Source organism: Panthera onca, chromosome B3 (assembly GCF_046562875.1).
Source record: "Panthera onca isolate mPanOnc1 chromosome B3, mPanOnc1 haplotype 2, whole genome shotgun sequence".
NCBI lineage: Eukaryota > Metazoa > Chordata > Mammalia > Carnivora > Felidae > Panthera > Panthera onca.
The window spans coordinates 110,095,657-110,163,140 of NC_138344.1; the positions used below are offsets into that span (position 1 = coordinate 110,095,657).

General features: G+C 41.1%; 3 protein-coding genes and 1 non-coding gene across 8 annotated transcripts; 2 read left to right on the forward strand and 2 right to left on the reverse strand.

The window, feature by feature from the left end:
- Positions 1-6,463: 6,463 nt before the first annotated feature.
- Positions 6,464-25,480, reverse strand: ZBTB25 (zinc finger and BTB domain containing 25). Of its 3 annotated transcripts, none has more exons than XM_060620027.3 (3): positions 25,071-25,480; positions 11,935-12,114; positions 6,464-8,345 (listed from the first exon to the last, which is right to left on the reverse strand). In XM_060620027.3, exons 2-3 carry the CDS (start codon positions 12,105-12,107, stop codon positions 7,211-7,213), a joined length of 1,308 nt encoding a protein of 435 aa, XP_060476010.3. In that variant the 5' UTR covers positions 12,108-12,114; positions 25,071-25,480; the 3' UTR covers positions 6,464-7,210. The 3 variants fall into 3 exon arrangements, with proteins under 3 accessions (XP_060476010.3, XP_060476013.3, XP_060476008.3); XM_060620030.3 differs by having other exon boundaries at positions 24,967-25,071; XM_060620025.3 differs by lacking the exon at positions 25,071-25,480 and adding an exon at positions 23,537-24,959.
- A 134-nt stretch (positions 25,481-25,614) lies between these two features.
- On the forward strand, positions 25,615-53,431 carry ZBTB1 (zinc finger and BTB domain containing 1). Of its 3 annotated transcripts, XM_060620024.3 has the most exons (3): positions 25,615-26,361; positions 43,199-45,114; positions 52,252-53,431. In XM_060620024.3, exons 2-3 carry the CDS (start codon positions 43,217-43,219, stop codon positions 52,286-52,288), a joined length of 1,935 nt encoding a protein of 644 aa, XP_060476007.1. In that variant the 5' UTR covers positions 25,615-26,361; positions 43,199-43,216; the 3' UTR covers positions 52,289-53,431. The 3 variants fall into 3 exon arrangements, with proteins under 3 accessions (XP_060476007.1, XP_060476004.1, XP_078304282.1); XM_060620021.3 differs by lacking the exon at positions 52,252-53,431 and having other exon boundaries at positions 43,199-51,442; XM_078448156.2 differs by lacking the exons at positions 25,615-26,361; positions 52,252-53,431 and adding an exon at positions 26,690-30,319 and having other exon boundaries at positions 43,199-51,442.
- Positions 53,432-54,973: 1,542 nt separating this feature from the next.
- Positions 54,974-55,042, reverse strand: LOC132670667 (small nucleolar RNA SNORD2). The gene has a single exon (XR_009606884.2). It is a non-coding gene; the product is annotated as a small nucleolar RNA SNORD2 (small nucleolar RNA).
- Positions 55,043-59,826: 4,784 nt separating this feature from the next.
- HSPA2 (heat shock protein family A (Hsp70) member 2) lies at positions 59,827-62,528 on the forward strand. Its single transcript, XM_078448155.1, has 2 exons — positions 59,827-59,910; positions 60,121-62,528. Exon 2 carries the CDS (start codon positions 60,126-60,128, stop codon positions 62,043-62,045), a length of 1,920 nt encoding a protein of 639 aa, XP_078304281.1. The 5' UTR covers positions 59,827-59,910; positions 60,121-60,125; the 3' UTR covers positions 62,046-62,528.
- Positions 62,529-67,484: the final 4,956 nt, after the last annotated feature.

The window sequence follows — 67,484 nt, forward strand, 5'->3', positions numbered from 1 at the left end:
AGCCCCTCCCACAGTTCCCAGGAGAGCAAGGACCCGTTCAGGTGTGCAGACAACCCTCCCCAAGGTCCTGCTATTCCTTCAGATTTCTGGCATGAAAGGACACCATAGTTTTCTAATAGTTTAGAGGAAGATACTTTATTATTTTGATACAATATCACCAAGTTGTTTCAATGAAAAAAGTTTCAACACCATCTAAACGATGAAAGATAGTTTATCTGAGAGGAGGGGGGTTCATTCTCCAAATTGGCTACTCAGCTGTAAAATGAATTTAAGAGAAGCATTTAGTGATTAGATACAAAGTTCTAGGGTAATAATAACAACACTGCAAGCTGAAATGATGGAGGGAAAAAGAAGGCACACTGCACTCACTCAGCATTGGAAGGCAAAAAGAGTTGAAGGCAAAAGAACTCTATTAAAGAAGGTCTCAGTTTACTCAGAAAATGGAACTGGTTGGAAGGAAGGGAAGGAAGAAAGGTAATAAACACCCGCTTAGGAGTGCCTGGCTGGCTCTGTCGGAAGAGATGTGACTTGATCTGGTGGTCATGAGTTCCAGCCTCACGCTGGGTGTAGAGATTACTTAAAATAAACAAAACAAAAAACCCCACCAACTTAGAAAATCAGTTGTTGAACCATAGTTAAAAAGGAAATTCCAGGGGTGCCTGGGTGGTGGCTCAGGCGGTTGAGCGTCTAACTTTGGCTCAGGTCATGATCTCACAGTTCATGGGTTCCAGCCCCAGGTCAGGCTCTGTGCTGACAGCTCAGACCCTGGAGCCTGCTTCCGATTCTGTGTCTCCCTCTCTCTCTGCCCCTCTCCTGCTCACGCTCTGTCTCTCTCTCCCTCTGTCTCAAAAATAAATAAACATTAAAAAAAATAAAAAGGAAATTCCAGAAAATTATAGGCCAATCTCACAGGATGTCAATGTAAGGAAACAGGAGGCAAGAAGCAAAGGAATATTTACTCATATGTCCCTGGATTTATCTCTTGACCAGGCAGGCCACCAAAAACTGAGTCTGACATCTGGTTAGAAAAGCAAATGTTGATGGGGACTAAAATGCCAAGGACTTAATGTAAAGACTTAGAAGAATCCTCAGATGAGCTCAATGTAACAGTCACAGTGTTATATTTAAAAAACCCATCTGTTGCAATATTTACACATAAATTGGAAGCTTCTTGATTAAAGAGGGATGTCAAAATACAGAGGTACCCAACATATTATAGAATTCTAGGAAAATTCTTATTAGTCATGACTAAATGAGACCCAGCAGTAGTTAACTAAGTACTAAATAGTGAATTAAACAAATAGTGATGCCAGATTTGAGTGTCATATAAAATGGATTTCTAAAAGATACACGGGTGCCACCTTTTGGCCAGATTAAAAATTTACACAAATTATAACCCACGATCACATGTTAATTTCACAAAGAGACCGTGTTAGACATGGTTGTTTAATTCAAACATTATGTGAATAGATTTTAAACTGCCTTGTTGCTTAATACAGCTGATTTTTAATCACATTTTTTTATTTTTTAAGACCTGGGATAGAAGATAATGCAAAGAGAGTTTAATTCTGAACTAACGCAATTCATACTTGGTAAGTATTCCTTTAGTTCTTGACAACCATCACAAAACTTATTTTAAGCTTTTAGACCAGGATTAGTCGACTTCAGCACTGTTGATGTTTTGGGCTAGATAGTTCCTCATTTGAAGTGGGGGTGGGGGCTGCCTCCTGCATTGTGAGATGTTTAGCAGCATCCTTGGCCTCTACCCACTAGATGCCAGTAGCAACTATCCCCTCCCCAGCCCAACCCAGTTGTGACAACCAAAAACATCTCTACATTGTGAAATGTCCCCAGGGAAAGGGGGATCACCCTGTGTATGGTTAGCTTGCAGTGTCAACTGGCCACAGGTGCACAGATATTTGGGCAAACATTATTCTGAGTGTGTCTGTGAAGGTGTCTTTGGATGAACTAAAAATTTGAATCTGTAGACTGAGTAAAGCAGACTGCGCTCCCTAAAGTGAGTGGCCCTCATCCAGCTGAAGACTGAATAGAACAAAAAGGCTGACCCTTTGAGAGTAAAGGCAACTTCTCCTGCCTATTAATCTGGGACATTGGTCTTTTTCTGCCTTTGTGGATCTCAAGCCTGCTGGCTTTTGGACTGGAATGATACCATCGGCTTTCCTGGGTCTCCAGCTCGCCAACTGCAGATCTTGGAACATCTCAGCCTCCATATTTGTGAGTCAATTCTTTATAATCAATCAACCTCTCTCTCTCTCTCTCTCTCTGTACTACACGCTATTGGTTGTTTCTCTGGAGAACCCTGAGTAATACATGCTGGTTGAGAACCACTGTTGTACATTAGGTTACTAGAGAAAATACAGGAAACAGGGAAGAAAGAAAGAAGCAAAGCAGGGAACTACTGGGCAATGGCTAGACGTTACCTTTCTTTCCAGAGATGGTAGTTGGAAAGCATTTGATTGGGACACCAATCTTCTATTAACACAGGTTATGGTTGATAAGACCTGGGCTCACTGATGCATTTTTGCATTACACATCCAAGATGGCCCCTGGCACAGAGACTTACTTACCCCAGTGCTAGGATGACAACACTTGGCAGACACTGCTGTAAAATAAGAACAGTCTATAAGCCGCACTTAAAAAAGGTTTTGTTTATGATCAAGTCACATTAATTTATTGGTCGTGATAAAATACATGAAATCCACTGTTTTCATTCCAAATAGAGAATACAAAACTTTCTAAGTTAATGTGTCGGAAGCAAACTCACGGTGCGTAAGGTGGGAAGAGTTTAACCATACAATGTACTATTCTCTGCGGTCTCCTGAATTTGCCATGTGTTACTTGTACGTGGAGGATTTCTTCTGTGGGCCTTTCTTCTTGCACAAGTGTTTGAATTCCAAGTTTCTTTGAAACTATTTTAAGTTCATATTTGATCTACGCTGACTAAATGACTTTATTTGGCACAAAATGGAAGAGCCAGTGGCAGTTAATGTCAGATGCGTCGGAGCAGTTGTCTACTAAGCAGTCGAGCGTGGCACAGAAACATGCTGCAGCACAACGGGTTCTTCCAGGTCTTAAAGACAAAAATCGCAGTTGGTGATTCCTTGTATTTAAGACATCCAGGCTTGGGGCCGTATAATCTCACCAGTTTTCAAAAAGTCCAACCATACAAACATAGAAGTACAGCAGGGAACAATCATTTACAGATTTCACTCTTAGGAATTTAAAAATTAATTATAATCAAATCCCTTAGAGCTACATTTAACGTAAAACATACAAAGACACAGATTACATTATGAAAACTCTTCGTGTGGCTTATTTTACCTCAATTACTACTAAAAAATGACACTTATCAAGGATCTGGGTTACAACACTAAGAATTTGCCTGGGCAGATAAACATTAATGGAATTATACCATTTTCCAGACTATCTTTTTCCATGATTAATAGGTATTTCCTTCAGTTTAAAGTGAGGCCTTTCCAATGTTACTTTAATAGAACATAATGAATAACTATGTTATTATCCCCACTCTATTTCTTGTCTCCATGTACTTTTTAGATGACCTACAGCAAAGAAACGAAAATGATATTTTCTCCATTGCTTTTGTTCTTTTTTTTCCATGTGTAAACAATATGTTTGGGGTAACTTTCCATGAAGCTGAAATTGGCAAGGTTTTATTCCCAATAATGCCAATGAACGAATATCCCCCTTCCTAAAGTCTAAAGAGAAATACTACTGATTAAACTACAATAGAAATGGAATTCTGGCAATGTTGCCGTTTCTAGAGTATTTCTAAAAAATAAAAGGAAGAACTGTGTCAAAAAATTATTGAATATTAAATAGTATATGACTGCTTCTAAGACATTCTAGAGTTTACAGGTTGGAATACTGAAGTTAATAGGTTTAGCTATAGAATATATGTAGTTTTCTTTATATGGCTGGTTTTTATTAATAATATTAAGAGAACTTAACACAATTCCTCACAACACCCCTGTGAGGTAGGGATTGTTTATGTCCACTTTACAAGTGAGAAATCAGAAAAACAGAGCAAGAAATAATAATCTCAAGATATAGAAATCAAGAAATTTTGGTTTTCTTATAAGGCAAACTGCACTTATGAGTACCAGAGTTCTGACAATATGCTAATGGGGACAAATACTGAAACAAGTCTGTTTTTCTCCAGAAAACAACTATATGTAGGCTGTGGAAAGAAGAGAGAATCCTAAGTTGATCCAAGAAGAAAATGTCTGCTTAGTATTTGCCTCATACATTAATTAAGGTGCATCTAGCATTTCCAGTTTTAAGAGCTTGGTAATCATGCAAACCACATTATATGGTTAAGATTACAGCTCATTTTACAGATGATGAGGTCAAAACTAAAGGGTTTAGCTGAAAGAACCTTTTATATATATATATATATACAAAGTAGATTCTCTTAGTAAGGAATCAAGTCTTAAAAAAATACACTCAGGGCACAGTATTAATTATACGTGTAACAGTTATTTTTAGAATATGCCTGTTGAATGAATGAAAAAAATTAAACAGGGGTCAGTTCCCACACCACTATTCACTGATTCTCTGCAACCCACCTTTTGGGACTTTTTTCCTATAAAATGGAGTTAACATTTTCCCACTTCCTAAAATAGAATATTATGAAGACTAAAAGAAAGAACATTTGCTCTGAATTTCTAACATTAAAAGGAACTAAATGAATGAGAATAAAAATACAATTAACCATTATGTTCTTAACATCTAATAAGTATAAATATATTTCAGCTTTAAATTAATGTCCGCCGTGGCCAATCAGCCACAAGCAAACACAATTTCTCCAGACTCTGCCCTGAACTGCTACCCTACACCTCAACTCATATGCACCCGCAGTCCCACCCTTCAGCTACGCACTTCTTGTGTCAAGGACTAATGACTGAGCAAGAAGAAAACAGAGAAGGAAGAAATCAGAAAAACTGTCATCCTAGTGAGAAAAATAAAATTTCACTTGAAGAAGGCCGAGGAGTATATCATGAGTAGCCTAAAATACATGAAATCGATGTTAAGATGTGTGTTCACCCTATGAGATGAAATCTTTGAGGGCAGAAAAGTTTGAATCATTGTTTAAGTGACTTAAGTTTAAGATTAGATGAAGTTCTCACCCCCAAGAGCAACACATTTGTTTTTAGCCACTCCCAATGTAACTGCTACTATAAAAACAGCTAGTTAGATTTTATTCTCAACACATAACAATCTTGACCCCAGGAAGTTTTAGTCATTTGTCTGAGGGAGAAACGCTACTGCCTTAGACAATGCCCAGTAGTTTCTTCATTCAGCCTTCAAGAATAACTTACCACTTCATAAGTCACCTAAACTCAGTGTTTACCCAGAGAAAACCTTTGTGCCCTTAGAATGGGCTGGATTACTCTTTCAGCTCCCTTCTGACTCCACTCTGATGCTGTCAGGAGATGTCTTCAGAAGGATGCAGTCAATAAAGGAGCTCAGAGTTTCTGTATACAGTTAAATTGTACGCCTCACAAGCCAGATTTATTAAAATGTCTGTGAGGCTTTGAATTTAACAGGGCAGCACACACAAAAAAGATGAGGCTGTTTTAAAGCCTCTCTGCTTTGTTATTCTTGATTAATCTTTGAAATTTAAACATTTCAGAAACAATTTAGATCTATCCTTTGTGGTGAAGTTTGACCAGCTATTCTCCAGCTACATAAAGCAGGACAATCTATCATTTAGCCCATCAGTTTTAATTTTTCTGGTGTTTTAGCTTTGTAAGTTTCACTGTTATAAAAGGGAGCTAAGGTTATTCACAAAGGGAAAGCTATCATGGACTTTAGACATAGTTCTAGGACACTGTGTGTACTGTTAGTTTTATGGACCAGAAACAAATGAAAACTGTGTCACTGAAAAACTACTTCTTCAAGTGATAGAAAATTAACATCAACTTAGGCAGCCTAGAAAATCCTCGGGCGCTGAGGGTAGAAAGACAATTTGTATTTTATCATTTTCCTCTCTAAGCTGATGTAAATTTCTGGTCATAAAAAAAATCTCAAATTTCTCTTAAGATCCTTAAGAAAACGTTCTAGATTAAGGTAACAACATTGGTGTTAGTCAAGGCAGTTCTGTCTGAAGCTCTGTTTATCTAGGTGTATGAACATTTCTGTTTCTCTGCTTAGGATTTTGTTTTACTGTTTGAATCTCCTCCATTTCTCTCTTTTCACTAAAATATTTTTCATTAACAATGAGGTATGCTCAATGTGAAAAAATAAATAAAAGCCATGCAAGATGCTGCAGAGCTAATAAGTAAAAAGTGATTTTATTTTTTATTATTTTTTTTTTTTTTAGCAGTCAAAGGCTTTATTTGGGAACTAAGGTCTCAGGCGAGGTTCCGTGACTCAGGGAGAGAGAGAGAGAGGAAGGAGTCAGGGAAGTCGCCCCAAAAAGTGATTTTAAAACTACTCATGATTTATTATAGCTATGCCTTAAAACAAAATTTTTATACATTATATAGTTATGCATTAGAAATAACTTTAACTCCCTATGTGGAAGAAAATATTATTATTGTTTTTTATTATTTTTAAATCTTTAATGTTTATTTATTATTGAGAGACAGAGCGTGAGTGGGGGAGGAGCAGAGAGAGGGAGACAAAGAATGTGAAGCAGGCTCCAGGCTCCGAGCTGTCAGCACAGAGCCCATGTGGGGCTCGAACTCAGAATGGCAAGATCATGACCTGAGCAGAAGTTGGATACTCAACCAACTGAGCCCCCTCAGCGCCCCAGAAAATATTTTAAATAGTCTTTACAGCAGCTTATTCATGTGAAAAATTAGCCAAAACTGATAGTCTAGAGTATTCTTTAAAAAATTTCATTTACTTCATTTTCAATTTGGTTTTACTGATTCTACTTAGAAATTCTATAAATATTTACTCTAAAGTTCCATAATTCTTACACTGATTTCTGATTGCGTAATTGCGATTTATGAACGGTTCACGGCTCTACTTGAAGGTTACATTTTAATAGCCATGTGTATAACATACCTTACAATAAGACCTAATATATACCACCTTAAAGCTATGGATAAATGGCAAAGAAAAAAGCGAACAGATGTTGAGGAGGAAGAGAGTTTATGAATAAAAAAATGCATGTGGATTTTTTTTCAGAATTGGTATAAAAATTATGGAGGAGAAAGCGCTACTCCACAAGGATAGTGTCCACACTTTCTTGTGTGAGCTCTGACTCTAAGGCACAGGATGAATCTAACTGTTCTTGCGACAAGCAAGAACTTCTCAGGGGGACATCAGACCAGCTGTCACAGTACGGCTGAAATCTCTGGGCTACCACATTACTGAACCTTTGGCATCGGTTGTATCTGGAAGATTTACCTTTGTGTATATACATGTGTTCCAGCAGTTGGCTTTTTCGGAGAAATTTATGACCACAGATGGAACAGCTCATTTTTCTTTTCCTTGAAAAAGAAAAATTACAGTTTAATTCTACTGGCTCTGAGTCTTTGGAGATCAGAGACACTTGGCTGATCTGCAGAGGCTCGGTGGTACCCTGGTTTGAGTGGTCAGGCTGCTGCTCATTCTCCTTGACAATGAAGGAGCTGACCCTGCGGCATTCAAGAGCCTCACTGTTTTCATTAAGCGGATGCACTTCACCAAGGTCGTTGCTTTCCAGAATGGAAGCAGGGACACCAAACGGGAGGGATCCGGACACGTGGGTATGGAGATGTTGTCTTAGGTTACTACGGGAATCAAAACGTTCCCCACAGTAATGGCATAAGTGTATTTTGATACCGCTTTCGGTGAAAGTGGGGCCTGTCACCTCCGCTGAGGGTGAGGGATGGCTCTGGGAGATCACAGACTCTGGGTCACATCTCTCCTGCTTGATGGACACTGGGGGCTTCTGGTGTTCCTCCAAGGCCTGGGCAGCAGGACGGGCCCTCTGCTGATCGGCAGTGCCATCATCCAGCCCAATAGCGAGAGAGAGCTGCAGCTGGGGGTGGTCGCCCTGCGCAGCAGCCCTGTTGCCACTGTTACTGGCAGGAGCTTCTTTGACCTCCAGCCCCGGTTTGACAGCTGTTTTTTGGGTTGTTGAGATCTGAATGCCATACAGATTGGAGGACTGCACAGTCTCTGGTGAGAACACCTGATTCATTTCAGTCGCAATGTGAGAAAGGTAGTCGGCGTGAAGAAATCGAATCCCTTCCTCCAGGCGACTATGATCCACAATCTGTTTTGGCCCTTTCCCCGTGTACATAATGTGCAGCAAATAGCTGAATATGTCAGGTTGGATATCAGTTGGTTGTATTTTTATGCATTCACTGTTAAAAACAAAAAACAGAACCGCACAAAATGAAATGACCAGCTGGCCTTTTGGGTAGCAGCATACAGTCTAAGGCTAACGTGATTTCTTCCCAAGAAGTTCAAACTTAGCAATCTGCCTTGATGAAACATATCAACGGAAAGTTAAACTTTCACTATACACCAGCTCTGTGGCCCAGCAACAAGTCTTCATGTCTTCAACCTACCGCCTAAAGTTAAGAAACACACACAGATGTTCTGATGAGTTCAACATTTAGTGACTCCTAAGTGATATGCCCTATACAAGCTGCCAGGGAGTAGAAATGTGATGAATAAAACAGGTCCCTTGCTGTTAAGGAACTTACCAGTCTTTTGAATATATAATCAAAAGAACTGAGAATGGGGACCCAAAGGACACCTGCACGCCAGTCTTCACTGCAGCATTATTCACACTAGCCAAAAGGTGGAAGCAATGCGAGTGTCCAGCAACAGGTGCCTGGATAAACAAAATGTGGCCTGTCCGTACAGCGGACTATTACTCAGCCAGAGACAGGAATGAAGCTCTGACACCTGCTACAACATGGATGAACCTGGAAAACATCTGGTAGGTGAACTAAGCCAGACACAGAAGGACACATTTTGTAGGATGCCACTTATAAAAAATATCTAGAGCAGGCAAATTCATGGAGACGGAAAGTAGATTAGAGGTTACCAGCAGTTTGGGCCGGGAGAGATGGGGAGCTATTGCTTAATGGGCACAGAGTTGCTGTTTTGGGTGATGAAAAGTTTTGGAAATGACAGCAGTGATGGTTGCACAACGCTGCTGAAAATGGTTCAAATGGCAAACTTTATGTTATATATATTTTACCAAAATAAAAAATATTAAAAATTTTAAAAGGATCTATTGAAATTGGCAATATTTAGAATTTCAATTACACTAATCCCAGGGGCACCTGGGGGGCTCAGTCGGTTGAGCATCCGACTTCGGCTCAGGTCATGATGTCGTGGCTCGTGGGTTCGAGCCCTGCATCAGGCTCCATGCTGACAGCTCACAGCCTGGAGGCTGCTTAGTTCCTGTGTCTCACTCTCTCTCTACCCTCCCCTGCTCGCACTCTCTCTCACTCTCTCACTCTCTCTCTCTCTCTCTCTCTCTCTCATAAATAAATAAATAAATAAATAGCACTAATCTTATTTTGGCTTCCTAACTATATTAACACATCTAGTCTTTACATCACAAATGAATACAGGCATAACTTTGAAAAACTTCAAAATAACCCCAAGCCCAATTTTTAGATATGAATCTAGAATTCAGATAATAGGTGGAAATAATGAGTGAACAAGAAATTGGGAAACACCCTGCAAGATGAGGATAGACAGAACCTGAGGGAAGTGCTGGATGTCAAGGATCAACAGAACCAGTCAACGGACTTACCTTCTCTGAAGCAAAACTTTGTGAATGCTTCACAGTGCACTGGGTGTCAGTAAGTATAGCGACAATCCGTTTCTTTAGTCCCCGTATCTCGGGATTGCCTCCTGGGTTTCACTCTTAGCTCTCACCCACCCACTTCCAGGGTCTGTGGCAGGGCTTTTTTATATCGGTACAGAGCTCTGTTAACTGAGGATTTTTAGTTGCTCAACAGAGATACCAGACAGCAGGCCTGACACCTTTGCATCTCTTGGATTTAGTTCAGCGTGCATGGTGCCTGGCACACAACAGGCGCTTTGGGAGCTGAACCAACTCACAGCTCTTAGAGGAGACTGATGTGAAGGTACTGTTTCTAAGCCAGTTTCGACACTGACCCTAACTATGACACGTCCTCCCCTCCAACCTCCTCCCTCCTTGTGCCATGCATTCCAGTCATTCTGACGTACTCCGTTTCCTCAACGTACTAGCCTGGTTCATATCTGCCTATGTTTCTGTGCACTTTTCCCTCTGCCTGCAACGTACCTTCCTGCATTCCTCTACAACATCCGGAAAACTCCTCCTGATCCTTCAAGATACAGGGCCTCAATAAAGCCTATTCCAACCTCCTCAAAATAGAGCTGCTGACACTCCACTCTACCTTCTACAACACTTCTATTATAGACGTATCACGTTAATTATTGATAGCAGTAGCTAACAGTGCAAAGCTCCGTTCCAAGCATTTTAATATTATTAATCCATTTAAATCTCAACACCATGGGGTGAGTACACATACAATGCCAGTGTCTTACACAGAAGGAAACTGAGGCACAGACAGATCAATTACACTGCGATTATTTTCTTTACATGCACTATCTATGAGACTATTAACCCCTTGAGGGCAGGGAGCATAATTAGTCTGTTACTGGGGTCTAGCACAGTGCTGACATTAAGTACCTGATAAATACTTGAATGAATGAATGGGTAAATAAAAATGTGTAATTGAGGCTAGACTCCTAGTATTTCATGCACGGTCCTTTAAAAAAACATTGGGGCGCCTGGGTGGCTCAGTCGGTTGAGCGTCCGACTTCAGCTCAGGTCACGATCTCGCGATCTCGCGGTCCGTGAGTTCGAGCCCGGCGTCGGGCTCTGGGCTGATGGCTCAGAGCCTGGAGCCTGCTTCCGATTCTGTGTCTCCCTCTCTCTCTGCTCCTCCCCCATTCATGCTCTGTCTCTCTCTCTATCTCAAAAATAAATAAAAACGTTAAAAAAAAATAAAAAAAATAAAAAAAAAATAAAAAAACATAGAGAATTCTATCCCTTTCAATCGAGGATGGATTAAAGCTATTCTTTAAGAGCTCAGAATCTGAATACCACTTTCCTGCCCTCTTCCTACATACCCATCATGTTGGGATAACCTAAATTCAAAACATCAAAGCACTTTTTGAAAATAGTATTTGAAACAAATGACTTTTGAACTATAGTATAGAATATAAGATGGGTAGAACTATGACATTAAGGCCTTGCTATGAAAGTGCTACAGAACAGGTATCAAAAACTTAGTGGGTTAGAACACAGATCTTTAAAAACACGTATCTGCATTTGAGTGTAACTTATTGGGGGGCTATAATCCTGGATGGACCAATTATTTACTTCAACCTCAGTCTTCTTTTCTCTAAAATAGTGTGGATAAGAGGCACCTGGCTGGCTCAGTCGACTAAGCATCTGCCTCTTGAGTTCGGCTCAGGTCATGATCTCACAGTTCATGAGTTCAAGTCCCACATTGGGATCTGTGCTAATGGTGTGAAATCTGCTTGGGATTCCGTCTCCCTTGCTCTCTGCCCGCAATCCCCACCCCCACCCCCACACTGGGTTCTGTTTCTCTCTCTCTCAAGAATAAATAAACAAATAAACTAAAATAAAATAGTGTGCATAACAGTAGAATGTACATTAGGTAAATACTTAGTGCTTGGGTATGGGATAAGCCTCCAATAACTTTTAGCTATTACTGTTTTCATTTTTACCTTCCACCATGGATCCTACACACAGAGATGAATTACTGGATGTGTAAAAAAAAAAAAAATACATAACTTTTTTTTATTTCTTAAGATGACCCCATGACAAAGAATCCCCCAAATGATGTTACAATAGGTTTAGCTATATCACAATATTTAAAATTCTTCTGATTTACAAAAGCACATCCTTACCTTGTTTGGTGAATAAATATCATCTTGAAATAGTTAGAAAAAGCAGCAAGCACTGCTCTGTGGGCTTTGAAGTAAACGTCTCCAATAGCAACTGTGCAATCACACAGAAAACCAAATTCTCGCTGCATGTTCAGCTGCTGCAGGAGGACAAGGCTATGGCTACCTGTGTCCATTGTGGCTCTGAGAAAAAGCACAATTTTTGTTTGTTTTTTTTTTTGTTTTTTTTTTTGTTTTTTTTTTTTACAAAATTAGCTACAGTTCACACACATCTAGAGTACAAGGACACCTAAATTTAAACGAGATTATTCAATAGTTTTTAATACTGTTAATTTCACCCCAAACCTAGCTAACATGAAATCCCCTCCTTATGAAAATACCAATTCTTCAAAAACAGTAAAATATGGTCTTTTTCATTTGGTAAGAAGGTGGCTTGGTATGAGTGACACAGAAGCAAAAGGAAGGCTGTCCTTTTTTAATCTATCTGACCTCAACGTTACCAGTCCGCCCTGTTTCCTCACTGGAAAATGGGATTGAGATGCTGACCCATTCCTCAGAGCTAAATGAGTGAGGTTATGTGACAACCACCTTGTGATGGAAATGCTATTCAAATGTTAACCATAACTGTTAATAACTTAACAGTGTCCTGGCTGGGCTAGAGGTGTTACTGCTCCTTAGGAATCCTCTATGTGGTCAGGGGACACTGGCCTCCTGACTATCATACAATGTTTGGGAAATGTGTCAGTCACAGTACATTCAGGAGCCCTTAAAATAGATACTAAGCCACATCCCCTGATTTACATGGGGCCTGGAACCCTATGGGAAAGAGCCTATACCCTGATATTGACTGGATTCAGACATACATACAAGTATGGAGGCTCCTGAAGAAACAATACAGAATGGGACCACTGGTCCTGGGAAAAATCACGCATGAGAAAGAACACGCAGAAGAATTCTGCCAGCAAGGGAGAGCAGTGTGAGCAGCAAGGGTACTGAGTGCTGTCGTTATGCGTAGGTGGGAGGCCCCGCTTCACCACCTCCTCCCCAACCGTGTAGACAGCCACCAGTGTTTTAAGGAGAAGGCGGCCGGGTACGAAGGTCATCACTGGCAAGCTGGGGAAAACCTTCTCTAAAAGAGCAATTTCTGCGAAAGAGAATGAAGTTTCCTCACTAGCCAGAGACCAAAGTCAAAGAGGTCAGCGTTGAAAGTGTGGGGTTAGCTGTCTGGAGATTGGCCGCAGCTTGGGCAGCAGACAGCTGAGTGATCAATTATATAATAGAACCAGCTAACACTTAACGGTGTTTCCTTTCCCTTAGGAACTTTCTACTCATTTAATTCTCAATACAACTCTACAAGAAAGGGAGTAAGCAATGCACCTTACAGATGAAGAAACTGAATCAGTGCAGAATAAACGGACTCAAGTCATATTGCTAGTAAGTGGGAGAGCAGGGGATTCAAACCCAGGTACTGGGCTCCCGAGCCCAAATGTCCTCCCTTTCCACCTTTCAGAGGGAACATGACCCACAAACTGGAGATGCTTAGGGAATGGTCAGGTTATACATCAAGACACACAGGGAAGCCTTGGGGCACCTGGGTGGCTCAGTCAGTTAAGCTTCTGACTCTTGGTTTCGGCTCAGGTCATGATCTCCCGGTTTGTAAGTTTGAGCCCCGCATCGGGCTCTGCACTGACAGTGTGGAGCCTGCTCAGGATTCTTTCTCTCTCTCTCTCTCTCTCTCTCTCTCCCCCCCCCCCCTCTCTCTCAAAACAAACTTTAAAAGAAAAAATTATGAAGTAGTTCAGATGGACAAATAGGCCCAGAGAGCAATGGGACAAACACGCAGCCACCCAGCCCTGAGCACATAAGGTAAACGTTACAAACATGGCAGAGACCCCCTGCCATCTCTCCCCCGTTTGCACTGCCTCCGACCTTGCCTCTGAAGGCAGTCATCATCCTGACTTTGGTGTTTATGACTGTCTTGTAACAGCATTATGTTCTTGCTGCATCTGTACATATCCCTTAAGAAGGGAGAGTACTATTTTGCATGCTTTAAAAACGTATGTAAATAATAGCGTACTTTAGGAATCCTGCAATTTGCTGCTTTTAGTTCTACATTCATAAATTGCTTTTTAAAATTCTACTTACTCACACATAAGTTTCTCCTAGGCCTCCCCCAATTAAAAAATAAATGAAAACAAGACTCTTACTCCTTGCCATCTCATTTTAAAAGCCTGTAAGCAGTAATGAAATAAGGAAAATAACAGAACCTACAAAGACCCGAGCCTCAATAAAAATCCAAATTGTAAGTATTGTTCCAAAAGGCCATTTGACTAAAAGTCACTACTTATCGTATTTGCTACATTACCCAGAATCCTGAACTCCACCAATTTAGAGAGAGATTTAAACACCAAAATAAAACTGGGTATACTGAAGATTTCACCATGTGAAAAACATGTGTCTTAGATTCAATGAATGGTTCAAAGTGAAGTAGCTTAAACTAGCCTTACAAATTGTTTAAAGCAAAACAAAACCTCAGATCATAAACATTTTCACCAGATCTATATCTATCTGTCTATATATAGTGCAGTAGTATAATGAGCTATTGAACCACATGGAAATGAGAAAGGGCACACTAAAAAGCCACATATACAAAAATGTTGTGGTTAATCGTCTATGAGTAACAGTTAAATTCTTCACTTACTGAACACATTTTTTTTGAAGAGAAACTTAATAAAGAAAAAATTATTTGAAAGCACGCATTACACAAGGCCCAGGGATAGAAAAAAAATTACACAGATACTGCAATCAAGAAGACTGCAGGCTAATAGGGGAGACAAAACATAAAACATAATAATTATGATATAAAGTAAAAGTGATAAATGTCCTAAGAGCAGTTCAGAGAACATGTTATGGGGGGGGGGGGGGGGGCAGGGACAACAGCAGGTGACTCAATGGAAAATAAGCCATTATTTAGATGGACAGGCAGAGGATGAACATAGCATTCCAGGCAGAAAAAAATAGGATGAATAGAATTACAGGGAAGAGTGTGAATATACAGGTAACTGAAGAATTCAGTCGGGCATAGAAAAAACAAAAGTAAGTGACTAACGAGATGTGGTTAGCTCACACAGGGTACCAATTGTAAAACTGAAAGGTACTCCAGGTGTGTTTGAGATGAACTGTTAAGACGTTTTTGCTAGAGGGAGAACACATAGTAGTTAAAGCTCAGACCCTGGAATTAGACAGCTTGGATTAAAATTTCAATTCTGTCATTTAGCTGTATGATCTTGAGAAGATACTTAACTTTCTGGTCTTTGGTTTTACTTGTAAACTATGGATGGATAATTACAGTATCTATCTATCTCACAGGTTGTTATGTAGATTTAATACGATAATGCATATAAGCACTTAAAAGTAGTGGGGCCCATAATACCAAGTATCGTCATCATCATCATCAGGCCTGTTAGTCAAACTGCTCTAGTAACAATACATAAAAAAGATTAGCAAGGGAAAGGTATGGAGAAATAAAGACCAGCAAGGAGTCTGCTGTAATATCCAAGTAATGGCAGTGGGAATGAAGGAATAAAAAAAGACGCACCAGACGCAGAACTGACATGACCTGGCAGCAGACTGGAAGTGATAAGACACAGAGAATATCAAGTCAAAGGTGAGTGTCAGAATTCCAGCTTGGGTCACTGGAAGAATTCGTTCCTCCCTTCAGGTCGTATTTGCAGAATAACTGTCAGGTGTCAATACAAAGGCAGGGTCCCAGAATGCTGGGGAAGAGGCACAGAAGCTGTCTTAATAAAAGAGAAGTTTCATTTTGGACATAGTTCAAGGTGTTCACGCTAGGACATCTGAGTAGAAACGCTTGGTGATCAATGAGACAACATGAGGACTGGGGCTCTGGAGATCAGGGCTAGACAGAGAGAGAAGGGCCTCAGTAATTACACAACCGAAGCCACCAGGAGTGGATGGGACTACTGAGTGAAATAAGAGGGAAAAAAAGCTAAGAATGAATCCTTGAACAACACAGAAAAGACACAAGAAGAAGAAAAGGAGAAATAAAATATATTTTCTTATATAAGGGAATGGTGAAGGAAAGGCAAGAGCCTTGGCTGGGGGAGCCCAACAGCCTCCATTTTCCATGGTGGAAAATGCTGCAGACAAACGTGAGGATGAGGCCTATTACAAATGCCCCAAGTGTGGGGACCAAGAGGTTTCTGGTGACCTTTGACAATGGGAAAGCAGCAAGAGCAAAATATCTCACTGCAAGAGGATGTTAGAAAGCACACGTCATAAGTAGGTACAGATAGGATAGGGCACTGAGAATAGGCAGCTTCAGCTTGGAGAAGACTTCCAGCCTGAAGAGGGGTGGAGTCTCTAGAAGCCAGAAGGAACACAAGCAGAAGTCTTAAGTGTAGTAGTCAGCCACAGAGAAGAGAGGGATTTCTTTCTGATGGTGGCAAGGAGATGATGAGGTGAGGGGAGAATGTGAGAGTAGTCTGTAGATGGCTTTGATTTACAATATTATGAAGTTAGTCCATATGCAAAGGGAAGAGCTGAATTTAGGCCTTGAAAGAAACCTAGAGTAATAATCCCTGATGCTAACATATAGTGATGAAGTTCATACAGAACTTTCACATAAAACAATCTCTTTTTCTCTTTTAGGTGTGATACTTTCTATTAACCTGTCTTCAAATTCATGGACTCTTGTCATTTCTGTTAAACTCATTCAGTGAATTTTTAATTTCAGATATATTTCCAGGTCTAAAATTTTCATCTCATTCCTTTTTAGTGTCTGGTTCTCTGCTGAGATTTCCTATTTCTTTGCCCATTACCACTTTACTTTATGTTCTTGAGCATAGTTATAATAGCTACTTTAAATCTTCTCTGCCAGGGGTGCCTGGGTGGCTTGGTCAGTTAAGTGTTTGGCTCAGGTCATGATCTCACAGTTTGTGAGTTCGAGCCCCGCGTCAGGCTCTGCGCTATTGGTTCAGAGCCTGGAGCCTGCTTCGGATTCTGTGTCTCCCTCTCTCTGCCCCTCCCCTCCCCTGCTTGTGCCCCGTGTCTCTCTCTCAAAAATAAACATTAAATCTTCTCTGCCAAATCCAACCTCTGGGTCATCTTGGAATCAATCTTCATTAATTAGGGTGATAGTTTTCTGTTTCATTTTGGACAATATCCTAGACATTGTGATTACTGCAGTAAAGACTCTAGATTCTGTAATATTCTTCCAAAACACATTGATGTTTTTGCTTTGTTGTTATAATTAACTTGGTTGGACTTAAACTCCAAATTCTGCCTGCCCTCTGGTTCAGTGTTTTTAGCAGTAGGTGTGCCGAATGGGGGTTGCTCCACATATATCTAAGTTTAGGGATTGGCAAGAGATTCAAGCTGAGTAATATACAGTATTTGGGGTCCTCCCAGCATCCTTTCTGGAATTTTCCTTTTCTTCCCAGCTGTGTGATCACCCTGAACTCTGTCCTCTTTTCTTCAAGCAAGTAAGATTACAGGTTATTAACCTAATTTTAGCCATCTCCTCATGTCACCAACAGGAGTCTTCTCTCAGGATAAAAGCCATAGAAATGGAAATGTGCCCACTGCTGTTCCCTTCTCCCAAGTATAGACCTTATTCCAGTTTCTGCCTGATTTTTGTCACTTTCAAATGCCATCTGGTAGTTTCTAAAGCTTTTTTTCAAGTTCATACAGTTGACCCTTGAACATTGGTTTGAGCTGCACAGGTCCACTTATATGTGGATTTTTTTCCATAAACACAGTACTGTACATGTATTTTCTCTGACCTATGATTTTTTTTTAAGTAAGCTCCAGGCCCAACATGGGGCTTCAACTCAGAACCCCGAGATCAAGAGTCGAACGCTCTACTGACTGAGCTAGCCAAGCTCCCCTTCCTTATGATTTTAGTAAGTTTTCTTTTCTCTACCTTATTATAATATAGCATATTATACATATAAAAAATGTGTTAGTTGACTGTTTATGCTATCAGTAAAGCTTCCAGTCAACAATAGGCTCTTAGCAGTTAAGCTGAGGGTAGGGAGTCAAGTTATATGCAGATTTTCAACTGCAGAGGGGTTGGTACCCCTAATCCCCACTCAGTGCAAGGGTCAAATGTAGTTTTTATTTCAGAATTGTCCCAACAGGAACTACTCAGCCATTATCACCCTTCATCAGTTCTAAATAGTCCTGGACTCAAGATCCACTTACACTCTTAAACACTATTAAGGACTGCAAAAGGCTGTTGTTTATGTGGATTATATTTATCAATATTTGCCATATAAAAAATTAAAAGTGAGACTTTTTTTTGAGAGACGTAATGTGTTAGCATGTGAGCAAGGGAGGGGCAGAGGGGGGACGGGGGGAGGGGGAGGAGGGAGGGAGGGAGAGAGAGAGAGAGAGAGAGGGAGAGAGAGAGAGAGAGGGAGAGAGAATCCCAAGCAGGCTCCATGCTCAGTGCAGAGTCCAACGTGGGGCTCAATCCTATGACCCTGGGATCATGACCTAAGCCAACATCAAGAGTCAGATGCTCAACTGATTGAGCCACACAGGTGCCCCAAAAGGGAGACATTTTAAAATTTTTAATTCATTTAAAATAACAGTAAGCCCATTATATATTAACATAAAATATACTTTTTCTAAAAAAATAACTACATATATTTTTTAAGTGGAAGGGTAACATTGTTTTATAGTTAACAATCTTCTGATGCCTGGCTCTAAAAAATACAGCTGGGTTCATTGCTTCTCCGTTCACATAATCTGTTGCCACATTAAAAAAAAAAAAATGTTTATTTATTGGGACGCCTGTGTGGCTCAGTTGGTTGATTGTCCGACTTTGGCTCAGGTCATAATCTCAGGATTTGTTGAGTTCGAGCCCTGTGTTGGGCTCTGTGCTGACAGCTCAGAGGCTGGAGCCTGCTTCAGATTCTGTGTTTCTCTCTCTCTCTCTGACCCTCCCCTACTTGCGCCCTGTGTCTTCCAAAAATAAATAAACGTTTAAAAAAAAAAGTTTATTTATTTTGAGAGAGAGAATCCCAAGCAGGCCGTGTGCTCTGAGGTCAGAGCCCTACTCAGGGCTCAATCTCCTAAACTGTCAGATCATGACCTGAGAAGAAATCGAGTCGGTTGCTTAACCAACTGAGCCACCCAGGTGCCCCTGCCACATGTTGTTTCGATTCAAGCATAGTAAGATATTTCAGCCTTGCAAAAGCAAGCTCCTTGTAGATCCTGAAAAGGTTTCCGGAACCTCTGGGGGTCCTTGCACCATAATTTGAGAATCTCTGCCCTATGCTATCTTTTTTTGATCCTATGAGGTAGTAGAGCAGGTACTATATTGGTTCCATTTTATGGTTGAGGAAGCACAGGCTTAGGGAAAGCAGGAAAGGTACCCGACGTCAGGCAATTAGCCATTAACTGACAGTACTTCAGGTCTGACTTTACTTTTATTTTTTTGTTAAAGTTAATTAGTTACTCAAGGACAATTCCTTTTTTTTTTTTAATGTTTATTATTTATTTTTGAGAGCAAGAGAGACAAAGCCCGAGCCGGGGAGGGGCAGAGAAAGAGGAAGACACAGAATCTGAAGCAGGCTCCAGCCATGAGCGGTCAGCAGAGCCCAATATAGGGCTCAAACCCATGAACTGGGGGATTATGCCCTGAGCTGAAGTCAGACGCTCAACCAACTGAGCCACACAGGCACCCTTCAAGTCTGACTTTAAACTCATGCCCTTTCTTTAAAATCCCCATGTAAAACTTTTAACATACATACTGATGCAGATTTTGCAAATATATTGAATTGAATAAGGGGGAAATTTTTCCAAGTGTATAAAATGAAAAAAACTCAGATCTGTTAAAAAAAAAAAACAAAAACAAACCACAACTTACATACATAATAGGCTCATTCAAACTTGTTTGCATAATAATAGACCTTTGATGTTTCAAGGCAACACAACCAGATTTTATCTCATGTCAGTATAGCCAATCCACCACAGAGTTATTAAAAACATTTGCTAATGCAACCTACTTTGCAAATTATTAGCTAAACTTTTCATATAGCCTTTGCTCATTATTTCTTTGACCATCAATTCTATTTTCTCTACTATGTGGAACAGCCAAAGCTTTCTATGCATGCAGAAAGATCTTAGAAGTTACATTTAAGAATTTCCGGTGGAGGGGCAGCTGGGTGGCTCAGTTGGTTGTGTCCAACTCTTGACTTGGCTCAAGCCCTGCATAGGGCTCTGTGCTGGGCATGGAGCCTGCTTAAGATTCTCTCCCTCCCTCCCTCTGGGAGGGAAAAAAAAAGTTAAGAAAAAACGAATTTGGGGTGGCAATTTTAAGATGTGAGAGAGGTTGCAGAAAAATAATTTTATACATTTTATTAAATTGACAAATACCATAGTCAAAATGAAAGAGTACTTCATCTTAAGATGCTTTATTATCAAAGTGGTATTTATACTGTGATAATAAAATCAGTATTGATATTTAAGAAAAACTACAAAATCTTATTTACTAACTCAATTGCAGTAACTCTGGATTAGCTCAAACTAAGTAAACTAGAACAGCTTTATACCAGTATCTATTTTTGTTTAATAAAAAGTTAGCTGACATTTAACATCTTTTAGTTTTTACTTATTTTATATTATTTATTCTCATTTATTTAAATATTTATTGTATTAGACTGGACTCTCAGATCTATGGTAGCCAGACGATAGACGATATCCTTGAATACACAGCTTTTCATTCTCTCAGGCTGTATGAATCTTTAATAAAAAAGAGACATAGGTATAAGACATCTGTTGCTGTAGAAAATAAACAGTCTTAGATATTTTCTCTGTGGTTCCTACCATTGTGACTTTATTATTAATTATAATTAATAGACAAAGAGAAAAGTTGGCAGAGGAATGTGTACAGCTTTTTTGAGATACTTACTCATGGCTATAAATACAAAGATAAAAGCAGATATATTCAAAGTGCCAAGTGATAACAGACTTTATACAATGGTTTTAATTTTTCAACGGTACTTTCACATGACTGTGGAGGTGTAACAGTTTATAATCTAGAGAAGGAATGTTTGCAGAGATCATTTTATCATGGAACAGTAGCTCTTATCACTGACTGTACTGTAAAACTTAAAATGCAGGGGCTGTACTGATGCCTGCGTTCCACTCCACGCTAACCCAAAGACAATTGCTGTGAGGCTCAGATCCTTTTTTAAAAAGCTCTTCAGGTAGTTCTAATATGATGCCTCAGTTAAGAACCACTGTATTAGAAGGGAACCAAGCAACCCGAAGAGAATATTTCACTCTATAATTTCAGAGTAAAAGAAGCAATTTTACAAGAAGTTCTCAAAATGTGGGAATTATACCAATTATGTTAAATGAAAAATCAACTATTGTACTTCTAATGTTAAACAAAAAAATTAGCCAGATCCTAAGAAACAAAAGTGCTCCCAAACTAGTAGAATGGGCACTGGGGGCAGAGGAGGAACACATCATTTCCAGACTTCTTCTAAAGAAGTATTTAGGAAAAAGAGGTATGTCCTCTCAGACGCCATTATGCCTATTTTCATAATATCTGAAAATGATACGGAAATCACAAATCTGAAAATACTGAGATAAAACGTACAGTAATTCTAGGATCTGCTTATGAAAATCACTAAAAATATTAGAAAAGAGGGTAAGAAGCAGACGTGGTAGAAGACACAGGAAGAGCAGTTATGCTCTAGAAACCTTTAACGGAACAGGGAGACGTTAGTTTGGGGCCTCCTGCCTGTTGCCAGACCCAGCCAGCCTACTACATCTCTAACCCCCATCTAACCAACATGTGGGATGCCTGATAAAGCCGCAGCACCAGGCAAACATGAATGCTAATACTGGTGAATGCAAACAGCTAGTGGACCTTAAAAAAATCAGAACCCTGTGAAGGAAAATAAACGGTCTTCTTAGTCCACTAAAAAAATAATGACTGCATTTCTGAAAGAAAAAAAAAGCTACTCAAAGGACAGAAAGCTGGAAAACGACAATGCTAGTACAGATCTAGAATACAGTATAAACAAGAATAATTATTACTTCTGAATATAGGTGAACCAGTACTTCCTTTGCTACAGAACGTTCCACAAACATGTTATCCACATGGGTTAATTTTGCTTAAAGTGCCTAGAGTTTTTCACAAGGAACCAAAAGTCATTATATGACTGATAAGTACAGGGAAGAAATGAATTAGAAAAATTTCAAAAATAACTAACAATACTATAAACATTTTTTTCTTCAATTAAGATTTAAAAAGGGGTGTGTGGGAGGCTCAGTCGGTCAAGCGTCCAACTTCAGCCCAGGTCATGATCTCATGGGTTCAGGTTCGTGAGTTCAAGCCACGCATGGGGCTCTGTGCTGACAGCTGGGAGCCTGGAGCCTGCTTCGAATTCTGTGTGCCACTCTCTTTTACCCTCCCCCACAACAAGTAAACATGAAAAACATTTTTTTTAAAGATTAAAAAAAAAATTCCCACTGGCAAAGGGAAAGCAGATGTGTGAATAAATTACTAATCCTAAAACTGATGTTTGTTTCAAATACTTTCCTCTTACTCCACTCGCCCTAAACAAGTTCAAGTAGCAATCTTTAGTATCCTAGAAAAAATAATACTGTTCTAGTTAAAGTAGCTACTATTATAATGAGTAAATACTATATGCAAGGCCTTGTGCTAAGTGCTCTATGTACATTCTCCCTTTTAGTCCTCACCTTGACTATGCGTTATTTTAATTTCCGTTTTACAGATGAAGAAAAACCTAGACTTAGTACCCACAACTAGCAGATAGTATAAAGTGGGTATCAAGAGCTAGGTCTGATTCCATAACCTGCGCTGATAACTATCAACTGGAATAGTACTTTTCTTAGCATTCTTCTCTCAAAAGACTGACGTTCGCATGCAATTTGGAATAAATAAGCAAAAACGGAGCACAGGAAGTGGTGTACGAGTACTTTATAATTTATCAAGATAAGAGCACCTGCACTGCTTTTTTAAGACGAGGAAAAAAAAAAACAACCCTGCAATAATCTAAAACCCCAACTCTGTTCTGGCCCTATTATGACAAAAAAAAAGACAAGTTTTTCTGTAACAAGATGGTCAAGCACCACCTATGGGCCATAGTAAATAAATCACTTTGGTTCAGTGGTGGGGAGGGCATTATGCAACACTTCCCAGCACTGCCTTTGCCAGGATATTTTACGGCCTAGACTCTTGGGCCCCTCCTCCCCAGCTAGACAGCCTGGCTCCTGCCCATTCCCCTCAGGAGATAGGGTGGAAGCACACAGCTCCATTTTCTAAGGCAAAGAGGGCAGCTGAAAGTCCTGCTCAGCCTCTCTGGGCAACCACAGGCGCCAATAAATCAGCCACAGGCGATTCTCTCATCCTTTTCCTGGCTTGAAGTCGTAGCAAGATACAATGCACAAGAGCACTGACTGGACTTGTGAGATAAGTGATCTGGCCTTGAATTCTGCTGTAAATGACAGTATCACAGAAGACAGGTAAATCCTCTAAGTCTGTTTCCTCGCTTGTAACATAGAAACACTACTACCTCCTTTTTTATTAAGTACTCACAATTCATCTATGAAAGTGGCTAGCCACTGCTGGTGCTCAGTAAACAGCGAACAAGCTGAGGAGAATCCATTTCCACTGCTTCCAAATAAGACATTCAGGGAAGGGCTGGGCAAAAAGGTATAGCACGTCATGTGACGCCCCTCCCTGCTTTGTCGCTAACCATCCTTGTGACCTTCCACGGTTTCCCGTAACCTCCCAGCTATCAGAACTAATCTATTCCAAACAAACAAACAAACAAAACCAAAATGAATCTATTACACGTGCTATCCCGTATCCTGCGCCCTATTAAGGGACTGTTTTCTGATCATGGATAGTTTACCCTTAACCAAAACACATCCAGATTGCTTGCTAAACAGATCTTTGATGCCTTAACCTAAGGAAGCAACCAATGCTGCAAACATTGGTTATTCTTGCAGATAATACGGCTGAATTTTGGAGACAGGCTTTGAGCCCCAAAGTACATCATAGGGAGTCTATTTCACCTAGAGATAATGCCAACCCCATTCCTTAAAATAACAGAGCCATCACACAATGGCCAAGCCTGGTTTCTCAATAATCTGAATCAAGGCAAGTATATCCCCTCTGGCAGACAGTCTCTACAGTGAGTGGGTTAAACCGGCACTGTGCTCCTGGTGTGGTGGAGAGCCCAATAATCAAGGCCTAGAGCCCTACGGTCCAGTTACTCAAAAGATGTAGGGCTTCTATCAAGCTACACGTTCTTTAGGCCGGGTGTCTTTGATTGTAAAATGAGAGGGATGAACTGGATTTCCTCTAAGGCCCCTTGCAGCTTTAAAATGTCATTCCAACGTATACCTTACACGCTTGACAAAATCCTGTGAGAATCAACAGTTTTGCCAAAAGACCCGAGTCTCAAGAGAACGAATACCAAATATAATTCCCCGGGGGAACCGGGCGTTACTTTAGGAAACACATTAGCTACTATCAAGTTCCAAGTACAGCTCTAGGTGCTGCCTAAGCAGCTTGATTTTTCCAAATAACAAGTGCTAGGTAAGCAGTGAATGATGGGGCAAACTTTTAAAAGAAAAACTGGATTTACTCAGAATGAAATCAATATAATCCGAAAAAAGGAAGAAATGAATTATGAAGGGGGGAGGAACTTCCTGCCCTAGAAACGGGGTAATCACAAACAGGGGTGGGGGAGGGAGAGGACAGTGGCCGAAGCGTCTCGCAGTTTGCACCACGAGACCCGCCCACTTGCGAGAAGGGTCCGCGCGGCCGCCCGGGGAACGCCGCAGGCCTGCTGGCGGGGGTTCCCACGCGGGGTCAGGCCCCGACAGCCACCTTCTGCGGGCAGCGAAAGGTGCTTCTGGGCATCCTCGGCCCAGCGCTCCCTCGCGGTTGCCATTTTCCTCCTGTGCCCTGATTGACATGTCAAACGGACCAGAACACCCCTCTCCCCAGCTACTTGCATCTGTCCCACGACCGGCGCAGCTGCAGGCCGCCGCCCCGGGCGGCTCGCGGCGGGAGGGACTGAGCCCGGAGCAGCCCACAGGGGCCGGGCCGCGTCGCTTACCCAGACGCCGCCGCGGCGGCCAGCCGGCTCCACCGTGCGGGAGGGGCGGCTCCCGCGCCGCGCACGTCACGCGGCGGCGCCGGCTCACGCACCCCACGGTCCGCTCTCGCGCGGCTTCCCGCGCCGGCCGCCCCGCGATGGGCCCACGTGACCGCGCGCCTGGTAGCCGGGGAACGAGGAGAGCGGGGGCAGAAGAGTGCGTGCGTACGTGCGCGCCCGCCCGCCTGCCTACTCAAGAGGCTAGGCGGGGGTCGGCCCGCGCTCTGGGCACCTCCGCCACGGTCCTCAGTCGTGACTCTGTAGGCGGAAGCGTGGAGATGAGCTTTAGCGTCACAGGCTCCCCACACACAACCGCGTGACCCGGGGACTTTCCCCAGGGTGTGCAGAAGCACAGCACTACCTCAGTTCGGGGGTGGGGGTGGGGGAGGATGCGCCCGCGTGTTCGCGGGAAGAGGGGTGGGGGCGCGGGGCCAAGGAGGCCGAGCCGCTGGAGCCTGAGGGGGGGTGCGGGGGGAGGCGGGCTGGGCGGGGTGGGGCATGGCGGGGGAAGTGACTCAAGGCCAGAGGCGGACAGGCCCATGGCAGGCGGAGTGGGGGGAGCGCGGGGAATGGGTGACCCCGGACCGACTGGCGGCGCACGGGACAGGGCGAGGGTGCCGGCGCCCCCAGAACGCCGGGGACGAACCGCGCGGGGAGGCCCAGCTGCTGAGCCCTCCGGGACAGGGGTCTGACATCTGGACGGAGTGGGAAAACAGCATCCTGCCCTTGGGGAGTCGGGAGGAGCCCAGTCCCATCCAGCTGTGCAAACAGGAGGAGGAGGAGGTCCCAAGCCTACCCTTGGGAGAGGGGCTAGAGGGGTGGTAAAGCCGCCGCCGCCGCGCCGGCCCCCGCGGTGCGGGTTGCGCCAGCCTCCCCGGAGCCCGACGCAGAAACTTGTTGCAAACAAACAGGCGACCGCGGGTGCCCCTAGCAGCCAGCGGCGGAGTGGGTGGGCGGGCGAGAGGGAGGGGAAGGCTGGCGGACGCCGCAGCGAACTGGTGGGCAGACCCGGAGTCGCCGCGTAAGCGGGGCCGGCTCAGTGCGGTGCGGCAGGCGCGGCTGTGCGGCAGCGGAAGTCCTTTGTTGCAGCACAGTCCCTGGCAGAGCCAGAGCCTCTCCGCGCAGCCCAGCCCGAACGCCGCGCGCCGCCGCCACTGCAGCTCGCGGCCCCTTCGCCTCCGCCCGCCTTTCCCGTGGCTGATTTGCCTTAAACTCCCTAAAACCTCCGCAGCCCCGGTTCCTGCTGCGGCCGGTGAGTATCTGCCAGTTGTGGGGCTATTTGCGCAACTTTGGCCCGGGTGGGAGGACGCGGGCCGCCGGCCTGGCGGAGTGCGGTGCCGGAGCGGTGCCGACCCGTGCGGGGATCCCGAGCGCTGAGGACGCGCCGCGAGGACCCGGCGACGGGCGGCTGCCGGGCCGCCTGCTCGATCCCGCCGTTCGCCCGCGCGCCTCGTCCGGGACCTGCGGCCTCCCTGGGTCGGAGGCGAAGCCCCAGCGGAGACTAGTTCCCAAATTAGTTACCTTCTTTTCCCTTTCTTTCTCTGCCTTTATTTTTTCTTGGGGGGGGGGAGGGGAGGGGAGGTGTAGACGGGAGGCGGGAGGACCCGGTTGATTGACGTGCCCAGAGCCCGCTTCTCTCAACTTACAGCTGCGGCTCCTCGGCGGGTGGGAGGGGAAGTGTCCCGGAGCCCGAGGCCGCAGACTTGGGCGCGCTCCGAGGGAGGAGGCGTAAGAGCCGTGCAAATTCTTGCCACGCTCTTTTCCACCCCCTCTTGCCGGCACACACGCTTTTTGTTCAGTAAAAAAGTAGTGGGTCTCGGGTTTGGGAATTTTCAATGGAAAAGATGTGTTTCCTGGGAAGAAAGTGCTTTCGATTCCAGTGGTGGGCGCTTGCTAGAAGTTCTGTTAGTGTTCTGTAAATGTGTTGGGTGTAGATCGGGAGTCGTTACCACTAAAATATGTAGGCTTGGGTCTGAGCTCAGCCACACTCTCAGCCTCCCTTTTTTACCTAAGCAACGTGTCCGTATGATCTGAAAGGTTGACATGACCTTTTCCAAATTGGGAGCGTCGGGGAGATGTTGATGAAAGTCCTTGATGTTTTCTGGGGACAGTAGGGCATTTGTATGTGTGTAATAATACTCCTAAATCGAGCTCCAGCGTGGTAGGTACGCGCAGATTCTCCATTGGCCTAAGTATATTTCCATACAGCATGTCTCAAGGCAGGAAAACTATTACAGGAACAATTTTCTCCAACCCAAGGACTGGTTCCAGGCTTTTTGAGGCGACTTAGAATCAGTTTCCGAGTTGAAGTTCAAGTCACTTTGGAGCAGAATTGGTGAAGGATGCAGGTCTCATGTTAACTTCAAAGCAATCACCACCTTCTTAGAAACGAAGAAATTAGATTCTATGAAATTTTATCAGTGCAAGTGGATATGATGGGAGAATTGGGATACAAAAACATGAAGGTTGAATGATAGCTGGCCATTCCAACCTCAAAACTTTTACTTTTGATTAACTTGCTGGATATCTAATAAAGTCTCAGTAATAACTGAATGGCTTTGGGAGCTAGATAGGGGCTTCCTCATCTCAGAAAATTGAAGCATAGTGGATGTGAAACTATTTTCAAAGATTAATAAAGACAGTCTCATGTAGAGCCTTTACTTTTAACATCTTATATTCATTTTAGGAGATTTCTCCATTATGACCAAGTTATCACAGTATAGAATAACTCAAGTTGAGTAGCCTTTTCTGAAGCCTTTCTATTCTTCCCACTCCAATGTGATGGCCTATTTTGGGGAAGTAGTGGGGGAGCCCTGGTGCCTCACTGTCAGAGGAAAAGAAACCATATTTAACCAGGACCTCAGCAGGGCATGAACACAGTCTCAGCCACTTGCTCTTGACCTTGTGTTTTGATTTCACATTAACGGCTAGATTTTTGTACTGTTTCCTTATTCTCTTCTTTTGCCAGGCTCTGGGGATGATAAGTTCATGGAGCTTTTTCAGAGTGTCTCTGTGTTCCTTGCAGCAGCATTTCATATCCTAATGTGCAAGAGAAAAGAAATGCCTGCTTTCAGGCCTCTCCTCCTCCAGCCAGGAAAGTGCTAAGCCTTTCCTATTAACCTTCTAGGCCAAGGGGGAGGAAACCCTGTGGGATACAAATGTAGAAAAGTGTCCATAGATTTTTATTTTTAAGCTGTAATCTGTTTTCTAAAAGAACTGAGGTATGTTTGAAAAACATCTGTTTGAGAGGGCTCTTTGGTCTGTATAGGATGTTTTCTCCTGTTGTTTTTTCTTGTGCTAATGTATTTTGCCCTGAAATATTGGCATTGTTATTCTTATGTACTTTCATGTGAACCAAATTAAATGTGATTCGTGCCTATTTTTTTCTCAAAATGGAAATACTTATTATAAAATCCATGCTGTTTGTAAAAATTCAGCCAATACTAAAGTACATAAAATACAAAAACAAAAATCATTTTGATTCCCACTCCCCAGAGATAATCACTGTTAACAGTCAATTCCTTGTTTAAAACAAGAGAAGGCAACATTTGATCAACTGTGCTGTTGTGTGTGCTTCAGAACCCTGCCTAAGGATGGCCTGTGATGATTCATGGCCTTATGTTCTCTGTTCACTACTCAGGTTGGTGAGAATTGGCTAGGTGGAGAAAAAGGGAATGTTTCGCATTGGACTGGTTTAAAATTCTATGATCAAGTAACAGACGTGAGCGTTTAAATATAACAGGGCTGCTATTTTAGGTTTGTCCTTACGAAGTACTTACTGTACTGTGGTAAGCTAGTTCTCACACTTTTTTCATGCTGATGTTGATGTCCAGCTTCTGATGGGTTGGTTTATACTGGCCAAACTCATTAAAAAAATAAAACAAAACCAAAAGCCTCATATTTGTAGAGAGTTTCATAATTTTGTAGTTGGAAAGGAGTGGCTGAATTTGCCATGAAGACCACTGCCAGGATGTTCCTGTGCTGATATGGCGAGAGGGGTTCCTCTTGAATAGTACCTAGAGGTAGCATGCCAAACATCAAGGAAAGAGAATTAGAACAAAGAAGGGGATTCATGGCTACAGTTTTTAGATGTGGCATGGAAGGAGATGGTACATATTTAATATAGATACTAACTTCTGTTTATGGCTTGTATGGTAACTACAGGAGCTCTTAGTCAAAGCCCAGAGTCATTTATGACTTAGCCTGGCATAGTCAAGAAGAATGCATGTGAAGTAGCTGATGATGCTCTGAAAACAAAGCCCCAAAGTAGTACATAGAAGTTTAATTACACCATTGGTTATTTGATAGTGTTGGGGACACTGGTCTTTTTACACTACTTTGAGTGTAAAATCATTTTCAGGGGCACCTGGGTGGCTCAGTCGGTTAAGCATCAGATTCTTGATTTTGGCTCAGGTCATGATTTCACAGTTCATGAGGTTGAGCCCTGCCTCAGGCTCTGTGCTAACAGCACAAGCCAACGTAGGATTCTCTCCCTCCTGCTCTCTCTGCCCCTCCCCGACTCCCACTCATGTGTGCATACTTGCGCTCTCAAAATAAGTAAATACACATTAAAAAATCGTTTTCCAAATAAAATTGGGAAATTGAAGTATTAAAGCACCAACCAGATTTTCCATTTGTTGTCTATGTGAGATACACATAATCCCTTTTAGAGCTAACTAAAGAGCTCCATCCCCACTGTATGTCTTTAGTATTGGGGGTGGGGGGGGCTTGCTCTGATGGACGGTGGGAGTCAGCAGATGGAAGAGGAGATGCGGAAGGGGCAGGGCGTTCTGCCTACAATGTGGGGCTATGTGAGAGTGGGTGACTGGGAGGCTTAGCATGTTCCAAAGGGGCACTTCAGTTAATAGTCATTGCCATGGAGAGAGTGTTGTCTGGTTTATTTATTAAAAAAATTTTTTTTTAACATTTATTTATTATTGAGAGACAGAGAGAGACAGAATGTGAGCAGGGGAAGGGTAGAGAGAGGGAGAGACATAGAATCTGAAGTAGGCTCCAGGCCCTGAGCTGTCAGCACAGAGCCCGACGCGGGGCTCAAACTCACAAACTGCAAGATCATGAACGGAGCTGAAGTTGGTCGCTCAACCACCAGAGCCACCCAGGCGCCCCGAGTGTTGTCTGGTTTATAAAAGCTGAAACTTAGGGCCCCGAAGCAAGAGTTCAGAGTTTGAGTCCCACATCCTACTTACAAGGTGAGCACCTGAATATCAACCATTAACATTCAGAAAATGAGGATAATAACAATACCTATCTCAGGATTGTTGTGAGAATCAGTTGTATGATGTATGGGAAATTGCTTTGTAAATTTTTGACCACTATATAAAAGCTGCCATGACTGAAATAATACAAAAAATTGGACACCTGGCTGGTTCAGTTCATGGAGCATGTGACTCTTGATCTCCAGGTCATGAGTTTAAGCCCCATGATTGTAGAAATCACTAACAACAACAACAACATTGAAGAAATTACTAACAACAACCACCACAAATTGATAGGCAAAATGAAATTTACCTTCTTCAACATATTCAATCAAGACTGATTGACTATTAACTAAATGCCAGGCAATCCTTAGGGCTCGGGATACAGTGATGACGAAGACGATGCCTTGATCTCGAGCTTACAGCAAAACAAAATTATATAATTGTAATTGTAATCCCTGCCAAGAGAGTGTGTTGGACACAGCATCCTATAGTTGTAGATAGGGGCTGTTTTAGAACAGAGGGCATCTGCATTTTGCATTACCCTAGGATCAGGAAAAAAATTCCCAAAAGAGTGACTGGACATCAAAAAGGTTCTAAGCAAAGGGAATCACATATATGAAAGCACGAAGGCCTTTGTTGTGCTAGGTCCTTTGGGATGAAGGGGAATCTTAAAGCTTAAATAGATTTAATGCTTAAAAAGGGAGTTAAGCTTCTTAGAATGAACATAGTTTTTATGATACTTTTTTTATTGGTTTCATTTCATGGACTTTTAATTAGATAAGAGTGAACTTTTCAGGGTTTTGGTTGGACTTAAACAAGAAAAATGGGGTTATAAGTGGAAAAATTGGAGACAGTACAGTTTGAAAAGTCGGGTGGATCTGCGGGGGGGAGGAAGCCTGGCCAGTACTTCCCGTTGTTCTAGAACTGCCTCTCTTGCTGCTCATTCAGCAGCACTTAGTGAATACTTACTATGTTGCACAGAAACAAGCTAACGGCCTTGTCTTCAGGTTGCTCCTCCCAATCTAGTGGGGAGACCTTCCGACAGACGCACAGATAACTGCGGTAGCCAGTTCTTACTTAGCATTTACTCTGTGACAGCCACTGCCTTGTGATAACTCTAAACACTAGGAAGGATTATCATCCCTTCTCAGATGAGAGAATTGAGGTACAGATTGCTTACGGACATGTTCAAGGTCACACACCTAATAAGTGGCAGAGCCGGAATTTGGACCCAGGCGATCTGGTTAGTCTGTGCTTTTTAACACCTACTTTATGTTGCTGTTCTGATGATTAAAACATAGCGTAATAAGTGCAAAATAAGGAGATGATACAGAGTAATATCAAAACCTAAAATAGCGGGAGAGGGAGGTGTTACAGAAGGCTTTCTGGAGGAGGTGATACACTGTTAGATATGTGGGAGGTTCAGGCAGAAGAACCAATCAATCAGCATGAGTAAAAATGGAGGTAAGAAATACATTCAAGAGGAGTGGGGGGACAAGCAGTTTTGTGCTGCTTGAGAATGGAGTTTGAAGCAAGAAGTAGCCAAACATAAGACTAGATGGGTGGGCATGGACGGCTCAGTATGCTTTGCTAAGGAGTTTTTACTTTTTTAGCCTGAGGATATGTGAAGGGAGGCATAGATGGTACGATTTGTGTTCTTTATGAATCGTTTGTTGTAATAACTCAGGAGTGATGACAGAGACCTCAGGAGGGCAGGGAAGGTAGGGATGGAATAGAGGAGTAGATTTGAGAAACAGAAAATTGGTGAGACTCGACAGTTGACTGTTAAGGGTGGGAGAAGTCCCAGGTGACTGGCAAGTAGCCTGGGTGATTGGTGCATGGCAGTGCCTGCTGAGACAGAGAATACAAGGGGGAGGGGCAGATTTAGGTGGGTCCCCAAAGCCACAGAGGTACAGATATAAGTTCTAAAAAATGAACCCTAAAATTACCAAGAATACCAATGCCACGTGCAAAAAAGTGACTTCCTGGTAAAAGCTGCCTTTTGCTGAGAAGCCTGCTGTTCACACAGTGCCCTCTAGTGGTCGGAAGATGCCATGTTGCCTCTTTAAGATGAACAGATCAAAATGTAGAGATGGCCTGGAGTAAATACTTTTCCTCTTCTACTTCTGGAGGGAGAGAGAAGTATTCCAGAAGCCACTATGTTCTCTTTGCTTTCTGTGTGGACAAATTTATTTCCTAGACCTAGGAACAACTCACTTACTCAGAAGTTAGTTGGTTGGCTACCTCACTTATCCAGTGCCCTGGCCAGAAACAAGAGTAATGGCAATTTGTTGCCTATGAGCAATCAAAATAGATGAAACATCAGGTCATGATCTCACGGTTCATGAGTTCAAACCCCACGTCGGGCTCTGTGCTGACAGCTCAGAGCCTGGAGCCTGCTTCGGATTCTGTGTCTCCCTCTCTCTGCCCCTCACCCACTTGCACTCTATTTCTCTCAAAAATAAGTAAAAACATTAAAAAATAAAATAGATGAAACAAAGTGCAGGAACTAAACCCTTATCTTACAGAACATTTCCCTTAGGTCCTCTCAGAAAATTAAATTATGTAGATTCAGTTTCAATGAGTTTTTGTCTAATTTCTTAACCCCTAACGGGTTGCAATGGTGGGCAGCAGGAGATCAGCACCCGTTTTAGAAGTGATAGCTGTTGGCTTGACAAGCAACACAGAATACTAACCAGCCAGCAAACCACAACCTCCAAAAGCACAACAGTTTGAGGCCATTTTGTGTAGGTGCAAACAATCCTTGCCAGTTTGAACAGCTGTGTTTTAGCAAAACACAACTGATGCAGAGCATAGGGCAGAGAGGTAGTTGGTGTTGCACTCGGGGTTGCAGAACAGTAGGAAGAGCCCTGGACCAGGATTGAGGAGATGGGGACCTTTGCTGTCAGCCACTACAACTGGAGGTGATCTTGAGTATGTCTCTTAACCTCTTAGGGCCTCACTTTGCTTTCTCATGTGTAAAGCATCAGGTTGAACTTGATCGCTTTGTAAAATTCTATGAAGTATGTTCACAATGATGACATTAATACTTAAGAAAAATTGTATTGTGCCTGACTGAAAAGACAAGAAGAAATTATCATCTCTGATTTATTTAAAACAAATTTTTTTTAAGTTTATTTATTTTTGAGAGAGGCAGAGCATGAGCGGGGGAAGGGCAGAGAGAGAGAGGGAGACACAGAATCTGAAGCAGGCCCCAGCCCCCGAGCTGTCAGCACAGAGCCCAGTGTGGGGCTCGAACTCACGGACCATCAGATCATGACATGAGCCGAAGTTGGTCACTTCGCTTGACCGACTGAAGCCACGCAGGTGCCCCTGGTCTCTAATTTGTATGAGAATCCCGTAAGGAGTATGATTATCCCTATTCTATAGATGAGAAAAGCAGGTTTAGAGAGGTAAAGATGTTTCCTCATAGCTAAATAAGTGGTAGAGTGGGTATCCCAACCTATTGGTGCCTGCTTCCTGGGCTCTTACTTAATACTTTCATTTACCAAGCATGCATTAAGTACCAACTATGTGGGACATGTGTGCTGGGCACAGGGAGCATGAGAGCCTTGAAGTCTCATCCTTAGCCTTTCGGGTTCAGTGTAGTGGGCATTGCTGTAGGGTACCTCTGTTAGTGTAAATGATAAAAGTCATGCTCTGGCACTGTTGGGACTAATGTAAAGCGCCATTAGGGTTTTAAAAGGCTTTAGGGTATGAGCACAGAACTGACTCACCATTTATAGCATTGTTTCTATGGGAATATGTGTTTCAAGTTCCAAAGAACTAACTTAAAAATAAAGTTTTGGAACATAACCCAGTTACAATTTCAGAACTTCCTGTGCTAAGTACTGAATTTACAGTCTAATAGCCAGCCAGAATGCCTGTTCTAAAAAGTGAATAAAATTGTCTAAACTTGATCGTGTCTGTCATGTAAGTGCCTTGAAGTGAAACTTTTTACCTTTGCGAGCATCTACAAAACTGGTTCTGCCTGGAAATTTCAAGAAAACCTAAAGAACTTCATTCAGTTTAAATTTAGAGATTGGACTCTATACCCTGGAAAATGGTATTCCAAGAAAGGATTTCACCAGGGTGACCTTATTTTTTACAGGTGGCAAAATCATAGAGGCCACGATCTCAGGCTCAAGAGTCACATTGCCTGTGTTCTCATCTCACCAGGTCCTCTGTGGCCTTACAGAAGTTATATAACGTTGTGCGCACACACACACACACACACACACACACACACACTCTTAGACTAGAGCCTGACCATTGATAGGAGCGCTTAGCAAGTGTTGGCTATTCCTATCGTTGTTGTGTTACACTTGTCATTCACTGTACCTTCAAAACCTCCATTTGCCAGTTTGGTGAAGTGTGCCTGTCTTCCGTCCCATTACATCTTCATGCTTTCGTGTGTGCTGCTCTGTATCCCTCTCCAATTATTTACATCCACCCTTGTGCAGATGCCTGCAATGCCTCTCATCTTATTCTCTATTTTTCTCTGTTCTACTCACTCATCAGGTCCTCACTCAAAGCTTCCACCTTTCCTAACGCCCGCTGTTGTAGTACAATCATGCTTTTATTCCCCCCTCCAACTCTTGCTGAACTTTATTCAGTTTGATTTAGTAATTATTCTCAAATTGTTTCTTGCTTTAAAATTTAACCCCTCATTTGTAATTAGTTCTATGTTGACCCTCCTTTTCCACCCTCTACCTCGATGCGTTATGCAATGTTAGGAATGTCGTAGATGTTCAATACACTCTTGATACCCTGCTTTATTAACATGAGAGAGCCCTTTTCATTTCATTTCAGGATTTTTAAAAGGATAGTCTATAACCCTCAAAGTAAATCCCTATAGATATATCCAATCATAGAAGACACGGAAATAGGTATGAGGAAATGAATGTATATACCTAAATGACCTTTGAGATCCAGAGGTAATTGTTAGTAGTTGAGAGATGGGGGCACTGAATCGAGAGTCTGATGCCAGACTCTGCTGCAGATTCTCACTGAGGCAATGCACGCTGTCCCCGGGGAGGCCTCCGTGGCCTATGGCACACATTACAAAAAGATGATTTGCTTTACAGAAGGAGTCGCTCCAAAATTAAGTGACTTTTTCAATCACTTTATTTTTTTAATTAATTAATTTTGGGGGAGGCGGAGAGAGAGCAGGAGCAAGCAAGAGTGAGGGGGAGGCAGAGGGAGAGAGAGAATCTTACGCAGTCTCCACGCCCAGTGCGGAGCTCAATGTGGGACTCAGTCTCACAAGATTGAGATCGTGACCTGAGCCGAAACCAAGAGTCGGACCCTTAACTGACTGAGCCACCCAGGTGCCCCTTCATTCAGTTTATATGCTTATTTATAGGGTCTTCAGTTATCACATGACTAAGGCGGAAGCAAAAGAAACTTTCGGCAAAACTTTTTTCCCAGTTTAAGAGATTTAGTGATGAAGGAAAAGTATTTCTGATACCTTCCTATGTCAGTGAGAAATTTACTGAAATAGCTTGCACAGTATAATTTAGGGGACACGTCTACTAGGTAAGACTAGATGCACGTATACAGCTAAAACAACATTACAGATGGAGTTCAGATGTGGGTAGTCACTTGTGCAAGAGTGCCTGGCCAGTAAATCCTGTGTGAGGGACTCATGCCCAGTCCTTGCTGAGTGTTCTTTGCAGAAGGGCACTTAGTGCCCTTTACGAGTGGTTCGTACCCCTTTGAGTGGTCATATGTCCTTGTTCTGTAATCCTAATCCTAGTACCTACTTTACCACAGTTAACTGTCCCCTTGATATACTGTTTAACAGTCAGAGATCTTTGCTGTTCTATGAAATAAGAATGTTGGATCAGATTAGAAGTCTCTAAACTCTAAAAATCTGTGAATATCTAAATTAATATGCTTACTGTGCTTGGTGGCTGTTTTTGAATTTGAGATGAAACTTTCAAACTAAAAATTTTAAAATCCAGCGTAAAATGTGTCGCATCACCTAACTTCTTTCTTTTCCTGGAGAACTGCATGCACACAGATCTCCATCTGGCTTAGAACTCTTGACTTTGGATCACATTTGAAGTTGTGCTCTCAGTCCCAGCCCTTGACTTCTAGCTGTAATAAATTTGTTTCACTAGTGATATAGCTAGTATATAATATAAGCAATCACAGATTCAGTTATAAAGGCAAGAAGAGCTAAACGCTCTTGCACTGTTGATGGGAATGCAAATTGGTGCAGCCACTGTGGAAGACAGATGAAGGTTCCTCAAAATGTTAAAAACTGAACTACCCTATAATCCAGTAATCACATCACTGGATATTTACACACACAAAATAAAAACACTAATTCAAAATGATTCATGAACCCCCAAGTTTATAGCAGCATTATTGACAATAGCCAAGATATGGGGGCAGCCCAAGTATCCATTGATTGATCAATGGATGAAGGCGATGTGGTATATATACACAAAGGAATAGTATTCAGCCATAAAGAATGAACTCTTGCCATTTGCAATGATGTGGATGGAGCTAGAGAGTATAATGCTAAGCAAAATAAGTCAGAGAAAGACAAATACCATATGATTTTATTTATATGTGGCATTTAAGAAACAACACAAGTGGGAAAAGGGCAGGGGGGGAAAGACACACAAACCAAGAAACAGACTGTCAATTATAGAGAACAAACGTTACCAGAAGGGAGGCGGATGGGGGGGACGAGTGATAGGTGATGGGGATTAAGGAGTGCACTTGTGATGAGCATTGGGTGATGTATGGAATATTGAGTCACTACATTGTACACCTGAAACTAATATTACACTGTATGCTAACTATACTGGAATTAAAATTAAAACTTACAAAAATAAATAAAAATAAGAACAGCTAAGATATAAGCAATCCTTTTATTTAAAACGTTTGCAAGCTTTACTATAATATAAAGTTAACTAAGTTTTAGTAGCATTATTAATATCAAAAAAACTGAAAGGAGAAAACTTATTTTGGAATTTGAGTAAAATTGTTTTTAATGAATTAAATTTACTGTAAATGAATGTAAAAAAATATTTTCAAAAAGGGGGTGCCTGGGTGGCTCATTCAATTGAAGGTCTGACTCTTGATTTTGGCTCAGGTCATGATCCCAGGGTCATGGGATTGAGTCTCATGTTGGGCTCCATGCTGAGCATGGAGCCTGCTGGAGATTCTCTCTCTCTCTCTCTCTCTCTCTCTCTCTCTCTCTGTCTCTCTCTCTCCCCCTCTCCCCCTCTCCCTTGCTCACTTTCTCTCTCTCTCTCAAAAAAAAAGAAAAAAAAAGAGCACCTGGGTGGCTCAGTCGGTTAAGCATCCAGCTTTGGCTCAGGTCATGATTTTGCGGTTTGTGAGTTCAAGCCCCACATGAGGCTCTCTGCTGTCAGCATGGAGCCTGCTTCAGGTCCTCTGTCTCCCTCTCTCTTTGCCCCTCCCCCGCTCTCTCTCCCTCTGTCTCAAAAATGAATAAACGTAAGAAAAGATTAAAAGAATAAGTGAATGAGTTTTTAAATTTTTAATGCAAAAAGTATTCTCAAGAGATAGATAACAAGCTAAAAGTCTCACAAGAATTTAGATCCTTCACCCCAGATTCCATGCCCCACCTCTCTTCTTTTTTTGTTTTTTGGTGTTGTTTTGTTGGTGTTATTAAGCCTTCTCAAAGCTTTTCTGTGTAATAGGTGAGGTGTAATAAGAACAAAGTTATGGGTACTAATATGTGAAGGATTGTTATTAAAAGTTACTCTACTTTTGGGGTGCCTGGGTGGCTCAGTTGGTTAAGCATCCGACTCTTCGTTTCGGCTCAGGTCATGATCTCATGGTTCGTGGGTTCGAGCCCTCCATCAGGCTCTGTGCTGACAGGGCAGAGCCTGCTCGGGATTCTCTCTCTCTCTCTCCCTCTCTCTCTACCCCTCCCCCACTCATGCTGTCTCTGTCTCTGTCTCTCTCTCTCAAAATAAATAAACTTAAATTTTTTTTTTTAAAGTTACTCTACTTTTTAAAGTTAGTTTTACTCAGAATGTGGATATTTGCATAATAATATTGATGAAACTACAATTCTAGGTCAGCCTAGAAACTGTAGTCGTAGCATGAATTTTGTTTGGCCTTGAGCTCTCTGAGGGGAAGGTAGGAATGTGAAGTGAAGACAGTGGGGTTCATACCCATGCCTTTCTGACCCAGAGTCCTGTGTTCTCTCCACAAGAGCATGATGCTCTCTTCCATAGAGAAGGTACTTTACTGAATACGTGTTGAAGTCACTAGTGTAGAAAAAGCCAAAATTCTCAACAATGTATCCCTGAGATTGCAGAATACCTGTGCTATTGCCGATTCTCAGTACTTTATATAGTGCCTGGTGCCCCAGAGCACTCAAGGAATATTTGTTGCATTGACAAACGCGCGTTCAAATGCTGTTGGTGCTCTTGTTCTGGTGTAGTGTTTATATTAACACGGATGCATTTTTACTAACTTCACTGAATCTGATTTTCTCTGGAGAGGTGCCCATCATATTGGTCTTGGATGTACTTGCAACAGTTTTGGTTGCTGGCCGTAAAACTGCTTTCCATTTGGGGCGCCTGGGTGGCTCAGTCGGTTGAGCGTCCGACTTTGGCTCAGGTCATGATCTCACGGTTCTTGGGTTTGAGCCCCGCATCGGGCTCTGTGCTGCCAGCTCAGAGCCTGGAGCCTGCTTCGGATTCCGTGTCTCCCTCTCTGACCCTCACCTGCTCATGGTCTGTCTCTCTCTCAAAAATAAATAAACATTTAAAAAGAATTTAAAAAAAAAAAAAACCCTGCTTTCCATTTAGATTAGAAGAGGTCTTGGAACTTTTCAGCTCTTTTTTTTTTAAAGTTTATTTATTTATTTATTTATTTATTTAGAGAAAAAGAGAGCACAAGCAGGGAAGGGGTGGCGGGGGGCAGGGGGTGCAGAGAGAGAATCCTAAGCAGGCTCCTCGCTCTCAGGGCAGAGCCCAACGCCGAGCTCAACCCCACGAACCATCAGATCCTGACCTGGGTGGAAATCAAGAGTCGGACGCTTAACCGAGCCACCCAGGTGCCCCTAATGTCTTTATGTCATTATGTTAAGCACAGGATATGAAAAACCTGCACGTCTTCACAGATTAACTGCTGGCGTTCCTCCTACTAGACTACTGTTTGGAAGGAAACCTTAAGGTTAGCTGACTAGTCAAACTTAGCTCCTGCTGCTTAGAATATGCATGACCACCACCACCACTGCCGTGTTACTTCCGTTAGTTATCACCCATCAAGAACTTTACACATTGTTTCTATGAATCCTTGTATGTGATATGTTATTTGACGTATTATCCACTTTGAAAGTTCGGGAAATTTGGGGCCAGTGAGGGTAAATAAGTTACCAAAGGCGGCGAAGCTAGATTGGAACTCAGCTCTCTCTGACGCAGAGCCTGTGTTCTTTTCCTTGTACCGTCCCGTCCCGTCCCGTCCTCATCGACATTTCATCCCTCTTCCGTGCAGGGCATTCGTTATCATCCGGAAGAGTTTGTTTCATTTTTTAACAACTCTTATTAGGAGAATTGTTTTGAGATAACATCTGTCCTTCTGCCCCTTTCTCTTTATTTTTCATTAAAGTTATCTATGAATCCTACAAAATGACTATAGACCTAGAAATCTCATCCTATGGTGCTGCCACTCTGGAAAACAGTATGGACTTTCCTCAAAAAAATTAAAAATAGAACTACCCTACGACCCAGCAATTGCACCACTAGGTATTTATCCAAAGGATACAGGAGTGCTGATTCGAAGGGGCACATGCACCCCAATGTTTAGAGCAGCACTATCGACAATAGCCAAAGTATGGAAAGAGCCCAAATGTCCATGGACTGATGAATGGATAAAGAAGATGTGGCATATATATATATAATAAATATATATTGTGTGTATATATATATAGGGTGTGTATACACACACACACACACACACACACACACAATGGAATATAACTTGGCAATCAAAAAGAAGGAAATCTTGTCATTTGCAACAATGCGGATGGAATTAGACTGTATTACGCTAAGTGGAATAAGTTAGTCAGAGAAGACAATTATATGATTTCATTCATATGTGGAATTTAAGAAACACAATAGATGAACATGGGGAACACAGGGAAGCAAAAATAAGATAAAAACATAGAGGGAGACAAGCCATAAAAGACCCTTAAATACACAGAACAAACTGAGGGTTGATGGGGGTGTGCAATATGGGTGATGGGCATTGAGGAGGGCACTTGTTGGGATGAGCACTGGGCGTTATATGTAGGTGATGAATCACTAAATTCTCTTCCTGAAATCATTGTTACACTATATGTAGCTAACTTGGATTTAAATAAAAAAATAGAGAGAGAACAAACTGAAGGTTGGTGGAGGTGTGGTGGGTAGGGGGATGGGCTAAATGGGCGATGAGCATTAAGGAGGGCACTTGTTGGGATGAGCACTGGGTGTTAAGTGTAAATAATGAATCATTAAATTCTACTCCTGAAACCAGTACTATGCTATATGTTAACTAGCTTGACTTTAAATTAAAAAATAAAAATAAATAAATAAGTCTAAGAAGCTGTGAGTTCAATAAAGTTAAAGCTTCTTTACAAAAAAAAACTCCTCCTATAAAAAATGGGCTTGGGGTCAACGTGTGTGTGTGTGTGTGTGTGTGTGTTTCTCACCCTTTGAATAAGAGATTGTTTTTGGATTTGTTTTATATAATTGTTATTGTTACATAATTTCGTATCCTTTGTTTATTTACGTGACTTTCCATCCTGGAAACTTACTCATTTTCTTCTACAGTCTTCGTTCATTAATTTAATTTTTAAAGGCCACACGACAGTGAATTTTAATTTTAGGTAGTAGATTTACCTGGGTTCACTTGCAACTCCCTTACTACCAGACATTTCAAATTATAAATAACATGTTGATGGATATCTTTGCGCATATATTCCTTTTTGTATTTAGGTACATACTAAGCATGCTTCCTCATTGGTTATAGATACCTGACTTATAGAAGGTTGAAATATTGTGTCTATTGACATGCTTGATTTGGCTTACAAAAAGGTACGATGGTTGCAATTTTAAGAAGGCGCTAGTCCTCATGATAAGCCACCGTCTTTTTACTAGACTCACTAGATGCATATCCCTGACTAAGCAACTCTGTGTCATTAGGCAGGAAGAACAGGAAGAAGGAGGAGGGATGGGTCTTTAGGTAGTGGGGAAAAGGGGTATGTGATCGAGATATGATCTGTGAAGAACAGATAAAAAGCAAGTGGAAATAAACTGTAGATACCTCTTAATTACCATTGCAAGGATTGAAGGGTTTGGGGACTGGAGAGTGAACATTTAATGTCTCTGAACAGCTTGTTAAATGTTCTTTTTATGCTCAGGTTGTATAGGAACTTGTTTTTAAGTAGAAGATAGTGAAGTTTATGTATACAGATTAAAAATTGAGGCTATGGATTGAGCGTCCGACTCTTGATTTCGGCCCAGGTCATGATCTCACGGTCATGGGATTGAGCCCTCCTGTCAGGCTCTGCACTGAGCTTGGAGCCTTCTTAAGTTTCTCTTTCTCTCCCTCTGCCCCGCTCCGCTCCCCTGCTTGTGTGCACTCTCCCCCCCCCCCCAACTCCCCGCCCCCATTAAAAAAAAAAATTGAGGCTAAAATTGGATCTTATTTTAGTTTTATAATATAATGGATAGGGCTTCTAGTGCTTTTAATGTTTTTCTCTCCTTTACCCAAGGTCGACTCACTACATTAATAATATTTATAGTGGGGGGGGCGCCTGGGTGGCTCAGTCAGTTGAGCATCCAACTTCGGCTCAGGTCATGATCTCGCTGTCCATGAGTTCAAGCCCCCCATCAAGCTCTGTGCTGACAGCTCAGAGTCTGGAGCCTGCCTCAGATTCTGTGTCTCCTCTTCTCTCTGCCCCTCTCCCACTCATGCTCTGTCTCTGTCTCTCAATAATAAATAAATATTTAAAAAAAAATTTTTTTAACCTACAAAAATAAATGGCCAATAAATGGCCAATTTTGTATCACCTATAGCCCCCGCACCCACCTCACTGGATTTTTTTCAAGCATAGTTTAGGGTACATCACGTCATCTATAAATACGTTAGCGTGTTTATCTAAAAGATAGGGACTCTTTTAACACAACCAAAATACATTCAACACACTTAAATATGAGCAGTGATTCCTTAATACCCGTTACCTAAGTTTTTAATACTCTGTAGTTTAGTTTATGAACTTTCAGTTTAAGTTGTTATTTTATTTACTTTCATTGTTTGTATCCGTCAGGTACTTTTAAACTTTTTCCTTTCAAATCTAGTAAATGTTATTCCCAACATAGTTTGAGGAAACCAAAGTGATGGTTTTTGTTTTTGATACCTTAGCTTGGGTTTCCTTTTTTAACAAAATATTTATTTTGAGAGAGACAGAGCACGAGCATGTGAGTGGGGAAAGGGCCAGAGAGAGAGAGAGAGAGAGAGAGAGAGAGAGAGAGAGAGAGAGAATCCCAAGCAGGCTCCGCGCTGAGGGCTTCGATCCCACGAACCATGAGATAATGACCTGAGCCAAAATCAAGAGTCAGATGCTCATCTGACTGAGCCCCCCAGGTGCCCCCATTGTGCTTCTTAAAATCAAAGTGGGAAGCTTGAATAAATGGCTATCTTCATCTTCAAATTTAAAAAAGCATTCAGGTATATATTATTGAGTTTTCCTACACTGGAATGGAAAACTATGTATACCTTTGTTATAATAGCAAAGTCACACAAGTCACAGAGTGTGATCAAAATTACCCTTCAGGTGCTTTCTAAAGATACCTCGTCTGACTTTACTATTTTTGTTTTACATAGGTCTCTAATTAATAGAAGATGGCAAAGCCCAGCCACAGCAGCTACGTCCTTCAGCAGCTAAACAACCAAAGGGAATGGGGTTTTCTCTGTGACTGTTGTATTGCAATCGATGACATTTACTTCCAAGCACACAAAGCAGTTCTGGCTGCCTGTAGCTCCTATTTTAGAATGTTTTTCATGAACCATCAGCACAGTACTGCGCAACTGAATCTCAGCAACATGAAAATTAGCGCCGAGTGTTTTGATCTCATTCTGCAGTTTATGTATTTAGGCAAAATCATGACTGCTCCCTCTAGTTTTGAGCAGTTTAAAGTGGCAATGAACTATCTACAGCTGTACAATGTTCCTGACTGCTTAGAAGACATACAGGATGCAGATTGTTCCAGTTCCAAGTGTTCATCTTCTGCTTCTAGCAAACAGAACAGCAAGATGATCTTTGGGGTAAGAATGTACGAAGACACAGTGGCTAGAAATGGCAGTGAGGCCAATAGGTGGTGTGCAGAACCCAGTTCAACCGTAAATACACCACATAACAGAGAGCCCGATGAAGAGTCTTTACAGTTAGGTAATTTTCCGGAACCACTGTTTGATGTCTGTAAAAAAAGTTCGGTGTCCAAATTATCTACTCCAAAAGAACGCGTGTCACGACGCTTTGGACGGAGTTTTACCTGTGACAGCTGTGGATTTGGCTTTAGCTGTGAAAAGTTATTAGATGAGCATGTGCTAACCTGTACTAACAGACATTCGTACCAAAACACAAGATCCTACCACAGAATAGTGGATCTTAGAGATGGAAAAGACAGTAATATCAAAGCGGAGTTTGGCGAAAAGGATTCTTCTAAAACATTTTCTACGCAGACGGACAAATACCGAGGAGACCCGAGCCAGGCGGCCGAGGATTCGACTTCAACCCCTGGAAGCAGAAAAAGTAGCACCGTGGAGTCTGAGCTAGCCGGCGAAGAAAAAAGCAGAGCTGCCGAAAGGAAAAGAATCATTATCAAGATGGAGCCAGAAGATATTCCTACAGACGAACTGAAAGACTTTAACATCATTAAAGTTACTGATAAAGACTGTAACGAATCCACTGACAACGACGAATTAGAAGATGAACCTGAAGAGCCATTTTATAGATACTATGTTGAAGAAGAGATCGGTATTAAAAAAAGTGGTAGGAAAACTCTAAAACCTCGGATGTCAATAAGTGCTGAAGAAAGAGGAGGTTTAGAAAGTATGAGGCCCCCTAACAACAGCAGTCCAGTACAAGAGGATACCGAAAATGCGTCTTGTGAGCTGTGCGGACTCACAATCACCGAGGAGGACCTGTCATCCCATTACTTAGCCAAACACATTGAAAATATCTGTGCGTGTGGTAAATGCGGACAGATCCTTGTTAAGGGCAGACAGCTTCAGGAACACGCGCAGAGATGTGGAGAACCCCAAGATCTGACAATGAATGGCTTAGGAAATGCCGAGGAGAAAATGGACATGGAAGAGAATCCTGATGAGCAGTCAGAAATAAGAGATATGTTTGTTGAAATGTTGGATGATTTCAGGGACAATCATTTCCAGATAAACAGTATCCAAAAAAAGCAGTTATTTAAACACTCTGCCTGTCCTTTCCGATGTCCGAATTGTGGCCAGCGTTTTGAAACTGAGAACCTAGTGGTTGAACATATGTCTAGCTGCCTAGACCAAGATGTGTTTAAGAGTGCCATCATGGAAGAAAACGAGAGAGATCACAGACGAAAGCATTTCTGTAATCTGTGTGGAAAAGGATTTTATCAGCGGTGCCACTTAAGAGAACACTACACTGTTCACACCAAGGAAAAACAGTTTGTCTGTCAGACATGCGGAAAGCAGTTTTTAAGAGAGCGTCAGTTGCGACTGCACAATGATATGCACAAAGGCATGGCCAGGTATGTCTGTTCCATTTGTGATCAAGGAAACTTCAGAAAACATGACCATGTGCGGCATATGATTTCTCATTTATCTGCCGGTGAGACTATATGCCAGGTCTGCTTTCAGATATTCCCAAATAATGAACAGTTGGAACAGCACATGGATGTTCATCTGTATACATGTGGAATATGTGGAGCCAAATTTAATTTGAGGAAAGATATGAGATCACATTATAATGCCAAGCATTTGAAAAGAACATAAGTGATTTTCTACCGTACTCACGTTTAGTTGATAGCAGACAAAACACCAAAGCAAAGGATATGAGCTATTTAGAAATTGATTTTATAAGATGAATTGTTGGAGAAAGATCTCAAGGCCCTTTTACCTTTAATATTTTTGTTTAGGATCTTAAGTATCTACATTTTAGATGTTATTAAATGTTTATCATTTTTGTTATTTCTTCATAGAATTCTTTGATTTTAGTTTGTTTTAGCTATGGTTAAAATTACTTTTCAATGTAGACTACAAGTGGTTGTTACCCCTTCAATGACTATTAAACTTTAGTTTTTTTATCATAAGGTGATGACTTTACTATTTCTATGTGGGTTTTTTTTTTTTTTTTTTTTTTTTTTTGTAAGGTTATCCTGTGAAATTTTAAATCCAACATCATTGGCCGTTTGTGTTTATTTAAAAAAACTTTTTAAAGTAATTCTTGGAAACTATCTCATTTGCTATTAGCTTTTTTTTTTTTTTTGTAAGTTGAACAGTGATTTAGCTACTGTTTATTCCCCCCCTTTTTTTTTTATCAATGAAATCCATATTCTTTAATTGACATGCTTGTTAGGCAGGCTAGGTGCATTGACTCTAAACTTGAAGGTTGACATGGGCTCAAACTTGGCCTAAAAAGATTGATGGACCTAAGGAAATTCCTATAAATGAATATTTCCTATAATTGATAAAATATTATCATTTAATAATCACATTTAAAACTTATATTAAGTGTAAAATCCAATGACTTTACCCCACTTGAGAAATTAGTGGGGACATGTCATTTTGTTTTGTGATATTAAATTTAACTATGATAGTTAATTAAAAAGACATATCTTGTATTCATTTAAAATAATTTAAAATATTCTGATTTCTAAAGTGTATTAGTTTATCAATTATTTTTGTTTATAAATAGACTTTAATAGCTCTCTAGGAATATGACATCTAAAGGAAAATGATTTTTCATCTTTAAAATTACATACTTTTGGAACTTAACTTTGAGATTTGAGAAAGCTGCCATGTATATTGATAAATCAAATAAAATAAAGAAATCAATTACAAACCTGGTTGTTCTATAAAAGTAGAGTGTGCAAAAAAATGTCTTGTGTTTTATACTAAGATTTGGAGGAAATGTGTTGTGGCAAATTGCAGTTTATCGCCATGCTTTATTACTATTTTTTTCTGTAAAGGACTGCAAAATTTGAGGACTATAAAATAATCACAGAGCATATAAGTAGAAATAGCTTATCATTTTTAGTTAAAGGAGTATCATTGTTAGTTGTTGCTGGCACAGGGTCTACATTGAATTACGTGTGAATTAAAACACTGGCACAGCCGACACACCAATAACCACATCTACCGAATAGAATGCCTTTTAATGTGAATTACTTGCATTGTCATACCCTTCTCATAACGCAAGGGATTTTAAGTGACGTCTGTATTTAAACATATAATTCTGTAATTATGCACAGTAACTTAACAGCATTGCTCTTTTTGCTTACATCAGATTTTTAAGCTATGCAAGTCCTATTTTTCTATACAATTTGCATACAAGGAAAAATTGCCAAGAGAATTGAGACACTGACTAACACAGATCTCGCTGAAAGAGAAGGAAGTACTGGAGCACAGTGTGAGCTCGGAGATTTGTGGGGATACAAGTAAGAATAGGATAAGTAAGAAGAGGGACAGTGCAGGCGGCATGTGGTATTAAAATAATGGGAAATAGAGACGGGGGAAATACACTAATAGATAAACAGGAAGTTAGGAATTTTTTTTTTTTTTTTTTAAAGCCACATAGCAGAAAAAGCAGGAAAAGTGATTCAGCTGAGTCTTGGACACAGTAGTTTATCAAGGAATTAAATCTGGAGTGCCACTTGAAATATGGTGTATATATTACTGATAAGAACCTGATAAAAGCTCTGTAACAAACCCAGAGACCGTCAGAGGGTTGCGTAACGAGATAAGATAAACTCAGCAAATTTCCGAACTATTGATAGAGTATCTCAGTGAACATAATTTTTAGGGGGAATCACTTTTTTCCATGATCTTCACCAATATTGATTGCAGTGGCTTCCCACCATTAAAGAATAGGGTGGTTTCTAAATACTCCCGTGCTGTAAAAAAGGATTGTCTATTCCATTAGGAAAAGGGAGCGTTAATTTAATGTTTTGACATGGACCGACAGCCAACAATTTGCAAGCAAATATATAAACATTGAACATAATGTCTAACTTTACATAACTGAGAAGTTTATGGTTTCGCGAAGCCCCACCTCACCATGTGTCCTTCCAGTTCCATATTACTCAGAACAACTTTTGTTTTGTTTTGGAACCAGCTATAGGGCAGCACAGGCTCCTGTGGGTATAATGTACAAATTTTCCTCATTAAGGCAGAGAGTACATTTAAAAGCTACTTGCCTCTTACAGCTAAGGGGAATGAAAAATGGCTGACACCTCTCTCCAACCCAGTTTCCTCTGACTTCCTTCCTTTCCTGGGGTTACAGAGCTGTAACTCCTTGCTATTGCTTCTTGCCCTCCGTGCTGTGAAGGCAATGAATCGAGGTTGTGGAAGCTACCTTCTCCTCCTGCCTTTTACAACTTATGTAATTAGGCTCCGAATCCAAAAATGAAGGGAAAATCTAGACAGATAATCTGTGGAATCTTGTGTCTCATAAACAGAGTCTTGCTTTTAAAGGGCTTTGTTCTTCAGCAAGAAATCTTAGAGAAATTGAGTCCGTGCCTATCAAAGCTTGTCACCGGTTACGGTGACAACTTGGATGTTTATAATTCTGTAATAAGCACCACTAAGAATCTCAGATTAACGAAGCACAACAGGGTGGCAGTGCAGTAGGACTCAGAAATCTGACTTAATCTCACCCATATTTTTAAAGTAAAACTATTGAGGCAAATGACTCTCATGGCGTAAAATGGTACAAGGCTAGTTTAATGTATGAAGTTCGAATGTGGACAAAACTTAGAAGAAAGAACAGGGATTCTAGGGGCTAGTTATAGAACTAAAAGAATTAAAATAAGGACAAACTTTGCTAGGGCAGTCAGAGCACCAATCAAAAGGAAAACTAATAGACTGATGTGAAAAATCGTATTTAAGTGCTGTAGTTGAAAACAAAAACACGAACGAGATGTAGGAGTTGAATAAAATATAAACATTTGGGATTGTCTTAGGTGAGAGTAGAGATTGAAGTACTTTGGTAGGTTAAAATAATACTGATACATTAAAATAATTACAGCTATAAAATGCCTAGTGAAACAATTGCTGTGAACATGCCAAGGATATGCCTAAATGCTTGAGATAATATACTCAGTTTTCTATTCTAAAAAAGTAGGAAGAGAAGCTAGTGACGGTTGGCAACTTTCTCCCTGGTTAAACAATACTTGTTCCTCTATACCACAAGTTAAGGAACTTCCATATATACTAGATCTCTGGAAAAATCCCCCCTCATAATCAGTTTAACAGTTAAAGTAAACATAAAACGTCATTGTTAACAAAAAGGTGAATGAGTACCAACCAAAAGAAAACCCAAATGTGTATCGGTACACGTTGTTGGGAGTAAAGAAGTGTGGCGTGTTTCTTGATTTTTAATGGGTTTTGTGAGTTAAAATTAATTTGTTTTCCATGAATCTCCTTGATCAGTTCCTCATCTTTCCTCACCGGGCCCCACCTCCTTTGTAACCAATGTTTGTCTGTGATAAATGCCAGCGTTCCTCAGGCAGCGTAGCAGTACAATGCCTAGTCCCCCAGGGTGCCAAAAAGCTCTGTGGGGACATATCCTTGGGGAATGCCCCCCATCTCCTTGATATTTGAGGTGTAGGGAACGGGATGACAGGATGCATGCCAGCAAAGTGAAGCAAGTAGGGTGCTGTTGGGTGTTTAAGAGCATGAAGATGCCGCCCAGATTAGGAAGCCCTTGATCCATCCATCCTAGAGCTCTCCCTTAGTAATCCTGGCATCCATTTACTTAACGCTCTTTATGCTCCGCCAAGTGCTTTACGTGCACAATTTTAATTAAGCCTCACAGCCTTATGAGGTAAGTATTCTTTCGATTTTCCAGATGGGGCACTGAGGGTCACAGAGACTTGAGTATTTTTCCCAAGATCACACAGAAATTAACCACAAGAGCTAGAATTGAGCCTAGACCTATTTGATTTCTACATGCCTGTACTTAACCACTCAGCCACATACCTCACCTACCAAGAAGTACAAAGGAGGCCCTTTTCAGCCTAGGAACACGTGTGATAAAGCTCCTATGAAACTCTGTGCTCCATGTTGCATCTGTGATCTGCTGTGCCTGGTAAGGTACCTAATGAATGCATTGAATAATGTGGAAACGTATCAGTTGGACACGAAACTTTTTATTTGAATGGGTCACATTCAGAGTGATGTTTTAGAAATAAATCCTGACTATTGACATGTTTTAATTTTCCTTTATTTAAACTTAAACCTTTAGTGGTATAATCAGCCATTTGGGAAGACCCATTGTAAGTGCCCAAGTAAAATTTAATTTGAATTCCACTTCTGTACTTCTACTGTAACTTTTTCCCCTTCTATTTTCCCTATTCCTGACCTTTATGTTTTCATCTCCAAGCAGTCACCATTTTATTGGTTATGAGACTGATGAGTTGAATAATTCCAGCCATTTGAAAGTATTCCCAAGAAAAGCCAGGACCCCAGAATAACTAGTGTCCTCTTTTTGCCTTAACAGATGATGTGGATAAGAAAATTTTCATGTCTTTGGCTAAAAAACAAAATTCTTAATTGGCATATTGTGATTGGTTTGATTACAGAGTGATGTAAGTTGGCCTAAAATCAAAAGTTGGTTATTCTCTTTATAGTTCAATTTACCAAAAATATTAGTGTAAACTTATAAACACAGTCTTACTCATAAAAGAAATGAAAGACAGTTTCAGGAAACAACAGCTGTTTTTGCACGCTAACCTAGCAGCAAGCTTAAAAAAAAAAAAAAAAAAAAAAAAGAACAGTTAATGGTTTAAGTGAAACCATCCCCCTCCCAATCTAATCTGATTTTAACTTGATACGTCTATTGCCTGATTTCTAAAAGCTATACAATAGGTTTTAGTACTACCGTATTAAATGTACTACTTTAATGGTCTTTCTACCATCTGCCAAATGTTATTTTTTGAGTGAAGAGAATAAGATGGTGAAGACTCATGGATGATGCCTTTATAATTACTCAGGTGGCCCACTTTCATTGCCTTCTAGCAAACTCAAGCACATACTACTTGGTAACATATCAGAAGAGTCTTATACTAAAACCAGATGAAATGTAGCTACTTATAAATTTATATGCTGGCAAGAAGCAAAGATGCAAGGATTTAAAATGCAAGGCCTTTTATGTCTGTGAGTACCGGTAAATACAAACTAAATGATAATAGCTTGTAAACATGCTAGTTTTGAACCAGTTTATTGCCGCTTACATATTTATATTCAGGTGCTTAGTTGACTTTGTCATTAAGAAGCTTAAATCGTTTCTTTATATCCAGGAGAACCAAATCATTGAGGTCCATTGGTAGTGACAGAATTGTTCATCCTTTCTATCAAAATCTACCACAGATCACTAGGGGGCAGGAAGCCATTAGAATTTCTCATTACGTTACTCATTTGTTGACAAAAAAGGTGGTGTAAACATTGTAGTGCAGTACTTGGCTCTGAATCGAATGTATCAATATACTCATCATCATTGTGACCAAGTAAGACGTCACAGGAAACTCTCAGGCCGGGGGATGACAAATATGTAAAAGACATTTCCTTTCAGAATCAGGAATATTAACAATTTTATGTGAGAAAACTTGCATGACTCTCTGTACTTACCTATGTGAGAAAGGAATAGTTTAAAGAGGACAGCCTAGGAAGCCCCCACTTAAGCTTTATTTCAGAAGTTACTATGTTGTTTTTATTGTACTTAATACCAGTCAGAATCAGCAAAGCTCATTTTTGGATGACAGAAATAGAATTCCATCCAGATTATGAAGGCCATCTTTTCTTTCAAATGCTTATGCATTCCCTGATGTGGGAGAAAATATTTTAAGAGACAATCTCTTTTTTTAAAAAAAAATAGGGTAAAGCATTGTTGCAAAAAATACAATTCTACCCAGAATCACTGAGGCAGTTTAGGAGAGTTGTGAACTGAGGAATTTGAAGGAAAGCTCCTTCTCAGCGTTCATGTGTGTACTTTATTTTTGTTTGCAGAGTGTGCAACATTTAATATTTGAAGAAAACAATGTCAGTGTGATGGCTGAAGGCACTCAGTAAAGAGAACATGAACTTTTAAATTTGTTAGATAGATCTTCCAATCAGAGATTTGCCATTAACAAGTTAAAATGCATCGCGTGGCACCTGGCTGGCTCAGTCAGTACAGCATGTGGTGCTTGATGTCGGAGTCATGAGTTCAAATCCCGCCTTGGGTGTAGAATTTACTTACATAAATAAACTTTAAAAAAAAAGGTTAAAGCACATTGTAAAATTATTTGATTTGAATGAAGAAAGAACTCTTAACTGCTTCCTTTCTCCCTACTTTCCTCTACCTGGCTGACCTCTTACTCTTCATGTTGTGTGTGTCCTACCCATTCTAGCTTAAATCACAAGAAAAAAGGTGCCCCTAAAGTTGAAGAATTGTATTAGTAATAAGAACACCTTGTATTTGAAGGGTTCAATGAGTTACATTAAGGAAGAAATTAAATAAATTTAAGTCCCAGGAACTATGCTTTTGCTTCCATTCTTTGTTCTCGTAATATTATGCTGGCCTAGTACCCCAAGCCATGAAATTCTGACCTAAGAATTATGTTGTATCTTGTAGAGCAGTCAACTTGTAATATTATTTTTCTTGAGTTTTGTCTTTTTCTGTGTGGCAGTGGTGAAATAGGGCCTTCTAAACCTCTGGAGAAGTGAGATCTGAATTTGGAGAGGACATGGGGAAGAATCAATCTTCAACAGATAATCTTTAAGTCCAGACCCAGGAATATCAGATCTGAAGTGACACCATCTTTTCTGTCTTCCTGACAAACCTCATCAATCCCAAAGGTTCCAGTTTCAAGGATCCAAGAAAACTCAGTAAAGATCACTTTGGAATCACTTTGCTGTGACAAAATTGATTCACGGTGACTCTCCTAGTATTTGTGGAAAATCTGCTAAAGTAACAGAATATTCATATGGCATCAGTGGTTAAAGCTACACTAAAATGAGACTTTATATGCTAATTATCTTCCATGGTCCCTTCTAAAATAAAAGGGGTTGCTAGGCTACTATAAATATATTATAAAGAGATAATAACGTATCTGTGTAAACACATATAATCCTAAAATTAAAATAATCTCAATCACAGTTTACATATTATGAAATGTAGTTAGACAATTAAAAAAATTACACTCCAAAATCTACAGTTTAGAGTATAAATAAAGAGATGTGGGTACAGAGAAAAAAACAATGAGACCAATTTTTTAACAAGAAAAGATAATCTACTTTTTACTCGTTGTAATGTAACATTTGCCCTTCCTCCTTTTTCACTGTATATACTCGTCACAAACTTGATTATTAATATTAATGAAGCTCCCTTTAAGCCTGTTAACTCAAAGGAAAACCAAAGTGGTTATTACTTCAATAGTAGATTTTCATAAATCACAGACAACAAAAAGAATGTATCTTAAGACACATTATTTTCTTCTGAATTTAGCAATATAACCTAATAAGGTAGAATGAGTTTCTGTTAAATATTTATTCTCAGTATTAACATATAATACCATATTTCTCAGCTTTCAAATTTCAAGATAAAATTTAACTAAGTATTGAGTGAAACGATTGATGTGTTTGAAAAAAAAAACAAAACAAAACACCTTTCACCGGGAAATGAAATGTTTGAGGAGATTTTAACCTGGCTTCAAATACTTTGTTTTATATATATATATATATATATATATATATATATGCTCATACACACGTTTCTTAACCATATGAATCTTACAGCCATACTATTTCCTTATTGTGAGATACTCATAGTTTTATTTTTGTTTAACTGTCTATCCAATTCATTATTTATTATTATTGTTTCTTATGCAATATCCTGATGTTATATATTTCCAGAAATGCTTATTTTGCTTTTATGCCTATTTCTTCAAATGTTTTAGTAAAGAATTACACAAAGAAATCTAACTTAGAGTATATATAATAGTATATGCAAAAGTTAAGTCATTTAAAATTTCTAGCTATAAAGTGGGATGATAACTTGAATATTCCTTCTAATAATTAGACTAACAAAAACTTAGATAAAATTAATTAGAATGAAAGTTAATTAGAATGTGGTAGTGGGTATAGGGGCCTGAAGGGATAGGAGAAATAAAGACTTCGAGTTCATACGAATTCAAATGCTTTAAGAGAAATAAGTTTAGACAAGTGTTAGATTCTAAAAAACAAAAACAAAGTAAAAAACTATAGCTAATCTCTTGGGAAGCATATGAACCTGCAGACTTATAACAAGTAGGAAACAGACAAGATAAAAGATTACCTGTAATTAAAGGTGCCAGATCGATACAGTAGAGACTCAACAAATAATGACTGTAGAAGTAGATTTAGAAAAGAAACATGGCTTAAATTTTGACTGTACTAAACTATAACTGTAATGAATTACAATAATTTTAAGTGATATAAATGCATTCTATAATGTGATTATTTTCTGTATGTTAGTATGAAATGGAGTTACTGAGTTACATGGAAAATTTTTGTTACATATCTTAATCCGTTGCTTTTACCTAATAAAATTTCCTCCTCTATGTTCAGAAGTTAAACTGTCTGTATATTACTTTTATTTATACAGTATTTCTTCAACCTGGCTCTTTTACAGAATTACTTGTCTGAAAAATTATTATCAACCCCATCCATTCCCTAATACAAAAATAATAAAATATCGGAGACAGCTAATTATTGTGTTCCTGAGCAGCTTAAGAAGTGCACAAAGCAGGGACACCGGGCTGGCTCAGTCTGTAGAGCATGCGACTCTTGAGCTCAAGGTTGTGAGTTAGAGCCCCAGGTTGCAGGTAGAGATTACTTAAAATCTTAAAAAAAAAAAAAAAAAAAAAAAAAAAAAAGCATGCAAAGCAAAACTACAAAAAGTTCTTATTGCCAAATCCTGGATTATTTTATATAGAATGATTAGAAAAGTACTATCTTATGGTAAACATACTATCTTATGGAAAACACAGATGGCAAAAAATCAATTAGGTTTCCTCATAATATAAAAAGGAATAACAGGGGTGTCTGGGTGGCTTGGTCGGTTGAGCGTCCAACTCTTGATTTCGGCCCAGGTCATGATCCCACGGTCATGGGATGGAGCTCCTCACTGAGCATGGAGCCTGCTTAAAATTCTCTCTTTCTCCCTCTGCCCTTCTCCCCGCTCGTGCTCTCTCTCTCCCTAAAATAAAAAAAGAAATAATCATTTATAAAAAAATGCACTGACATAGTATTTAGTTCTTTCAGAGGGTTAATTTTCAAAATGACAATTTATTCAGAGAAATAACTTCCTTACCAATATAATTCATTTTGTCTATGTTCAGCTTAAGAGATGAAAGTTGCACCCATCCCCCAAAGTGATCGGCAAAGTGTATTCTCTTCATTGCAGTCCAGTTCCCAAAGATGATTGCCATAATTGCACAGAATCTAGTTAAGTATTAACAATTACGACAATATTGGGTCAGTCAGACTATTCCACAAGATTCTATCCTCAAAGCTAGCACTGTACAGAACTGAAGTAAGGCCCAGTTAGTGTTATTGTCACAGATTCACTTCTTTTCTGGAAAAGACTCTCTTCCAGGTGCAGGTCTTAGCTTTCCATACCAGGACGTGTCCTCCTCCAGACCACAGTGTATCTGCAGTTTAATTGTAACTTTTAAAGACTCAGGTTTTTAAGACTAAAAGAGCAAATGGTGAAATTTTTCCTATAGTGACAGGTGATTGGATAAAAATTTGGGGACAGGGTACTTCCAATGAAGTATAAAATGGAAGTATTTATAGAGATTTTGTTTTGTTTTTTAATGTTTATTTATTCTTGAGAGAGGGAGAGAGACATAGGGCAAGCAGGGGAGGGGCAGAGAGAGAGAGAGAGAGACAGAGACAGAGACAGAGAGAGAGAGAGAGACAGAATCTGAAGCAGGCTCCAGGCTCCAAGCTGTCAGCTCAAACTCAAACTTCCCAAAACCATGAGGTCATGACCTGAGCCGAAGTCAGACCGAGCCACCCAGGTGCCCCTATAGAGATCTTAAATAACCAGTTCAGCTCCACTTTGCTCGTAGGCCCTCAAATTACAGGCTGCTACTTACTACACTTTCTCTTCAGGCCAACATTAACTCCTCAAAACAATCCACAACCTTTATGAAAGTTGTGTCTGGGTAGGGATTGAGAGGATTCCAGAAAATCCATAATTTTTGGATTATGGTAATCCACCGGTAATTCTGGAAAATTACCCCCCCACCGGTAATTCTGGAAAAATTTCTTCTTATTCAGTCTCCTTAGGGCAGGCCTGACTACCCAGGTACATAGTTCTAGACTTAATCTTACCCATCTTTGTATCTCTAGTACAAGTATTTTCAGATGTGAATTTGTTTCAATTTTTGGTCCTGATAGTATTATTTAGTACAGAAATGTAAGAGAGAGGCAGAGAATCTTCTTCTTATATGGGAAAAAAAATGAAGTTATTATTTCCCAGTTTTTGGTTAAATAATGTGCCTCAGGCCGCTCTTCATAAACACTGAGCTAGTGAATCACTACTGTGTTCCAGGTATTCTTCTGGGTGGTGGGGATTATTAATTAGAGGGTTTGACATATGTTGAAGCTCTTGTTTTTTCCAGACTGTGTAGAATTTCAGTTTTTGGATTTTAAAAATATTTGAAACACCCCAGTATTTATAATCTGCCAAAGAGATTTTTCCCTTGTTGAAAATCAGTAATGATTTCTATGTAAATAGTAAACTACCAAACTTTGTTTCAATTGAATGTTAATAGTCAAGCTTTAAAAATCCTTGTAAAATTACAGGAAAATTTAGAAAAATTATTGACAATCCTACCATCTAGAGATAATCAATTTTGATTCATTTTCAATATATGTAAGATTATCCTACATACAGAATAGGATACAAAAGTCTTAGATCTTATTTTCCCGTTTAACTATACCAGGAACATTTTCCTATGTCATTAAAAATTCTTGTACACAATTTTATGGTTACGTAATAATTCATCATAGGAATGTATTACACTTCATGTAATCATTTTCTTATTGTCAGATATTTAAGCCATTTCCTTTTTATTATTGTTGTTATTACAAATAATATGCCTGTATGTTCTATTATTTCCTTAAGATTAACCCTACAAAGAGTAATGCTAAATGAAGGGTATGATCATATTTAAGGTAAAGAAAAAAATCTTGTCACATTGCCCTCCAGAAAGAGTGTACTAATTTATATTCCCACCAGCAGCATTTACCTGTTTGGCTGCACCAATGCTGGCATTGATGAATATTATTTGATTATAAATTTGCAAATTTGATCATTTTTAATGGGCTACATTTTAAATGAATTATGAGCCACAATCATCAAAGAGAAAGGAACAAATTTTAAAAATCAATAAAAATAAGGAACAATATAAAAATTCCGAGAACAGTCAATATATGACAATGTTCTAGGACTACAAATGTTTACTTCATATAAAATCAAAATGCAAACACTACGTCTATTTGGGAAAAACTCAGATGCCATTTCAAGTATAAAACATAGGGACATCCAGCTGGTTCAGCTGGTAGAGCATGTGATTTGATCACAGGGACCTGAGTTCAAGCCCCATGTTGGGAGTAGAATTTACTTGAAAAAAAGTATAAAACATCGATATACTAGGTAAGAAGAGCAGAAAAAGTATATATAAATACTGAAAATACAGATAAAACTGCTATTGTAGTTTTGGAAAGCAGTGTTAAAGATGAATGTGGAGTTAGACTGCAGGATTTATTTATAATAACTATGCATAGAGTACATAGTTACTATACAAAAGAACCTCTCTCTTCCTGAAGCTGCAATTTTAGTGCTTGTAAGAACTAGCATGTTTATTTTTTGCAGCCTTGCTTTGCTTGAAGGAAGTGTATGAGGGCTGTCTGAACACGAGAGATCTGATGAGTTTGTTTCTCACTGTTCTTTCTGCTTTCACAGTTGTAGCTGAGATCCTGTCTCTAAATCACACTGTATCATCAGTTCTACAAAGAATTTGTATTGCTTTCCAGCCCCCTAATTCCCCTCTCCCCTTTTAATTACATAAAAGGCAAAAATTTCCAAGAATAAAATCAAGAGGTCTATACTCACAATTCAAGGCAACTTTAATAGAAACTTTTTGGTTTTATTTTGTTTCCCTAATATTTTCTTTAAAAGGTTTCTTAGTCCCAAATCAACTTCTTTCATAGAAAAAGAGATGGGAATTGTGGTTAAAACCAGTGTCCTATGTAACCATTGAGACTAACAAATAGCAAATGTATTTTTTAAAATTGGAAATGACATACACAAGTAGATAAAAGAAAGGAATATTCATTGACTGATTTTATAGGGTTCTGTCAGCATTACTTTTTGGTCACGGATAGCTACGTGTGTTTTGTTTTGTTCTGTTTTGTTTTTTTTTTGGCAAAAACTCCTCTCCAGCATTGTCTCACCCAAATCTGAAAGGGGCTCTATACTACCAGCCTCCTTCAAAACCTGGATCCCCCTTCCCATGGCCTCAGGAAAAAAATCATGACAGGTAAAGCTCCTAAATGTATCCTGTCCACCCGAAGAGACTATTTGGTGCTTGTGTCCCTCTCCTTATAGTGACACTAATCTTCTGTCCAGAACTTGTATTTGTCTCAGCATACGCTGCTCATAACTCCGCCCATGCCACAACGCATGGAAAGAAGGCCCTCCCTCCTTTCTTTGCTGGCAAACTTGAGCGCCTGGCTCAGCGGTGTCATCGCTTCCAGGAAGCCCTCACCAACACACCCTGCGCTGTTCGGATGTTCCCCTACTTTGTGTTCCCATAGCACTTCTCTCAAATTACGTTTATCTTTTTATTAGAGCCTTAACTTCATAAAAACAGCCCATTTCATTTGTCTTTTTACTCTCACATAATAGGTATCTGTTAAAGCTCGTTGAATGTCTCCAGCTTTCCCCCCTAATGTGAAGTGTTACCGCTGTTTTCGTGACAGCAATTTGGTTACTGTCTTCCTTCGAGAGTCCAAATATAGGGGTCTGCTTCTACCTCCTATCAGCTGGTGCCAGATAGTACTTCCAGACCCATTCTCAAATTCCTCTTAAACATAACAGAATGAATTACATTCCTTTTTCATCTACCTACTCTGAGGGTTTAGATCTCTAATGTAACGTCAGCATAGCTAAAGATAACAATTTCAGTTGAGCTGGGTCATAAACAAAACTCGGTCATAAACACCAGCGCAAGCTCATGCTGGGGATGAGAGAATCTTGGGGGGCGTCAGCCTAAGTTACTTAGTGGTGCTTCAACGTGCAGGTTTTGATTAATTTATAGATTTTTCCAGTGAAGAACTCAAATTGGGGAATAAAGCACTTAAAACGGAAAATAAGGAAAGCAGTGGAGAGAACCGGGAGACGAAATCAGGGAGCTCTAAGAGGCAGGACAAGCAGGAAAAATGGAGAGCGAGGTGGACAAAGTTTAAACCCTGGGAGGACGACTCGCAGCCGCTTCCCGATCTCCAATTGCGCAGGCCGCCCGCGCGCGGGCAGAAAAACCGTCGGCCTCTCAGGTCGCACCGGCGGGCTACTGCTGTCCCGCCCGCTAGGCGGTTTTTATCGAGCGCTCACACCCACAGAGACGCTGCGAAGCACGCGAAGTAAAATTCCAGGAGGCCGACGTCCCGTCTCAGGAACTTCAAAGTCATTTCTTTTTGTCCCCGCCGGAGGAAGCCGCCCTCACGCCCAGGCCACGCCAACTCCCAGTCCCTTCCGTTTGAACGGCGCAGGAGGAAAAAAAAAAAACCAAACCCGGCTCTGGACCTAGTTTCTTAGAGCAACCAACTCCGAAGGAACTGCCCCCACCCCAGCGTGTTAGATTGGTTGGGATACTCGGCTTTGAGACGCATTTAAGGTCTTAGGAACTGAGCGAAGCGCTCAGGTGGCTCTGCTCTCCCGACTCCGCTTCCGCGTCTCCTCCTTGCGCCACGCCCCAGCTTTCCCTTCCCCACCCACTCGGGAGTCCGAGCTGCTCATTGGTTGCATGCCTTGCCAATCCAGCGGACGTTGACGAATCCCGCCTTAGGAAAGGCAAAAAACGAACTAAAGCGCCTATACCTGGCCGGGGGGCGCGAGCCTAACGCTCCTAAGCTGGTGGCTGCGCGCGTGGAAGGGCGGCTGGAGGCCGCTGGGGAGACCGGGTGCGGGGGCTTCATTTGCATAACGGCCGCCCCCGCCTCTGAGCGCCGGCCGGGGTCCCGCCCCTCACCCAACTAGAAATCTGTTGGGCTACGGACGGGTCACTCCGACCCAGGCAAGCCTGTGGCGGGCGGTCCTGGGAGCCGATTGGCTCCGGTAGTTTCCAGAAGGCGGCAGGGAGGCGGCTATAAGAGCAGGCAGCCGAGCAAGGGGAGTGGGAGACGGTGTCTGCGCTCGCGGTGTCTAGTGCGAGGCGACCGTTAGTTGACGCCGCAGGTTTTCTGTCCTAGGTGTTGTCGCCTAACGTCGCTTGCCTATCTTTCAGTCAGGATGTCTGCCCGCGGCCCGGCTATCGGCATCGACCTGGGCACCACCTACTCGTGCGTGGGGGTCTTCCAACATGGCAAGGTGGAGATCATCGCCAACGACCAGGGCAACCGCACCACCCCCAGCTACGTGGCCTTCACCGACACCGAGCGCCTCATCGGCGACGCCGCCAAGAACCAGGTGGCCATGAATCCCACCAACACCATCTTCGACGCCAAGAGGCTGATCGGACGGAAGTTCGAGGACTCCACGGTGCAGTCGGACATGAAACATTGGCCGTTCAGGGTGGTGAGCGAGGGAGGAAAGCCCAAAGTGCAGGTGGAGTACAAGGGAGAGATCAAGACTTTCTTCCCGGAGGAGATCTCCTCCATGGTCCTCACTAAGATGAAGGAGATCGCCGAAGCCTACCTGGGAGGCAAGGTGCAGAGCGCGGTCATCACGGTCCCGGCCTATTTCAATGACTCGCAGCGCCAGGCCACCAAGGACGCGGGCACCATCACGGGCCTCAACGTGCTGCGCATCATTAATGAGCCCACCGCGGCGGCCATTGCCTACGGCCTGGACAAGAAGGGCTGCGCCGGCGGCGAGAAGAACGTGCTCATCTTTGACCTGGGCGGCGGCACCTTCGACGTGTCCATCCTGACCATCGAGGACGGCATCTTCGAAGTGAAGTCCACGGCCGGCGACACCCACCTGGGCGGCGAGGACTTCGACAACCGCATGGTGAGCCACCTGGCGGAGGAGTTCAAGCGCAAGCACAAGAAGGACATTGGGCCCAACAAGCGCGCTGTGCGGCGACTGCGTACCGCCTGCGAGCGCGCCAAGCGCACCTTGAGCTCGTCTACGCAGGCGAGCATTGAGATCGACTCGCTGTACGAGGGCGTGGACTTCTACACGTCCATCACCCGCGCCCGCTTCGAGGAGCTCAACGCTGACCTGTTCCGCGGAACCCTGGAGCCGGTGGAGAAGGCGCTGCGTGACGCCAAGCTAGACAAAGGCCAGATCCAGGAGATCGTGCTGGTGGGCGGCTCCACCCGCATCCCCAAGATCCAGAAGCTGCTGCAGGATTTCTTCAACGGCAAGGAGCTGAACAAGAGCATCAACCCCGACGAGGCGGTGGCCTACGGGGCCGCGGTGCAGGCGGCCATTCTCATCGGGGACAAGTCAGAGAACGTGCAGGACCTCCTGCTGCTCGACGTGACCCCGTTGTCGCTGGGCATTGAGACGGCTGGCGGCGTCATGACCCCGCTCATCAAGAGAAACACCACGATCCCTACCAAGCAGACGCAGACCTTCACCACCTACTCTGACAACCAGAGCAGCGTGCTGGTGCAGGTGTACGAGGGCGAACGGGCCATGACCAAGGACAATAACCTGCTGGGCAAGTTCGACCTGACCGGGATTCCCCCCGCGCCCCGCGGGGTCCCCCAGATCGAGGTAACCTTCGACATCGACGCCAACGGCATCCTCAACGTCACCGCCGCTGACAAGAGCACCGGTAAAGAAAACAAAATCACCATTACCAACGACAAGGGTCGTCTGAGCAAGGACGACATTGACCGGATGGTGCAGGAAGCGGAGCGGTACAAGTCGGAAGATGAGGCCAATCGTGACCGGGTCGCCGCCAAAAATGCGGTAGAGTCCTATACCTACAACATCAAGCAGACGGTGGAAGACGAGAAGCTGAGGGGCAAGATTAGCGAGCAGGACAAAAACAAGATCCTCGACAAGTGTCAGGAGGTGATCAACTGGCTCGACAGAAACCAGATGGCGGAGAAAGATGAGTATGAACACAAGCAGAAAGAGCTCGAAAGAGTGTGCAACCCCATCATCAGCAAACTTTACCAAGGCGGTCCTGGCGGCGGCGGCAGCGGCGGCGGTTCTGGAGCCTCCGGGGGACCGACCATCGAGGAAGTGGACTAAGCTTGCACTCGAGTCAGCGTAAACCTCTTTTCCTTTCTCTTTTTTTTCTTCTGTTTCTTTCCCCCCTTTGAAATGCCTTTGTGCCAAGTCTGAGGTCTGTTGCTGGAAGTCTTTAGCCCGTGTATGCATATAAAAGGAAGGGTGCAACAACTTAGTTTAATTATAAAAGGTTAGTTCTACAGTTTGATTTTTAAAACCTTTATTTGAGGTTTCTCTTTAACGCGTTTTGGGTGTTTGCTGACTTGAGCATTTTTGAGTAGCTTAGTTTGTGCATGGAGATTTATTTGAAATGAGAAACCTGAAGTTTGCACACAAGTTCTGTGGAAGCTTGGTAACAATAAAACATATAGAAGCTTGAATTGTTTATTTTTATGTACTACTTTAAGATTAAAATGAACGTTTAGTAACGTTAAGGACAGGCATACTTTTTGCAAACAAATGCATAAATACAAATTTAAAGTAAAGCTGAAATCGATGTCAAAATTACTGTCTTGGAGTTTTTACTTTTCCCTTCTTACAGTTTTAAACATGTTGGTCTTTAGGAGATTAGTATGAGGTGAAGTGTGTCTAAGTCAGTCTTGTCTAATTCTCAGATGAGATTCCTGCTTTGAATTACCAATAATTTAAGAGGAGAAGATCTGGGTAAACTTTCTCCCTCCTTTTAATAAAGAAACCAGACAGGTCTGGTGTACCCAGTGTATCCAGACTCCTTAGGCTTGGCTTAAGTGTTCAAGTAAAAATCCACCGGAATATTCCAGCAGAATACAAACTATATTCTGGGGTTAAGTATAAAGTAAACACTGGGGCAGGAGTTGTCCTCTGACAATAGCCTTAGTATGGAACAAGTTGCTTTTTGTGCATGCAGGTGCCTGAAACAAGAGCCAGCAGAGCAAACTTCAAAGCCACTTAATATTAGAGTCCAATGTAGTCAAACTTGTTTTTAACCTTAATTTTCTAGTGAAACAGCTTAACATGTGAGCTAATAAGGCTGTGTTTTCAATAGTTACCATTACTTGGGGGATAGAGGGAGATAAAGATTTTTTTTTTTTTTTCTGATTTGAGAATCCTAATGCTTTTGCAATACCTGCCTTAACTCACTAGAATAGAGTTCTTTTCTAAAAGAGAAAAGTGCAAGATAGTCCTGTGTTTTGTTAATACACAACATATCCATTTTCTCATATATTTGATTTGAGATTGTTACAGATAAGAATATTGTAACCCTTTGGGATCCACTATCCTGGGCTTAAGCTTTAAAATCCACATCCGTAGGAGAAGGGGGTTCATGTTTGTATTTTTTAGCGGAATGACACCTCTGCTTTGTTCTGATTTACTCTCTTTAAGGGGAACTTGGGAGACATTCTGTAAATCTGATTGGAAAACACAGTTAACCTAATGTGTTCATCACATATAGACACTTCGATATCTCTTTTCAAGTGATGTCGATTTGCTCCATGTTGTTCATAAGATAACAGTGAATTATAGAAGCTACGTTTTTAGTAGTGGACCCTTCTGTATCATGTGGAGAGATTAATATTTTAAATAATATAAAAACTAGAGAACAAATTAGCCTAAAAATGTTGAGCTTTATAATAAGCCTGACCTACAAGAGCTGACTCGTATATACATTAAGTTTTATTTTTTAATTTTTTCAGCAAAGTCATTTGAGTGGATGGGAGTGAAATAAAAAGGCAATATTGAAATTGTCTCAAAATAAACTTAAAAAATATTTAAGGAAATTGCTCTTTACACTGAAAAGCTGGTAACTCAGGTATTTTAATGCTAATGCCACATTGGTGGAAAGTTTTCAGCAAAGAGGCATTAAGAGTGTTTAATTAACTACAGATAGCATCACATAAATATTTGACAAATTACCTTAGTACTAACAGAATCAGGTGAATACTAGCATTAGAGTGATGTTTAACATGAATTTTTTCCAACATAATGCTCATTCTATTAACCTTTTCTTAGTCCTTTATTTGTTGAAAGCACTTATCCCTTGCTCTAACTTCAAAATGTAATGGAATCTTTCTGTAAGTGCAAAAGGGCAATTTGGTAATAGTATGTTTCATTTTAGACCTTTCTTTAGAAATTAGTTTCTAAAGTATCAGAGAAAATGACCAATGGTAGTCTCTTTGACTATCCTATGGCGTGGCCTCTGGTAACTTGCCATAACACAAATATCAGTATGCAGATACTGCATTTTCTGTTATTCTGAAAAGTAATTTGCAAAACCCCCAGCCTTCTTGAGTGTTTTTAATTTTGTCTTCTCAAATTTATCTAGATCTGAATATTGCAAAGATAAAGGCACCAAACTAGCCATTCAGTGTTTCCATGGGTCATTTGAAACCGGTAACTGGATAACTCCTGGGAACTCCTTAGCAGATGTTAGATCAGCCATAGTCAAATGACAATGGAAAAAGTACTTGATGTTGGATGAGGCTAAATTACAGTTTAAGGAATAATTAGCATCACTTCAACTTGAAAGTAGTGTTACACTAGGGACTAGTCATGTCTAAGGCTAATGCAGTACATACAGAATGCTAAGGGATTAAAAACATTTCTCAGATGGGCACTTAAATCCTTACCTGAATGTCTAATACAGTTCCTGTTTTGAGGCAGTAAGTCTAAACACCTGTCAAAATAAGACCTAGCAGGTTGTTTACAGGATTTGAGACCCAGAAATTTCAAAACAAGCTTACTCTAAATTTTTTATTGCATTAGTTTGATGTGTATAGTGGTAATTAATGGTTGTTCATGAGGAGATTTTTTTTTTTTTAAGTTTATTTTTGAGAAGGGGTGGAGGGGCAGAGAGAGAGAATTCCAAGTAGGCTCCATGCTCATCACAAAGCTTGAGGAGAGGCTGGATCCCACGACCGACCACGAGATCAAAACCCTGAGATCACAACCTGAGCTGAAATCAAGAGTTGGATGCTTAACCAACTGAGCCACCCAGGCACCCTCATGAGGAGGTATTAATGCTGCTCACATCTTTAAACTTAGCATGCATAATAGGATATTTACTGTATCACCTGTATGATATATCAGGGAGACTTAATGAGAATTTCTCTATCCTATGAATTGAATGTAGTTTATCATGTGCTGTGAGGCATATTCCCCTTGATTTTGAACACTGGAATTAAAGTTTTAAAGAATCTCAAATCCATACATCACAAGACAATTGCTAAGGCAGTATGTATGTTTAGGTTAAGGAACAACAACCTAAACCTAGTTTAGGTTAGGTTAAGGAATATTCAGTTGCTTCTGTATAATGTCTAAATAGAAATAAGAAAACGGTTTTGAAGGGTTATCCTTAAGCATTAAAATTAGATACAGAAAAGTTGATACATTCCTTAAAAATTATGGATCTTAGAAAAAGAGCCCAATATTTATTCTTGAGATAGCTCTCGGAATACTTCAGGGTATATGCATTTCTGAGATTTAATAGGGTGATGTTTAGTGTTGAAATGTCTTTCCCTTAGAACAAATTAAGAAGCCATAGGTTCTTTTCCTCTTTCAGTTTAGGTTGTTTGTGAATTGAAGATTGAGGAAATAAGCAACCAAAAATGGAGTTGATCTTCAAATACTGGAATTGCTATTTTCTTACATGTTAGTTTTTATTTAATGTTTATTTTTGAGAGAGAGCATGCGAGCACAAGTGGAAGAGGGGCAGAAAGAGAGAGAGAGACAGAATCTGAAGCAGTCTCCAGGCTCTGAGCTGTCAGTGCAGAGCCCAAGGCGGAGCTCAAACAAACTGTGAGATCATGACCTCAGCTGAAGTTGGATGCTTAACCAACTGAGCCACCCAGGTGTCCCAAAAATCTTTTTTTTTTTTTTTTTTTTTTTAGAGGAAGGGAGAGGGGCAGAAGAAGAGAGGGAGAATCCTAAGCAGGCTCCATACTCAGTGCAGAGCCCAAATTGGGGCTCGATCCCACGACCCTAGGATCAAGACCTGAGCTGAAATCAAGAGTCTGTTGCTCAGCTGACTGAGCCATCCGGGCACCCCTCACATGTTAGTTTTTAAAGGTAGAATTATAATACTTTGAAAATCTCTCCATTATGACTTTTTCATATATAAGCATACATTATATTCAGTTAATGTCTTTGGCCTAAAATCTGCGATCAGCAATTTAGTTCTATCTTACATGCTCTTAGTTACATGACCTTGAGAAGTTTCTCTTCATTAGGCAAACAAAACAAAACAATTTCCCTCACAGGACACTTGAAACTGTTAAATATTTAGAATAGTACCTTTATCCCTACTTTATAACATCATGAATTGTTTTTTTAAAGGGAAAACTTTTTGTCATGTTCCTTTTATGTAGATCATTGGAGTTCTCAACTCTTATTTTTTACCTTAATTTTGTACATTAGACAGCTTGAAGTTAATCTATGGTGAAGTATAAAAGGTCTTTGGTTTTCTGTTTGCATTTCTTCATTCACTGGGATAAACTGAAGAGGCTGACTGAAGTGTGGTCTTCCTGATAATGGTTGTGAGGTGAATGGATTCTACCCAGAGTCCTTGGTGTTTCTCAGACCTCTGTGGAGCTTCAGCTCATTTCTCCCTGTCCTCCTCACCCCAAGTGATATACATTGTTAGATGAAAAACTCTTAGTGACTGGGGTTTTCTTACTCCTATTTCAAGTGAGCCATTCACCATGTATAATAGGCCAGTCCTGAGGCCACAGCCTCAAAGCCCCACTGCCAGTGGATAGGTGGGTTTCCATATCATCTAAACAGCAGTGGACTGGAGTGGAACATGAATCTAGCTGATTACAGTTTTATACCACCGGAACCAGTGATTATGTGTTATCAAGTAGACTGGGAGGGCGAGGTAAGGGGAAGCAGTGGGATGGCTACTGCCATACGTTTTAAATTTATGGGAGTAAAGTTACCAACTATTTACTGAGGAACTCTTAACCGTATTAGGCTACGGGGATAAAACAAAGGCAGAATATATTAGGCATTCTCAATAATGTAGTGATATCTAGCATTGCTTACATCAGTGTTGGAAGGGGAAAAAAAATACCAACGTCTGCGTATCTACTCGGTTGCAAGAAGGAATTAGAAGACACATGATTTGAAAAGTGAAAAGCGGGCACGTGAAAATGTTATTGAATACTCATGGACACGAAGCAAGTTTTCTTAGAGCAACACTAATTTTGAGTTCGGAAGGGCGGTGCTTTATACACATTCCTCCTTAAAAATCCTCCTAATTCCTGATTTGGGTATCTTCGGACAGAGGTTCAGAGTTGCCTTGCCCTGGGTCAACACATCTAGTTATGCAGTAGAACCAAGTTAAGAAACCTGATTTCCACGCATCCTTCCCTGAACCTCCCCCACACCCCCATCGACTTAATCCCAACCTGGATTTGAAATTTAGTGCTAGTAAATCGGGACAAAGGGATCTTCCCTATGAAACGGGATCTTGGTATTCCAATT

What these genes read in the sequence shown, in the direction of transcription:
- ZBTB25 (XM_060620025.3), bottom strand. Translation starts at nt 23,667, where the DNA reads ATGACGTGCTATACCTTTTTGCCCAGCCCTTCCCTGAATGTCTTATTT. An exon ending in GCCACTTTCATAGATGAATT is followed by an intron (nt 12,115 to 23,536) that starts GTGAGTACTTAA and finishes GCTTTTTCTCAG; the next exon opens with AGCCACAATGGACACAGGTA. An exon ending in ATATTTATTCACCAAACAAG is followed by an intron (nt 8,346 to 11,934) that starts GTAAGGATGTGC and finishes TGTTTTTAACAG; the next exon opens with TGAATGCATAAAAATACAAC.
- ZBTB1 (XM_060620021.3), top strand. Translation starts at nt 43,217, where the DNA reads ATGGCAAAGCCCAGCCACAGCAGCTACGTCCTTCAGCAGCTAAACAAC.
- HSPA2 (XM_078448155.1), top strand. Translation starts at nt 60,126, where the DNA reads ATGTCTGCCCGCGGCCCGGCTATCGGCATCGACCTGGGCACCACCTAC.